At 39.3% G+C, this 72,089-nt stretch overlaps 4 protein-coding genes and 1 non-coding gene across 10 annotated transcripts; 4 read left to right on the top strand and 1 right to left on the bottom strand.

The window, feature by feature from the left end:
- The first annotated feature begins 13,199 nt into the window (after positions 1-13,199).
- On the top strand, positions 13,200-24,204 carry LOC110873860. 4 transcript variants are annotated; one of them, XR_004864521.1, is made up of 15 exons: positions 13,200-15,997; positions 16,082-16,210; positions 16,300-16,482; positions 16,545-16,597; positions 16,683-16,914; positions 17,725-17,788; positions 17,873-18,034; positions 18,312-18,419; positions 20,255-20,416; positions 20,540-20,752; positions 21,402-21,677; positions 21,769-21,916; positions 23,177-23,310; positions 23,463-23,549; positions 23,619-24,204. XR_004864521.1 is itself a non-coding variant. In XM_022122872.2 (15 exons), exons 1-15 carry the CDS (start codon positions 13,439-13,441, stop codon positions 23,703-23,705), a joined length of 4,632 nt encoding a protein of 1,543 aa, XP_021978564.1. In that variant the 5' UTR covers positions 13,203-13,438; the 3' UTR covers positions 23,706-24,204. The 4 variants fall into 4 exon arrangements, 2 of the variants coding, with proteins under 2 accessions (XP_021978564.1, XP_021978563.1); XR_002555530.2 differs by having other exon boundaries at positions 18,309-18,419; XM_022122872.2 differs by having other exon boundaries at positions 13,203-15,997; positions 20,255-20,451.
- Positions 24,205-25,972: 1,768 nt separating this feature from the next.
- On the top strand, positions 25,973-29,606 carry LOC110871535 (HIPL1 protein). Its single transcript, XM_035976290.1, has 5 exons — positions 25,973-26,582; positions 27,163-27,379; positions 27,714-27,892; positions 28,552-28,793; positions 29,180-29,606. The coding sequence occupies exons 1-5, from the start codon at positions 26,010-26,012 to the stop codon at positions 29,547-29,549; spliced, it is 1,581 nt and encodes a 526-aa protein (XP_035832183.1). The 5' UTR covers positions 25,973-26,009; the 3' UTR covers positions 29,550-29,606.
- A 3,040-nt stretch (positions 29,607-32,646) lies between these two features.
- On the top strand, positions 32,647-34,924 carry LOC110871534. Of its 3 annotated transcripts, none has more exons than XM_022120223.2 (4): positions 32,647-32,910; positions 33,610-33,759; positions 33,842-34,053; positions 34,134-34,924. In XM_022120223.2, exons 2-4 carry the CDS (start codon positions 33,753-33,755, stop codon positions 34,539-34,541), a joined length of 627 nt encoding a protein of 208 aa, XP_021975915.1. In that variant the 5' UTR covers positions 32,647-32,910; positions 33,610-33,752; the 3' UTR covers positions 34,542-34,924. The 3 variants fall into 3 exon arrangements, with proteins under 3 accessions (XP_021975915.1, XP_021975917.1, XP_035832182.1); XM_022120225.2 differs by having other exon boundaries at positions 33,831-34,053; XM_035976289.1 differs by lacking the exon at positions 32,647-32,910 and adding an exon at positions 32,947-33,537.
- Positions 34,925-52,021: 17,097 nt separating this feature from the next.
- Positions 52,022-55,100, top strand: LOC110873859 (transcription factor MYB35). The gene is made up of 3 exons (XM_022122870.2): positions 52,022-52,330; positions 52,432-52,564; positions 54,201-55,100. The coding sequence occupies exons 1-3, from the start codon at positions 52,198-52,200 to the stop codon at positions 54,931-54,933; spliced, it is 999 nt and encodes a 332-aa protein (XP_021978562.1). The 5' UTR covers positions 52,022-52,197; the 3' UTR covers positions 54,934-55,100.
- A 12,698-nt stretch (positions 55,101-67,798) lies between these two features.
- On the bottom strand, positions 67,799-67,904 carry LOC118481494. The gene has a single exon (XR_004865703.1). It is a non-coding gene; the product is annotated as a small nucleolar RNA R71 (small nucleolar RNA).
- Positions 67,905-72,089: the final 4,185 nt, after the last annotated feature.

Below are 72,089 nucleotides of genomic sequence, written 5' to 3'. Positions count from 1 at the left end.
AACATGGTGACCTACACGTACTTAGTAACTAATCGCTTCGTCACTGTTTTGCTTAACCTTGATGCTTCTTGAAGCCGAACCTGTTGTGGAATCGGCTGATGGCAAGTCAGATGGAACCGCGTATGTTAGTTGGGATGCAAACTCGACCTTGTGGGGCAGGTATTCGATACCGACCTTCCTTCTACTACCCTTGATGGTTACGATGTAGTAGTTAGTATGGATTGTTATCCTGAACTCGCGTGGGTGTACCCGGTGAGGAGAAAATTTTGAGTGGAGAATCGTTATTGATGACGTCTTGCACCAATTGTTTGTGACTCATCTTAGTGTACTATTCGAGGAACTTTCAGGTTTACTTCCGCAACTGTTAGTCCGAATCTCAGTTGATTTCACGCCAGAGGCAGCTCCGAATACTCGTACTCTTACCGTCTTGCACCAGGAGGGTTGCAAGAGTTATATAAGCTACTACAAGAACTGTTGGACAGGAGTTTTGTTGGACCTAGTTTTCGCTCTGGGAAGCCCCAATTTTATCCGTGGAGATAAGCCTTTTCGTGTGCATACTGATTATCGAGAACTAACGACGAACTATCATCAGGTGGAAGTCCAATGGGAGAATGCTCTTAGAACGACACATCAAACACAATGCGGCCAGTGCGACTTTGTACACCATGACCATCGAGATAATCAACACACCAGCAGCTTATAGACTACAAGAATCGACCGTGTTTATTGATGACGTTTTGGGTCATTCCCTGGAGGAAGGAACATCATGGACGACATCTGTATCTAATCTTAGAGCCCCTGAGGGAGGGGTCATTACGTGTGAAGTCTGGTTAAATGTAGCTTCTAGATTCGGGAGGTACCCTTTTTGGGTCATATAATCAACGAAGTGGGAATGCACGTGGATCTCGCTAAGACCCGTTCGAGGATACAGCAATTTCTTAGTCTCGCTTGATGATATCGCAGATTAATCGCAGGATTTTTGGAGGTCGCGCAACTTAAATCTCTTTAGCACAGCAGGGTGCGGTGTTCGTAGAAGACAAGACAGGAGGACGTCTTTTCAGCTTTCGAATCCCAACTCTGTAATGCACTGAGCATCGTTTTTACCTGAGGGTGCGGGTGATTCAGTGGTATATCATTATGTTTTGAATCAGAGTCGCAGTTACGCGTCGACGCAACATGAAAGAGTGATGACCTACGTAATGGAGTTACAAAGAGGAATTGCACGACACACAACCGGCGGTGGACACCGTGGTCTTTGGATTTACTTGGAGGCATTACTTGGACGGTACCGAATGCGTTACTTAGACCGATCACAAGGGCCTCCCGTGTACCCTGGTTTCGAAAGAGCTAAGACAGTAAACGGCATCGTTGGGTGGAACATTTGGGAGGATTACGACTGTGGAGCTTGAACGTGTTTGAGCTTTGTAGCTCACTATCGACTCTAACTTACCTGATCAGACTCGTTTTGTACAAGCTAGAGAACTGAAGGGAGAGAAAATTTCAAGTTGAACCCATGCGGGGCATGGAGAAGCAACCTTGGCAGGCCGAACGATATTCGCTACCTCATGGAACGAATGTGGATCTCATTATACGGTAACTGTAGGAAATTTGTGTTGAGCAAAGCACCCCGACCTCGATATTCTAGTCGTCTGGGTTTTGATGAGAGACATTAGGATTTATAAGCCTTGTACTGGTAATCGGGCATGAAGGCCCACCTAGCCATGCATGGGAATGATGTTTGACTGGTCGGAAAATCAAGGTAAAGTATCAGTAACCAGAAACATCCATATGGAAATGAGAACAGACTGCCGTGGATTCTGGCACTAGTCTACTTACAACTCGAAATGGGAACATTATCACCTGAGTGATCGTAGATTATCTCACGTTACTAGCACGCTTTCTTGCAATCAAGGAAACTGATGAGTCATCATAGCTGTGAATGTTCCTCTGAGAGAGGCGGCTTTTAGGCACGAGGTGCCGACTCCTGTTACCTTTGGTTTTGACCTATGCCCAATTTATGATAGACACTATTCAACGCTCTTGGTTCACTTCTAGACACAAGCATTGCTTATCACCATGGGACAGGCGGTCAGAGTAAACGAACCATCCAGACACTTAAGGACATGCTGCGAGCATGTGTGTGATCGACTTTAATACGAATTGGATGGATACGTACCCTTGGATTAAGTGCTACCGCAGTAGTTACCATTCTGGTAATCAGACAGCTCCGTTCGAGGCATTGTATGGACGATAATGCCTGGAAACCTAACTGCAGATCCAGGATTTGTACTCAAAGATTGTTTAGATCGGAAATTGCTTGACACTGACGCATAACCATCAAAAAAGTTGATGAGTTAGGAAACACTGGGAGTTCGCTGTAGGCGATCGTATTATGTTGAAGGTCTCACCCTGGGAGGATGTGGTACGCTTGGGAAGCGTGACAATATCGATATACGTTACGTTGAGGTATTCAGAACTCTGGGCAGAATCGGTCACATGGCCTACAAATTCTAATCACCCGGAGAATCGGGTAACGCGCATGACGTCAATTGTGTCTCAGATTTAAAGAAGTGTTTGTCCGGTGAAACGCTTGTGATACCTTTGCGAGAGCCTAGGGTTAATGATTAGTTGCGGTATCAGGGGATTAATCGAAAGCATGGACCAGGAAGTCATGGTTCATTAGCATAGTTGTATGACAATCGTGAGAGTTCGCTGGAACTCATGATGTGGACCGGAGTTCACGTGGGAACGTAGAGATATGATAAAGCTCTAAAATCCTCAATGGTTTAGATGGTTGAACTAACTTTTGTTGTCATTTGCGAATTTCGGGACGAAATTTCCTTTCAAGTTGGGGATGATGTGGCACCCGCGGAAAATCCACAGTCATCCTGAGCTAACGCCTTACTGTTTTTGGATTACGTGTCAAATTTCGGGACGAAATTTCTTTCAAGTTGGGGATGATGTGACAACCCGAACTTCCAGGTTAGTAACGTTTAATTTTGGAATCTTAATTCCTCGTTATTTCTCTCCAATATGTTACACGTTCCGTGCTTGTGTGATTCTGTTAACCGTGTATGATAAGCAAGTATGCTAGTGTATTGGGCCGTGATTGTTTTGGGCCGCACCTCACACCCGTGTAGCTAGTAAAATACTAACTGGATTGAAACAACCTTACCGTATGATTTTTGATAGCCCAATGGTGTGGGCTTGAGCCCGTTTTGGCCAAAGGGGGGTAACCGCCCCAAAACTTGTATTATTTAGTGCATGTTTTATGTGATAGCTTAACACCAAAAACTCAAAGCAAAGAAACCCTACCTCTCTTTTTGAACCATGACGGCAGTAGATCTCCTCTCCCTCGAAGTCCTCTACGGATCAGAAAGATTCCCCTCCTCGCACACCCTTTTATACTCTGGTTAGTATATTGATTTCTAGTTTAGAGATGGTTATCCTTGTTAATGTTGGTTGTGTAATGATTGCTAGTATTGTCACAAGATTCTGATCGTATGTTAATAGCACACTAGTAAACTGATTTGTTATAATGATTAGTTGTCTGTGAATGCATCAAGGGTGCTACTGATTGACGTATGATGATGAATAGTTGAGGTATTGAAACTGTTAACTGATGGATGGTGGTATCACGTATTCGAGGATGATTGTGGTTATGTAAATAGCAATGAAGCCAAATTGTTTATGTGAAACTTAGATTTGAATGATAAGTCTTGTGCTAATCGAGTAATTGTGATGGTTGATCTGCTTTGGTAATGACGAAACTGTTTGCTAGAATGTGTAACCGACCTCGACGAAACTTAGTGATGTTTCGTCACACACTTCAACCCGACGAAAGGTTGAAGTTTCGTCGTTGAGGATATTGATGATAGATATAATTATGTGTTTAAACTCTATACTGAATACTAAATAGACTATGACACATATGTAGTGTATGAATGATATCACGTGATATACTGATTAGCCTTAAATGACATCTTTGAAACTTTGAAATAGTATGCTAAGTGATTGAATTATAGACCATTTAATAACATTTGAATGTAATCAATTTCAATGCACCTTCTGACAACAAGAATTTGTAATTGGACCAAACATTCAATAGTGGCCGATGCCTTTAGTGGACTGTCTTAAAATGATATCAGTTAATATGATTCTTATCTACTGTTGCACATGCTTTTCAATCTATAGGACCCAATATGTGGTATTTGATTTGTAAATCAAAACTTAAATGTTAAACTTAAAGCATTCGAATTTAGTAGTGAACCGATAATTGATTTATAGAGGAATGTGTTGGTCTGGTATATATATTAAGTTATTGTATGAAAGTTATAATTGTAATCCTTTTAAAAGACTATATATAATACATGGTCCTTGTGCGTTATTTTGACAGTTTGCATATACTGAATTATTTGGGTGTCCACACTTAGGGTATTGCATAGCCCAACTCGATACGTACTTACATTCATTAAACCTTAGGTCGCGTGTAACGGACCTAACATTCATTAAACACCAGCAGTACATTATCATACCGAGCAAATCTAAGGTGAGTTCACTGCACTTTTCTAAGCATGTGTCCCGGTGGTTTGGGACATCTGGTAAACGTTTCAGGAAGGAATGCTGGGTAAACTGTTAAACTGGGATGATGGTTATTGAACTCAGAATCTATCTTATAAGACCCATTACATCTACCGTGTTGCTGAGAATGCAACGAGGTATTTAGTTGATAGCGCTATTAGGTTTGGCACCTCACACCGGGCCGAAATGGACGGGCGTGAACTATTTACCTTGACCACTTGACCAATGCTTTGATAGAGGCATTGGGGTTTGGGCAAACACAACTAGTCGCCACATACGGTAATCGAGTTAATAACAACATCAAAACAAAACGTTGAACTGTTTTAAACACACATCTGGTAACTAAACGCGTTAACAAAACTTTGAACTCACTAGCGTCGTCTGACACACTTGTCTGCATGCTTGCAGGTCTATAGGGTTATATCTTTGGGAACTTGCTGTCTGGAAGGCTGGAGTGGTCATGGGTCGAGAAACAAAGAATCTCCATACAAGCTTAATGGTTTATGTACACATGGTTTGCGAAATACTTAACAAATGAATTATGCTTCCGCTGTATACAATGAATGACATGTAACATTTGTAACACTTTATGTTAATGAATGAAAGTTTTATTTAAATACCTTTATGAGTTCAATGTGATTGGTGGCTTGGATCTTGGTACGTCACACGCCTTGCGGGGGTTTCCGCATGTGGTATTTTGGGGGTGTGACAGTTTGGTATCAGAGCCACTGGTTATAGTGAACTTGGTTTTAATAACGTTTTTATAAAACCAGACTATAACCGAACAGTTTTGACAACAAAGAATACGACCATGACACTCAGCTCCAGATTGCAAGGTTCGTCTCTCGTATACTAATTGTACTGCGTAACTAGTGAACACTTACATATGATATTGTATGCGATTGCACGTTTAACACAACAGTATGAACTTACGTATTACTTGCACGTGTTATATGACTGATAGGGTGGTATTTCCCTAAACATTCGTGACTCACGTTTTGTAATGCTCTTTGTTTGCTACTCGAGTTTGAGGAACCATTCAACATGAGTTAGGAGGAGCTGAGATGAGCATGCAAATCACAATATTATTGTGGGTGCACACATAATAATAATGTGGGGTGCATGTGAGTCCTAGTGAGGCTTAACAAGTGAAGAAGGGGTTCTGCTCTGTTATTTGATCAGTCTGAAATGTAACAAATTTATAGGAGTCGTAACAGTGATCGTCTCCTACTCGAATGTGACCTTTTCACATCTCTCTGAATCATTTCGAATCTCGATGGTATCGAGTATTGCCTGAACACCCCTTTGAATGCCTAGCGAACCGTGTAGAATGTTAAGTGCTAATACAAACGCTCCTGAGTTGGATGTTGCAATGTCAATGATTAACCTTTCTCACTTCTCATCGTATGGTGGAACTCAAAGATTTGGCGCATTAGATCCAGAAGTGCGATCACTTCTGCAACACTCTCGCAGCAAACCGTGTAGTATTTAATCAACTTGGAAGAACGGTGGACAAGAGGGTAAATGTAGTATTTTACCGGCTTCAGCATTTGAACGACTCTGGTTACTGGCAGCGAACATCAGCGATTTGACTCCAAACGAATCCTTAACCCTAGTCAACAACTTATGGGAGCCGACTTTTACGAATCATGGGTCGAGAAACAAAGAATCTCCATACAAGCTTAATGGTTTATGTACACATGGTTTGCGAAATACTTAACAAATGAATTATGCTTCCGCTGTATACAATGAATGACATGTAACATTTGTAACACTTTATGTTAATGAATGAAAGTTTTATTTAAATACCTTTATGAGTTCAATGTGATTGGTGGCTTGGATCTTGGTACGTCACACGCCTTGCGCGGGTTTCCGCATGTGGTATTTTGGGGGTGTGACACTAGGTGTAGGTCCAACGGCAAGAATACACTAAAACTCAAGAGTACATACCAGGGTTTATTTATAGACATACCGGAAGCTAAAATACGCACTAAAAAGCACCCGAACCGCACTTTAAGTGCAAAATTCTGCAATTATTAATAAAATTCAGCATTGTAAAATGCTAGTCGGATGCAAAATTATGGCAGAATGATCTTGTATGCTTTCCTAAGTGCCGGGAATTATTTGTGTTACAAAAATATACATATAAGACACTTTAAGGAATAATTAAACACTTTAACAGAACGGTTATCCAACCGGATAACCGGACATTATCCGGGACACTAAATTTTTGTCAAGAACGTTGTTTTACTATTTTTGGCTAGTCATGATGTCACACCCCCAAAATCCACATGCGGAGTACCACCGCTTGGAGGCGTGACTGACCAGGATCCAGCCACTAATTATTTTGAACCGCTTACTTATTATTACAAATAATGGTATAATTAGCGACCAATTTAAATTTTTCAAAACATAGTTTAAGTTTGCAGCGGAAAGGAAAGGAAAGCATATCGTAATTTAAAACCACAAGTTTGTTAATTGTGAAACTTACAAACCACGCACTCCAACCGATTGCAATGTCCGTCCTAAACTGTTTCGAGCAACCTGCAAAGCATGCAGTAGGGTGTCAACATAAAGTTGGCGAGTTCACGAGTTGTCCAGTTTTAGTTTTTCGAAAACGTAAGTTGTTTAGATAAGCCATTTATAATCACGTTATGGGGAGCTACCCCATCTGTAAGCTCACTAAACTGTTGATACCGAAACTGTTGACGAAAAGTTGTTGTGCCCCGAGTCAATGTCTATCATCATTGACCAAGATGCAAGGTCTACTAGTTCACGCCCGATCCCCCCGGTCACGGTGTGAGGTTGTCAAACCTAATAGCGCTATCAACTAATAACCCGTTCGCCCCCGGCGATTAATCGGTACTGTAAGCAGGGACTTGATGTGATAGAGTTTCGTTTAGCTTGGCTAGTTGTGATTTATAAATAATATCCAAACGTATCTCCCCCGGAGATAGTAATTTAAAAGTACCCATTCGTATTTCCCCCGGAAATAATAGTTCAAAAGTATTTTTCCCAAAGTTGGCAGTTTGTCCGTGTCCCTCCCTGGGACGCATGCTTTTACTGTGTGAACTCACCTTGGTTTGCTCGGTAGACAATTTACTTGTGTTAGGTTGGTCAACCATACCCTATTATGGTTATACATATTTATTAGGTCCGTGTGCAAGTAACGTCTCGTATAAATTACACGTATCTAACACGTAGCACGTAAATCCACATTTCATATAATACACACACTTTGTATAATGTACAGTAATGGCAACAATAATACGTATCATACCAGCATATATTTTTTGGGCCTCTCTTAGCATGTGAACAGTCAAACAGTAACAGTTAAGCAATAACAGTAGCACACAGTCCATAACATCAGTTTGTGCGGCCCAATAACCAAGCAAGGCAGTCCAGTCGAAACGGTGTGATCTCGACTCGAGACTATGAGGTCTCGAGTCGCCATCCAGCGTTTTCGAGTCGCAACCGAAGGCCTCGAGTAGTGCATATTTGAGTCGAGACCCTGAGGTCTCGGGTCAGGTCTCGAGTCGAGATCAGGGGATCTCGAGTCGCAAGCTAGCTGGTCTCGAGTTGCAACCACCGTGGGATCTTTCTAGAACCCTTATCCACATTGTACGATCTAATAAGATTTCCTTAACATGATTTCAATTCCGTACATGTATGAAATCAGATTAAACATAGAATTTTTCAAATATTTATCACATCTTCAATCAGTTCATCATGTAGGGTTTTCACATCCATATTCATTCTAGGTATTATGACCCTATAACTATTTTATCAATCTCATGAACAATATATATTCTTAGACTCATCTTCAATCATTATTCAATAAAACTCATTCATTTAGATCTAGTCGTCAAACAAGTGGCAAACAATCCTTTTACGAAATCATCTTCAACAGGTAGGTTTCATGACAAAAATCACAAGAGATGCAGGTTAATAGTCGCATACTAGACGGACGATTCCCTAAACACTTAACTCAATCAAGAAGTCACAGAACCATCATATACCCTTCATCTCTATTTTATTTATAGTAACCAAAACAATCAATTTACCACTCATTACAAAGCTTCCTATCATCTAGCAGATCCAAATTCATGCACAAAGAATCAATAGCAGAAATATTAACTCGAAATGAGGGACAGCTTGAGCTCAATTCATTCCTAAAACATACTTTATATTTCACTTCTACCATATAGTCAACACAAATCATTCACAAATTTCATTAATTCTATATTCTATATAATCATAAACACCAAAAGTCATGGAGCTCAAGACAGTCTTCGGATTAACTGACCGAGAGTTACGAGACAAAAGGAGCTGCTCGCTGCCTCTGCTGTCGTCTGACTCTGAGCTCCGGCGGTCCGCCGCGGCCGTCGCCGGTGAGTTATCCGCTGTCACTATCTGAAGCACCTCTCGATACTCTCGTCGTCATCCATCCATCGGACATCCCCAGTTTCATCATCAACAACATCAAATCAGAAGGAAAAATTAAGAAGAGGATGAAAGGAACAAGGTTTACCGGTGAAGCTCGACGGAATGACCAGAACCATCTGCACCTCCACTGCCGCCGCTGCGAGCGGTGGCGCAGCTCCAGCTCCGCGTCATCCATCCATCGGACATCCCCAGATTCACCATCAACAACATCAAATCAGAAGGAACAATTAAGAAGAGGATGAAAGGAACAAGGTTTACCGGTGAAGCTCGACGAAATGACCAGAACCATCTGCACCTCCACTGCCGCCGCTGCGAGCGGCGGCGCAGCTCCAGCTCCGCCATGACTGGCCGGTTTCACTCGCCGGGTAGACAGGAACGAGAGGGTGGGATGTCTCGTTGGAGCGCTGGTGAACGGAGGGAGACCGTCGGCAGTCGATCGGAGTCGCCGGTCTCTCTCTCTCTCTCTCTCTCTCAGACTCACCTCGGACTCTCTCTCTACTGTGTGAAGGTGTGCGTGTTGGAACAAGATAAGGGGAATGGAACTTTTTGGGTTGGCCGGAATGCATCTTCGATCGTAGGAGATGAGTCTGATCGAACAGGGGATGTGGAAGAGGGTGGGGGTGTGGCTGACTAGTTATTTAGGGTTTTGGGGTTTTATGTAAACAAAAATGGGGGGGGGGGGTTTAAGTTTATATTTAAAGGGTAGGGTTTTTAGGTTTTGGTAAGTTGGGTTGGGCCTAGCCCAAGTGCGTATGGATCATATAAAATTATGGGTCTCTCAATTAACGAACTATCCCGAGGAATTTAAAATTAACTACAACGAAAATTATACATGCAAAGTGAATGTTCGGCTTGGGTTTGTTTGCTTAACCGAAGCGTTCCCCGAGACGCGGTTGTGATTATTTAATGAGTAATAATAATAATGATAATAACAATAATATTAATAATGATAACAATAAATGAACGCATTACTAAAATACCCTACTCTCAACAACGAGAATACGGGTTGTCACACATGATCCCCGTTTGACATAACACCCACTAAAAACCTTATAACTAACATATAACTTCAAGTTACTTACATTCTAACTAACACTTACCATTTAGTTGAAAATTTGCAAACAAGCCCCCCCCCCCAACCGAATTTTCGGTCCCATGTGGACCCACCACATCTTCACACCATGCCTTCAAGATTTAATCTTAATATTTTATGTGATTGCTTGCTTATTGGTGTGGACAAGATATGGGAAGGTGATCATAAGTATGGCCTCCTCCTACAAACAAATCATTCCATATCTTACACCCTCACCCATCCTCACTCTCTCTCTCACTTTCGGCTCCCCCAAAACCGAAACCATCACTACCACCATACCTCCAAGATTTGTTTCAATATATTAATTGATCTCCTTGGATTACATTTGATATTATGCCAAGAATATTCTACAAGATACCATGGAGAATCCTTATAAAATCTATGTAACATCACCTACTTATCATCACCCATCTTCCACCCATCTCTCCCTCCTTGCTCACGGCTCCAACCCACCACCACACTACCACCATTTTCATCCATTGTTCATTCATTTCAAGGCTTACATAAGGTGCTAGAAGGTCACTAACGAGGCTCGGTGCTCACGGAACTTGAAGAACCTTTTTCGTTTGCTTTTATCCACCACATTTTCGCCATTGTTCTTCCCTAGCTTCAAGCTAGTAGTAAGCATCATGAACACCCTTATTTACTTCTATTTTTAGTGGTTAAAAGACTTTTTATGATGAAAATCTTATGAACACTAAAGAACATGAACATGAAACTTAAACATAAACTTTACATAAGATGATACATGGATGAAATGATGTTGTTTGGTGTGTGTATGTTACTTGCTTGTTGATTTCTTGGGTTGATGATGATAACCATCACATGAAGTTTGCTAGATGAGGTTTAAACACCTAATCTAGCAAGTAGGAGGACGATTATGTAACAAACTAGAATAATCATCTCTTAGTCTAGTCATGAACTTGAATAAAAATAGATTTTTCTAAAATATAAATGAACTAGTAGATTGGTGATCATGGTGATTCAAGTTTTCACTAGAAGCTTTCTAAGAAAACCAAGTTAAAGAATCGGGTTTTAGAAAATCATGACTTTACATATACTTACATTATTTTTAGAAATAAAATAAGTGTAAGAACATTTATTTACAAGAAGAGTTCAAGAAGTAAATTTTTGTAAATATTATTTACAAGTTGTGAAAACGTAACTCGTTTAAGAAAGTGATTTTTTTTGAAGTAAATATGCTTCAGAAGGAAACTAAGTCCACTAAAAGCTTTACCAAGTTACTACGCGTTTTCGGGATATATCAAGTTCATGAAATAGAGAAATTAGTGTATGTGGTTGATGATTATTGTTGAAATTGATTGATGATGATTCTTAAAAGAAAATAAACACATGTTTTAAAAACATGGGAAACTTCCATTTTTATGGGAAACTCGGTCAAAATTTCTATAAAATTTTGATACTTAGAAAAATATAAGTTTTTGGGAAAACTTATTCCCTAAAAACATTTACCAAGGTTTCCCTAATTTTTGTGTAAACTTCAAGTAGAGAAATGATGTTTTCTTCAAGAATAAACTTGATATTAAGTATGTATATTTTTGAAAAATATATATATTTATTGATCACAACATTTTGTGCTAAGTGTATGTAATATGTGTTATATAATACGCTAAATACTCGTAAAAAGTGCAAAATACAAGATACTTATATTAATTTTTGAGAAAATAATATAAGTAAGATACATAGTTAAAAGTATAAAATATTTTTAACACAACAATACAAATACAAAAGATAGTGACTTGTGCTCGTACGATACAAGTCTAGTGACTGACGATAATAAAACACGTTTAGGTCACGACGCACTATAAGCAAATCCGGTGAAGTTTACGACGCAAGGAACGCAAAGTTGTGAGTTCATGCTCCCCCTTTTCCTTTAACTGTTTTTTGTTTTATAACTTCGGGGGTGAAATACATGTTGCAAATGTTACAATGCTTACAAATAGTATGATGGGTATGAGAACATTCAAGTGAAACATTCTAGACCATGTCTCGAATAGGGTACCATAAGCACCATTAATCAACGTATACATTCAGACCGCAGAACAAAAGGTTAGATCTAATGGGTTTCAGACAACCCCACTTTTGGCCTACTTCTACCAATGAGTGCTTCTGTGTCTTAGTCAAAGTTGACAAAAATGCCTAGGTTTGGTGACTTCCTATGTCGTGACACATGTTAGTGGCCTTGCAAACCACTAGCGATCTCAACATTCAAACAGTCATAGTACTCAGTTACTGATACGTTTACAAGTTACATTCAAACATTTATTCATTCTACAAGTTTCATACTATGCTTTCATTCAAGTATTTAAACATTCAAAACAATCACTGCATGAATTCACACCAACATATGTTGACGTTTTTTTTTTCAAAACTCACATGTATTTCAGGTAACTAGAAGTGGATGTGCGCGTGGCCTTACTCATGCTTGTGGATGTCGCTTATGTTTATCTTTAAATAAAGTTGTAAACTTTTTAAGACAATGTTTTATGTTACCTCGCGATGTAAACGCTAAATTATGTTTTCAAATTATGAAATGTTTGGTATTGGAAGTTATTTTTACGAGCATGTAGTATGTTTACCTTTCGTATGCAATGAGAATCTTTCATGATCACACCTCGTGCTTCCGCCGCAGAAAGGGGTGTGACACCACTGTCGCCACCCTCCGCCACCTAACACCGGCGCCACCACCACTAACACCGCCCACCCGCCGCCACCACCCCTCGCCCCAACATCAGCACCACTTCCGCCCATCGCCACCCTCCACCACCGAACACCGGCACCACTGCCGCCATAACCTACCACCGCCACTTCCACCACCGCCGCCACCCACCACCACCACCTATCGCCAATTTTATTCCTTCTTTTCCTGCCCATCAAACACTACAAGGTAACGATTCATTTCATTCACACATGATGACCAAACAATACCATGAAATAAAATGATCCATTTCATTTCATTATCCATTCCATTAACTCATTCATTCTATTCTCTCGTAATAGAGCCCAAATTCTTAATAGTAGTTGATAATTAAATGCCAATCAAGAAAACCGGGTCCATGTTTATAGTCACACTTCACAAAACCACCTAAAGATAAAAAACAAAACAAAACAAAAAAACCCTCTTTCCGTACCCAAACCACTCACCAACACCGATCGCCGCCGTGTAACGCCACCATCCACCACCAACACCTAGGGTTTCTCACTCATGTCTCACTCTGACTACATCAATCAGTAACTCTCATCTTCCTGTATCTATATACACACACATCATCATATGAACTGAACTGCAATTAACCTATGGGGCGCAAAAGGCGAAACGCCGATTCTCGCTCCAAATCGGCGGCGACTCCTGCCGGAAATCATCCTCCGCCGTCGTTATCCGCCGCTAACAACGGAGGCGTTGATGTTGAGGTAAGTTCACTCACTACGGAACTAGATTTAGGTTTAAATTCATCGATACAACCACAATTAAACCTAGAAAATGAGGTTTCAGTTTCGATTGAATCTGACGGTTATTCTGCTGTGAAAATCGAGTGTGAGAAAGCGTTAAATGCACTTAGACGAGGAAACTATAAAAAAGCGGTTAGGTTAATGAAGGAGTTGTGTGCGAAACACGAGAATGGGAACTCCGCCTGTTTAGCGTTGGTTTATCGAGTGCAAGGGACTGTGTGTGTTAAGGTTGCTGGTATTATGGATGATTTGAATGCGAAACAGCGGTATGCGAAGAGTGCGGTTGAGTCGGCGAGGAAGGCGGTGGTGTTGTCGCCGAATTCGGTTGAGTTTGCGCATTTTTATGCGAATTTGTTGTGTGATACGGCTACTGATGCGAAGGAGTTTGAGGAGTCGGTTAGGGAGTGTGAGCGTGCGTTGATGATTAAGAATCCGATTGATCCTGGGAAGGAGAGTTTGCAGGATGAGAGCCAGCAGAAGATTGGTTTGGCGGATGCGAGGATTGAGCACGTGCAGAATGAACTTCGTGTGTTGCATCAGAAGGCGAATGTTGGTAGTATTTCGAGTTGGATGAGGAGTTTAAATAACGGGGAGGAAAACGTGAGGTTTTTTCCTATTAGGACTAGGGTTGCTGATGATCCAATGGATGTACGAACGGTTCAAGGCAGAAGGAGTAATGATATTAAGAAAGCGAGTAAAACTGATGAGGAAAGAAAGAAGGAAATTGAAGTTAAAGTGGCTGCAGCGAGGTTGTTGCAGCAGAAACTAGAGTCGTCCCAGTCCCAAACTGAAGGGGACAAGGGTCCGGAATCTTCCACCGCGCCTAGTCAGCGAACAGGCGAACGAAGGAAAAGCGGTAAGGTGAAGAAGAATGCATCTACTATTGAAAGAAAAGACTGTATTCTCTCTTACTGGAAGTCGATGGGTACAGATTTGAAGAAAGACTTGTACAAGATAAGGATAACTGATATCAAAAACCATTTTAAATCGCCAAAAGATGGGTTAGGATATGAAGTTCTTACCGAAGCTTTGTCGTTTGGTGCGAGTAATAAGAGTTGGAGGTACTGGATGTGCTGTCGATGCAGTGAGAAATTTGCAGACCCTGAATTGCACAAGCAGCATATTGCACAGGAACACATGTATGGCTTATCACCAAAACTGCAGACGTTGTTGCCTCTAGATGTTGACAGTGAGTGGACTGAAATGCTTCTGACTCATCCTTGGAGAGCATTGGATACCGATGCTGCAGTTAGAATGATCGAGTCGCAATCAAATTCCCCAGTTTCTAACGCAGACTGGTTCAGTGACGGTTATGGTTACGCGGATGCGTGGGATTCACCATCTGTACAAAAGAAGTACGAGGATGGGCCAGATGGCTGCAATGGTATTGCGAAGGACCCTGACTGTGTCCCGATGGAATGTGATCAAAGCGAAAGTCGTAAGGGATGTTTTAATCCCGACAACTGGCCGTTATCTGATGACGTTGAGCGAACAAAGCTACTCGAAAAGATAAAAACTTTATTCCAGTTGCTTATTAAACATAAATGTCTTGCAGCTAGTCATCTTACCAAGGTTATCCAGTTTGCAGTTGAGGAGTTGCATCCTCAGCTTCTCAACTGCGGTGCGGAGCAATCGCCTTTTTGTATATGCTTACTTGGCGCAACAGAGCTTCGGAAAGTGCTCATGTTCTTGCAAGAGTTATCTCATTCCTGTGGAGTCGGTAGATATTTGGAAAAAGGGAATGTTCTAGAAGAATCGAACAGTGTCACTCAAGCGAACGAAATGGCTGAAAAATTAGTTTTGGATCAAGATGATTCATCTCTCTTGTTGAATGCAAACACTTGCCATGATGATGATTCTTTCTTGTCCTGGATATTTTCGGGTCCCACAAGTCAAGAGGAGTTGACTCTCTGGACCCGTACTAGAGATGAGAATGTGCATAAAGGGATAGAGATTCTCGAGAATATTGGTAAAGAATTTTCACATTTGCAGAGCTTATGCGATAGAAAGCTGGAGCATATGAGTTATGAGGAAGCATTGCAGCTAATCGAAGATCTTTGCTTAGAAGAAGATAAGAGAAGAGAGCATGATACGGAGTTCGTTCACCAAAGTTACGAGTCTATTTTGAGGAAACGAAGAGAAGAAATTACTCAACATGACAATGATGTTACACATGTTAATAGGTTTGAAATAGAGGTCTTAACAAATGTTCTTAAAGAAGCAGATTCTATGAATGTGAAGCAGTTCGGGTTCGAGGATACTTACGGTGGCGTGAATGTGAATAATTCTCATGTATTTGACTTAGAATCAGGTGAAGATGATTGGAGGGTGAATGACTATCTCCAGCAATTGGATTCTTGCGTAAAGAACGGAATCCAGAAACAAAAAGAACAGTTGTCTATCGAGGTTTGTTTGATTAATCGATACATATCTTTACGCAGAATCTTATGTTCAGTCTCTCCACTTTATCTCACATTTTCAGAAATGCAGCTTAGCAAAATCGATGCACGGATCATGCGGACTCTATCGGAAATTCAGATGTTGGAAGCCAAGTTAGGCCCCTTATGCGAGCATGATTTTGGACTCATAGTTATGCCTCTTGTGAAATCATATTTGCGGGTTCGTAACTTTGTATACAACTTGCTATATGATTACATTCTCTTTAAAATGCAAATATACTTGTTTACATTTTTTCATCTTTTCTTTAGGCACACCTAGAGAATTTAGCAGAAAAAGATGCTACAGAGAAATCAGATGCTGCCAGAGAAGCTTTCTTGGCGGAACTTGCTCTAGATTCTAAAAAAGGGACCGGTGATATTCCAAAGCATGTTAATGATAAAGTAAAGGATAAAAGAAAGAACAAAGAATACAGAAAAACAAAGGATTCCAAGGTTTGAAATAAGTTTTAATAACTTTACACAATATATGGTGCTAATGTATGTTACATGTGCAGCCTACAGGTGCTAGTGAATTACATGTTTTACCGAATGAGAAGGCAGAAAAGGCGTATGTGTTTACTGCTTCCTTACCATGCATGAATGTTCAAGATAGGTTTTTTTTATAATGTTGTGATGATGTTTGTTTTTTTCAGTTTCTTGGACCCACAAGTGATAGATGAACAAGTGAATGAAAGTGTTGTGGAAGTTAGTGTTGCTTTCGATGAACAGGAAGATGAAGTCAGGCGTAGAAAGATTGAGCTTGAAGATGAGGAAAGGAAGCTTGAAGCGACATTAGAGTATCAGAGAAGAATCGAGGACGAAACTAAACAAAGACATCTTGCAGAACAACATAAAAATAGCTCAAGAATGACACCAGTGAGCATGGTGAGCGTCTTTGTGTTGATGTTAAATTTGGTACTCATGGTATTTTTTTTTTCTGATAGATATAAAGCAGAATTATTATTAATTATTAATTATTATTATTATTATTATTATTATTATTATTTTATTAATATGATAAAAGAGGATGTCTTAGGAATAGTACCTAAGACACAACCTCTATTTTTATTGTTTCTCTTCGCCAAAATTACAACAATGCCATCCAACCCATTTTTTTTTGTGTATTTAACCCTTCAAGTATTAGCACTGCCACTTACACCCCCTTCAACTTTTACGTGCTTATTTTTATGTATATGGGTTAAATATAATACGTTTTTCGTGCTTATTTTTATGTATGTTTTTTGTTGGTCTACTTTTTGTTCGGAAACAAGTCGGGTCAAATATAACTTGTTTTCACTAGGCGGTATCAATTCGAGTTACTTTACACTTCGACTCCGCCGCATGCCGCAACGCGTGGTACCATTCTTTAACGCAAAAAAACACTATTTTCTTGCTTGCTTATTTTTAGGTACGTTTGGTTGTAAATCTAAGTTGGTTTACGTTTCGACGTAAATTTCTTGGTAATGAGTCAGGTCAAATATAATACGTTTTCGTGCTTATTTTCATGTGCGTTTTCAGTTGGTCTACATTTTGATGTAAATTTTGTTCAAAAACAAGTCAGGTCAAATATTTGACGGTATAAGTTAGTTACTTTAAGTTTCGACACTGCCGCAACGCGCGGTGGGTCAAAGTACTAGTTATTAGAAAAGCATCAACGAGATTACTTTTTGGGTCACCGATTTTTTTTTTTTTTAGGAACCCGTAAACCAAAGCAATGGACTTTTGACCCTCCCAGAAGATGGACTCTCAGAGAGGACTGGTAAACAATTTATTGATTGTGCTTATAATTCATAATGGAGCAAGGAAAAAAGGGTAAGCAATTTATTTATTTATATTTGTGTAGGAACAATGGAGGATGGTGCTTTGCTATATGAGTCTAGAGCGGGAAGAAGAGGCAGGCGGCAAAAGAATATAACCAAGCTAAGTGACGGAAGACAACAACCTTTGTCATCTGGAAAGGAGACTACTGAATTTGGACGAAATTCATATAGTGACCGGCTTCAAGGTGAAAAATATCTATATTTATGTGTGTTCAAAACCGTAGTTAAAAATGGGTCTAATTGAGATGCCGAATATCTGAAAATGAAATACACCGCAGCCAACAAGAACCACCTGAGGATTCGTGTGTTACCTGATTATGCCAATTGTTTAGAAGATTGTGTGATCCTGTGGCATTATATTTAAAAAATCTGAAATTGAAATCTTTTTGTTTGTTTTTTATTTCGATCCTGTTTATGATGTTAAGTTCTTAGCTGATGGATTGGTACGTTGCTTGGCAGCAGATTCTTCTTCTGGAGATAATGAAAGAAGAATATTGATGTTGCAAGCAGAAGACAATGACGAAAAAAGGTTTCAAGCTGACCTATCAAAAGCTGTGCGCCAAAGCCTTGGTATGTATTTATTTATTTGCTTATTTCAAACAAGATATGGTTATGTGATGTGTGTTTTAGTAACCCAAGTTATAATATATGTATATATAAAGTCCAATTATAAAACAATTACAGATACTAAAACAATTATTTTTTCTAATTAATCACTGATAACTATTATTTGTCGATCCTATGTTGTTTCACTACCAACAACAGCAGCCAATTAAGTTTAAAGCATCATTAAACCAAAATGTGGAAATATTACTGAGATTTAAAACACCATTGAACTTTGAAGTATAAAATCCAAAATCAATTCATGATCTTAATATCAAAGCAGGTAATAAAGTCTACTTGAGTAATGGAGTAGAAAAAGGAAACGAATATGGACATAATAAAAAGTAGGAAATAAAGACTAAACCCAAAAATTCTGGGCAAAGAATATGGTCCTGATAAAAAAGCTTCAATCTTTATTAATGTCTAAAACACACGATTATTAAGTTTAATTATGCAGTTATAGCGGTCCAAAATCATATAGCGGTCAAGGTCCGCTATATGGTATATAGGTTTTTATATCATGCATAATTTATGTATTTATATATATTTGAAAATATTAATAGCAATATCAAAATTCATAGTAACTAGTCGTTGGCCCCCGCGTTGCGGTGAGGGGGCGTAAAGTCATGATACCAACGTTGTAGGGAGGGCGTAAAACATGCTAAGTAGCAACTGAACGACGACCAAAACCGGAAAAAAACATAAAATAAAACCACAAATTTATAACACCAAGTGACTCATGTGACGTAAAACGTATACGTAGGTAGTTGAATTTATACGGACACGTATTAGAAAGTCAAGGGGGTAAGAAAACTTGAGGAACCAAATGTGATCATCAAACACCGTTCTAAGTAGCAACCAAACGACTATCAAATTCGATAAAAACGTAAGCAAAACTAACAAAAAATAAAATAATAAGCTCATTTAATTTTTGTGGGAAAATAATAAAAAACAAAAATTATTACAAAATAAAAAAAAACCTTAAAGTTGCAAAAATAATTAAAAAAACAAAAAATAAAACACTAAAGACAAAATCACAGTAAGACAAAAATGTCACTATTCATCCAAATGTTATGAATTAATACATATAGATAATAGATAATATCATGCAAAATATTAGTAGGAACCACCAGCGAATTAGGATTTAGGAAGTGGAAGTCCAACGATTTCTAGATTTAGGTTTAATTTTGTTGATTTATGAAGAACCAGCGTCCAGTGAATGAAGACTTTAGGCCTCGATTTAGGTTTAATATTGGGTTTGGGCCTTTTGTTTTGGGTTTATTTCAAACAAAAAGTTGATTAATATGGGCTTTCGGGCTGAAATAAATAAACCGCTAAAAGCAATGCTAAGACCGCTATACGGGTTTCAGAATAGCGGCCTATAGCACTGCTAATAGCGGAACCGCTATAAGGGACCGCTATTTGAACCGCTATGAGATCGTATGTCCACTAAGCCCTATAGCACGCTATTGACTGCATAGAAGTTTAATAACTTGTACAATTTGGAGCATATTATAATGCTTTGATGTTTTTTGGGCCTTTTTAATTCATGAATTAAGTTGGAATTGACTCGTTAGAGAATAAAACATAACCTTAATCAACTTATTTATAAGTAAATGGGTCAATCTCTCTACTTCTAAGTCATGCATGTAAACACAACTATTCCAGTTTGTGTGCCTTTAGGTATGTTAAAGCATGTACTTGTTTGTGCAAACATGTGCCGCACTTTCTAATTCAATTGCTCATGTCATGTAAAAGGTTTCTGAATTCTCGTTAATTTGCTATTTTTTGAAATATTTCAGATGTGTTTCATTCACATAAGCAATCTTCTTCAATATCCGGATTGATGATACCCGAAGAAACGTTTATAGAGGAGCAAGACTCTTGTGTTACATCTATTGAAGTTTCTCCAGATAACGTAAACGGAAGTGATGTATATGGTACAGGCCTGAAGAATGAAGTTGGTGAATACAACTGTTTTTTAAATGTTATTATACAGGTTATATATAAAAAAGAATTCAAGTTCCGCACTTCCGCCAATCTTTATCATCTCAAACATAAATTGATAACTGTTCTTAAAACTGCAGTCCTTATGGCATTTGAGACGGTTCCGGGAGGAATTTCTGAGCACGTCTACTTCTTTTCATCTTCATGTTGGTGATCCATGTGTTACATGTGCTTTGTATGATATATTTAGTGCTTTAAGTTTCGCTTCTGATACAAAAGTTCAAGCTGTTGCCCCTACTTCTCTTCGGATCGCTCTTAGCAAATTGTATCCAGACAGTAATTTCTTTCAGGAGGTACGTCCATAGGGTTTTTTTTTGGTGGTTGCTCGATTTTAATAATAGTAATGTTCTGTTTTTTTTAAATAAATTGTTTTAGGATATCTAATTCATGAGTAAAATGCCATTTTCGTCCCCAAGGTTTGGCCAGTTTTGTGACTTTAGTCCAAAGGCTTGTTTTTCCGCATCTAGACCCAAAAGGTTTGAAATCTTGCCATTTTCATCCGGCTCGTTAACTCCATCCATTTTCTCTGTTAAGTCAGGGGTATTTCTGTCTTTTTTTGTCAACGCAATTTAGTTTTCTTTAGGGGTATCCGGTCTTTTTATAAAAAGGCCGAATTGCCCTTTAAGTTAACAAAAAAGACGAAAATACCCCTGCATTAACGGAGAAAAATGGATGAAGTTAACGAGCCGGATGATAATGGCAAGATTTCAAACCTTTTGGATCCAGATGCGGAAAAACAAACCTTTGGACGAAAGTCACAAAACTGGCCAAACCTCAGGGACGAAAATGGCATTTTACTCTTTATGCATTTTCTTTGGGTGCCTTCGACCCGTTTGATCCACTTTCAATCTAGCTAATTTATTTTAGTTTGATATGTCTGAGATAAAACACAACAGCGGATCCAATCTCAACCTTTACTAAAGATGTGCTATGATTTGACAGGCACAAATGAACGATGCGTCTGAAGTATTGGGAGTGATATTTGATTGCTTACATAAGTCATTTACTTCCGTCACTGGCATTTCCGGTACTGAACTAGTGGAAAACAATATCATGGGCTCTTGGGAGTGTATAAACAAAGCTTGTACAGCTCATTCTATTTTCGGTTTGGATATATTCGAACGTATGAATTGTTATAGTTGCGGGTTGGAAACTAGGCGTTTGAAGTACACTTCTTTCTTTCATCAGATCAATGCAAACGCCCTTCGCACCATGAAGGCACGTTTCTTATCTCTTATTTCTACCCGTGTATAATTTCAACGGTAAACAACATTATGGAATAATGAAGTATATTGTTTTATGTCTCCAGGTCATGTGTCCGGAAGGTTCTTTTGACGAGTTACTTAATCTTGTTGAGATGAATCACCAATTAGCATGTGATCCTGAGGATGGTGGATGTGGGAAGCTTAATTATATTCATCACATTCTTTCTACTCCACCTCATGTATTTACTACAGGTAGGAGTGAGCAGAAAACCGAAAAAAAACCTGACCGAACCAAACCGAACCAAAACTTTCAGTTCGGTTACCATTTTGCATATTATGAAAACTGAAAAAAACCAAACTGAACCGAATAACCTAAAAAATCATTTTTTTTTAATGTTGTATATTGATTTAGTGTTTGTAATAAGAACATTAACATGTTTATCTATCCATGAAATGATTTATCTTTTGCCTACAAGAAATAACAAAATTTAACATAAAGATTAAATGATTTTCAAAGTATGATAATAGAAAATGTCTTAAAAAACTTTGGAAAAACATAAAAATAGATTAGAAGGTTAGGTTTATGTGAACAATATTAATAAAAAATGTTAAATATATTAATTTAAACATAAAGATTCAAGAAAGATTATTAAATCTTAGATTATACTTTTTATTTTTGAATTTTACGTTGTTGTTCCAAAAACCGAAATAACTGAACCGAACCATTGAAAAAACCAAACTGAACGGTTACTAAAAACCGAACATTTCGGTTACGGTTTCGGTTTTTCTAACTACAGGTGTTCCTAGAAACCATGATAACTCTAGTGGTGACGGGTCAAATGGTTAATTATTTAGTGACGGTTCTGGGCTGACCGCGAACACTTTATTAACCTTTTCTTTAATTAAAAGAGAGTAAAATGCCATTTTTCGTTCTTGAGGTTTGGTCGGTTTTGGGACTTTCGTCCAAAGGTTTGTTTTTTTGCATCTGGATCTAGAAGGTTTGAAATCTTGCCATTTTCATCCAGCTCGTTAACTCCATCCATTTTTCTTCATTAAGTCGGGTATTTCCGTCTTTTTGTTAACTTAAAAGGCAATTCGGTCCAACGGATTTGGTCAGGGGTATTATAAATGCTTGTTTATAAAGTGAAAAAGACCGAATTGCCCTTTAAGTTAACAAAAAAGACGAAATACCCCTGACTTAACAGAGAAAAATGGATGGAGTTAACTAGCCGAATGAGAATGACAAGATTTCAAACCTTTTGGATCCAAATGCGAAAAACAAACCTTAGGACGAAAGTCGCAAAACTTGCCAAACCTCCCTCAGGGACTAAAATGGCATTTTACTCTTAAAATATAATTCATGTGATTTAGGAGGTTTTATGCATATGAATGAACTTTAGATGTCTTTTAAACTGTGCCGTTTGACCCAACCCAAGTTGACCTGTTTATAGGTAAGTAAGTGAAAATTGCAACCTTCATTATCAACTAAAGTACACTTGTTCTGTTATGTAGTCCTTGGTTGGCAAAACACATGTGAAAGTGTTGACGACATAAAGGCAACTTTGGCAGCGCTATCTACCGAAATTGATTTAAGCGTTCTTTATCGCGGTCTTGATCCAAATAACAAACGCCGTTTGGTTTCAGTGGTACGCCTCTTCATATCCCATGATCTTTTTAGAATCGGCAATTATTTAATAAGCGTGAAATATCATTTGGTCATATAATTAGACATATATATAAACACTGTTATATATATGGTTTTGGTGTTTCTAACGTTTCTTGTTGCTTGCGATTTAAGGTATGCTATTACGGACAACATTATCATTGCTTTGCTTACACCCATGTTCATCAACGATGGGTGATGTATGATGATAAAACAGTGAAGGTAGACAAACACATTTATGATTTTACAATGTATGATTGTAGCTCGCGTTAATAATATTTGATTTTGTAGGTAATCGGAAGATGGGAAGATGTAGTTTCCGTGTGTGAAAAAGGGCATTTGCAACCTCAGGTTCTTTTTTATGAAGCTGTAAACTAAGTGTTCCAGTTTTGGCGCAAGCTTGTAATATAAGGAAATTTTGTAGAAGAGTTAACCATCTGAGAAGTTTTTACCCAGAAAAGTTGGATGGTCAAAGGGTTAAGTCAACAAAAGTCAATCATCATTCTAGTATTATCACAGATTAATAAAGTCACTTTCCAAGAAGTTGGACGATCGAAGAAGCTTGTGATTTCTATTCTGGCTTACTTCTTTCCCAAGAAATCATTTTTGGTTGGAGCCGGATAAATCAGAAACTGGAAAATGTTTGTATAGATCCGTGACTCATCTGTCACCATACGGTGCGGCCTTCAGTTGTGTACTCTGTGACTGCAGGTTGGACCATTGTGAGATTACTTTAACCAATGGAACTGGTGGAGAACCTAGACGTAAAGAGGCCATGCCTGTTTTTGTACTGCTACATTAGGACTTAAATATTCAAACGTGTGATATCGTATAGTTTTTTCAGACTTATAGTTAATTGCTCGGTTTGTTCGATTTAGTTTTTTTTTTTCTAGTTTATAGTAGTGTGTTTGTGTGATGTTGCTTTAGACGGGTTTATTGCTAAAATTGGTGGCGGCAATCGAGTATAAAGTGGAAGATGGAGTGATGAGATGTGAATGTAGGGATATACCAAATGACTGGCTGGAGATGTGAAGACCGTTAGCCTTTTCTAAGCGTTGTTTTAATTGAGACTAGTGACCCTAGACCGTGCATTTTTGGTCTGTCTTGATTGGTTCGGGGCATGAATAAGTTAGTCGAGATTGACAAAACTCAAAAAACCAAACTGCCAGAGACAGAACTGACTAGTGGTGGTTCTCTTATGTCTGTACGGCTTGTACATGCCGTCCATACCCCCTACGTATATGTGTATATATGTATGTGTGTGTATATGCATATACACACACGAATGTACGTGTTGCAAGCAAGCGTGCGTGAGTAATTAGAAAAAATACAAAATAATTTACACCATTTGTGCGTTTCTTAATTCACAAGCAATGTGTTGATTGAGATTGATCTAGTAAATGTAGCTTAATCCGTCTGAACTCTCGGTGAAAAATGAAGATCATCCTTCAAGTTTTGATGTATAAAGTTGAGAAAACGTGGGTGTGTACGGAAAATAGGATGCACAAAATGCAAGTGCACACAAATCCAAACCTAAGGTTTGCGTGTGTGTCTGTAGGGTGAATTGTATGCACTGGAATTTAGGTGATGAGATTGCTGCTTTTGCACTTCTAAACTTTGTGTTTGTGAATCATTCACTTGAGATTGATGAACACATGGTGACTTGGAAGTGTCCTCAATCTTATGATGAATGTTTGTCTTCAAGTCATTATGAAACTTATTTTCTTCTTAATTAGTGTGGATACCAATGGAAATTGAATAAAGAATTAAGATATGACATAATACAGAGAGACTAACAAACGTACCCATTAATATCTCACTCGTAAGAGCAGACTACTCGCATAATACAACATAAAGCGTATACTGTTAGTAGAAGAGAGAGAGAAAATAAAAGAAAGAAGAGGAGAGAAAAAAGATCACGAACCACCTAGAAAGCACTTAACAGTGACACCTAGAAAAGAAAGCAAACAAAATGGTAGGATAAACCAAGACACTAAAACAACGAAGATAAATTTAGATGCTTATTAAAAATCCATGACCTTTGATTATGATATGGAATAATACAACCAATTATTTGATAATGATTCTTCAAGATACGACAATCGCTTTCAAAATGCACATCCAAACACTCTCTTAGATCAATATGACGGAATGACTCACAAAGTTTTAGCCCTACCAAGACTTCTTTGTAAATGTGACAGTTTCAGCCCATTTTCTTAAAAATGATATATATATATACACACACACATATATGGGTTGTATCTAAACTCTAATGAATTTAATGGGCCAAATTTATAAACAAGGTTAGATTAATAAACGCGTTGAACGGGTCGAAAGTGGTACTAACTATCATTATTCAAATGTTTTCAACCTTCAATTTATTTACATAAATTAGATCACACTTTAATAATATAGTTTTTTCCTGTAATAATAATAATTAAAATTATTAATTTTTAACTTCAAAAAAAATACATTATAGAAAAAGTGTTGGCGGGTTAACCTAACCGAAGTAAAAAAGTGCATGTTTTGACCCATTACCCAACCCGACCCAACCCATTTTAGCACATGTTTTTCTTACATAAAAGTAGCAACTTTGCAGCAATGAAAATCCAAATTTGTTGTCTGATATGAAACCAAAACTTAAACTCAAGGACTTCTGTAACATATCATTGCTCAAATACAATGACTGAAACAACTGAGATCCTTTGCATCTTCATTCTCTTGCTTCTTCTTCTTCTTCTTCACCATTCATCGTCATCATCTCGTCCTAGTAATGTAACCATTAACTCGAACGCCCCTCAACCGCCAAAGGGTCTATGTCTAGAAAAACTTGGAAACAGTTCCTACCTCTACATGGTTCCACACCCAGACGGGTCAAACCGAGTTTTTGTATGTAACCAACAAGGTAAAATATGGTTAGCCATGGTTCCTGAGGTGGGTTCATCACAAGGTTTGATGATAGATGAATCATACCCGTTTCTTGACTTGAGGGATCAAGTTATATTTGCAACCGGAATGGGACTTACTAGCATGGCTCTTCATCCAAACTTCAATGAAAATGGGAGACTCTTTGTTGCTTTCAATTGTGATAAGTTTCAGCAGCCTGGATGTGAAGGCAGATGTTCTTGTAATACGGATGTCGGTTGTGATCCTTCCAAGGTTGAGTCTCTTCAAGAATCTTATCCTTGCCAGTTTCATCTTGTGATCGCGGAGTTTAGCGCCAATGGCACCACCTTCTCTTCAAAACTTTCATGGGTAACTAACTATGTTAAAGTTTTTGATTTTTGATAGTATGGTTGCTTAAACTTTCATAGTATGGTTGATTTTTGATTTCATACTATGCTTAAAGTTTTTCTCAAATTAGTGTCAAAAGTTTCAAAAAAGTTAATTGAAGGAAACATTTGAAACTTTGATGGATTATTTTTCGGTATAATCACCAAAATAGACATCGACTTCTGAGCCAGTTTTTTTACTTTTAGCCTTCTGAGGGATCGTGGGCTAAATTTTAGCCGCCCTTTACACGTGTATCGATTTGCTTAGTTGTTTTGTGGACCCTATAGTACTTTTCAAGGTTTTTTTTTTTTTTTTTTGTGTCGGCTAAATGCAAGCCTTCTTAACTGACTTAGCTTATGTGGTGTTTACTGATTGGTTGCTTTTGAGTTTTGAATATGTTCATTTTTTAATTGGGCTAATAGTCAATGTATCTTTTGGCTCAAAAGGTCGTCAACACGTCTATTTTGGTGATATTCTTTTTTTTTCTTAACGGGTTTATATCATTTATGTTGTGTTTGATTCTAGAATTGATGAACATGTGTTTTTTGATCATATTTTACAGAGGGGGCATGCGAATTCGGTTGAGGTGAGGAGGATATTTACAATGGGACTCCCATTTGAAGCATATCATGCAGGCCAGATTCTTTTTGGCCCTGATGATGGCTACTTGTATTTCATGATTGGAGATGCTTCACACGTTGCTGACCCGTATAATTTCGCACAAAACAAGAAATCTTTGCTTGGAAAGATATTGAGGCTTGATCTAGACAACATACCGAGTAAGCACCTTCACTATTTTGCACATAACAAGAATTCACAAACCTTTCGATCGTCTAAAACACTTCACACGAGTTAATTGAGATATTTAACTAAAAGAGGAACGGGTTAAATGGATTGAAAGTCGCAAGGAGTCTATTTTTAATACATACAACGTCCTAAACGTTTTGTTCATCAGATTTAAAATATTGTTGTAATAACAATGTTAGATACAAAAGTTGGAAAACTATATTTGTAGGTGAACTCAAGCCGCTTTCAACAGGGCCAACCCGCCCATTTTACTATCTCTAAATCTATGACACTTATCGTGTTTCTTTGTCATGAACATGACATTAGATGCGGAGGAAATAAGTAGACTTGGCTTATGGGGAAACTATTCAATACCAAAAGACAATCCATACACTACTGATAAAGAACTTGAACCCGAGATTTGGGCCTTGGGTCTTAGTAATCCTTGGCGTTGCAGTTTCGACTCAGAAAATCATTCTCGCTTCATATGTGGAGATGTTGGGAAGGTATGCTTTTCTTAAATCAATTTACAATGAAAACCCGAGTATTAGAGGTGGGAAAATGGGCAAGTTGGAGAATAGATCAAAACAAGTTCGGGTCAAAACGGGTACTTTTTCTATACTGCTTTAGGTGGGCTAGGCCTGGCAGACCCATAACACATGTTGTCCCCTTTTGTCTTTCAGTTTTAAATAATAGTTTGTTGATTTAGTATCATCACATGAAAAATTACTACAATTATAATAACTTTTGAAAAAAAAAAGTGATTTTGTAGGCCCATGCATTGAAAATACACTTTGGGCAACTTTTGATCAGTTTAACCAGGGTTGGCCCGGAGGAGGGGCAGGATGCTCAGGGCCGCTCTCCCCGAGGGCCCGAGCTCTTTTTTTTATAAAGTTTATACATATACTTTTTTTGTATATTTTAATTTTTATTTATTTATATAATCTTTAAATTATATTTAAGGGGCCCAGTTTTCTACTCTCCCAGGCCCTAGAATTTTCTAGGGTGGCCCTTTGTTTAACCATTTCGTTCTGAGCTCTTTTTACGCGTTAGAATCCCTAAATTGTCTGGTTCATAAACATGATGAACTAATAACATCTTAACAATTCACAAGAAAGACTTCCTCTAGATCATATTAGCTTAAAATATAATATTACATTTATAGGATCAATATGAAGAGATTAACATTATCAAGAAAGGCGGAAACTACGGATGGCGTGTATATGAGGGGCCCTATGCCACTCATCCATCATATGCTCCTGGGGGGTACACTAAACCAACCTCCATAACTACCATATTTCCTGTGACAGGATACACACATGATAGTGTTGATGCGAGCAAAGGCCCCGCCTCTGTCGTGGGTGGTTATTTCTACCGTGGCGCTGCGGATCCATGCTTGAATGGCTGGTTAGTATACATTTGCATGTCAAAATGGGTCGGATTGTGTTGTGTTGACTCGCTAACACTTTTTCTGGTCCATTTTATTTGAATTTTATACATATTGGAAGGGAATGGAATAACATGATTTAGGAGAGGTTATAAGTATTTAATACTTTTGACTATAACATGTCCATTTTAATTAGTTTAATACTTATGATGCTATGATTTGTTATTTTTTATTTTTTTTTTGTAACATATGTAATATTTACATTTTCGGTTACTATAATTCTTTTAGCATATATAATATTTATATAAACTGTTATAAAATCAGCATGATCATAATCACTTTAAGTGCGCATAAACCATATTGTTTGGGTAACAAAGAGGATATGATCGTATACACACGTGTGCAGGTACATATACACAGACTTGTACAGTTATGACATATGGGCAGCTATTGAGACCACTGAAAACAGTGAAAACTTCACCAGTTTCAGTGTCCCTTTTGGGTGTGCCCACGACTCACCAATGGAATGTGGGTTCAAACCGGGGGCTCACAACGTTCCTGACCTGGGTTACGTGCTATCATTAAGCGAAGATAACAACAAAGACGTGTACTTGTTGACAAGCAATGGTGTGTATAGAGTTGCAGCCCCAAGTCGGTGCAGGTACCATTGCTCCAAAGAAAGGTATTCAAATGTGACCAGAGTTGCATCATCTGGAAACTTATTGCAGGCTGCATCTTTAGTAGCATGTTTCATATCTTTTATGGTGGTTATTTAATATATATATATTTTTAAATTCTTGATGTTATTATGATGATTCTGTTTAGTTTCTTTATGTGTGATTAGTGTTTTTTAATGGAAAACGTAACTTATATTTTATATCCCCATAGGGTTTGCTCATCCACATATGTTAGAGACTTTTTATCCAACTTGAAAAAAGTGAAAGAAAAAAAAGTAAATTACGTTTTTGGCCCCTGTGGTTATATCACTTTTACTATATTAACCAAAAATAAGAATTTTTAACATATCTGCCTCCATGGTATCTATAACTAACCATTTTGGCCCCTAAATCTAGAGACCATGGGGGCCAAAATGGTTAGACTTAGTGTTGTATTTCGGGTCATCGACCCGTCCACCCGTGACCCGGAACCACAAGTGGATCCACGTTTTCTATTATGACAACTGCAATTTTATTTCCTAAGTTTATTTTATGTTATGTTGCATTTCAATTTAGTTATTTAGTAGTGGTAAGTGGTCAAAGGTAGTTTTCATGGTTTTAGTAGCAATTTCTTTTCTCTTTATTATGTATTGGTCGAACAAGCAACAAAAAAAAAAAAAAAAAAGAGAGTTTATGTTTGAGAAAAGAATTTTGTTGATTTATCATTTTATCTTTTGAGTGTGAGAGTTAAATTAATTGTCTATGCTAGCTCAATTTTGGCACATTGGGTGATGTTCTTAGACACGATTTCTGAACCGAAGTGGTGAATCTGTATCTTCGGTTATGACATCACAACCCTACCGTTTGTTTGGTGGTGTTTTCTGTATCCAAACGAACCGTAGAACTATCTTTTATTTTACTGTTTGATTTGAACCGGTGATTCGGGGTTTTACTCCTATCACTTAGGGGCCAAAATGGTTAGTTATAGAGACTATGGGGGCAGATATGTTAAAAATTCTTATTTTAGACTAATATAGTAAAAGTGATATAACCACAGAGGCCGGCCAAAAACGTAATTTAGTCAAGAAAAAAAATATAGAGTAATGAAATTGTAGTCTTTAATTTTCCAACTTCAAAAGTCACAATTCCATTCTCACTCATTAGGTCTTCATAACCTTAAAATTCCATGTGATGCTTGTGTTGTTATCTGTACAAAGATTTAAAAGGGTAGCAATCTAAAATAAACCACAACACATATTTATTAGACTAGAAGGGTGTGGTGAAGGGAAAGGGGCGTGGGTTGATGTGGCACCCCAACCACGACGTGGAACAACGCCATCCATGTCGTGGACCCACTCCACCACACACGTGGTGAGTTGGCCCACGGTAACGAGGGTTGGCGTGGAGGCCGGCCGTTTGGTGAGGCAAGGTGGGTTTTTATTTTTTATTTTAGATGGGTGTGGAAAGTGAAACCACATTTCTATGCATGAAATTGTGTGAAAATGATGTGACGCTGAGGTGACGGACGCGAAAGCGAAACCACACTAGATGGTCTTATTGATGGTATGAAAACCATTATATTGTAACATTTAAACAATTAAACATGCAATCTTGTTATTTTCAATGTTTACAAGGTCTTTAATTTATTTGTAAAGCACATTAAAATTCTGTTGACCCTTTTAAAACTTTAACTTTTAACCAATAGAGTAAACTGCAATTTGCGTCCCAATGAAAGAGCCCGCTGTCAACTCGCGTCCCCCAAATAAAAATTTCGAACGAGTCCCTGTTGTTTAAAACTCGCTACAATCTGAGTCGTTCTGTTAACATTCTGTTAGTTAGACCGTTAGATCATGGGGTATTTTGGTAATCTCACAACATTAAAAAAAAAACAATAACAAACCCTATATTATAATTTCATCATTTTTGAAGATCTAGGCTAGGTTCATATCAATTTCTATCATATGTTCATATCAATCATCATCTTCTTAATTTCATTATCATCTTCATAAATAAAATTAATCATATGAATCTCACAATATGAACATCTTCATAATATTCAAGAAAATTCAAGAATATGAAAATGAACATTCAAACAAAATTTGGACACGTCTTAATATGAACATGAACATTCAGGGATATAAACATGAACATCCATTATCATTGTTTTGGTCAAAAATCAATTTAAGGATAATGAAACCAAAGTTTGTTTGTGAGGTAGAGTGTTTATGTGTTTGAACGATAATGTAAATGATTTCAAAGTGCAAATAACAATGAACACCGAGATTTATACGAGGAAAAAACCCTTGATCTTGATGAGATCTCCGGCACAAAAAACCTAGGGTGATGAAAACTACCGAACACCAACTATATTTAACAAATAACTAAGAATTCAATACAACTTTGGTAGATAATGAGCTAGATACAATGGAATTCTAGTGTGAGTGTTGAGAGCAATTTTAATGTTGCGAGAGAGTGTTTAAGTGTTGTGTGTTCTAATTGAGCTTCATTATTCCCTAATTATATTTAGAGATATCAAATAACTAACTAAATGATAATTCGGGGAGCTCCCACGATCGCCCACAACGGTTACTTCCTCTTGTGCACATGTTTAGTCCAAAGCATATTTCATAATATTCCAACTTGACCAAGTCCACCTAGTTACCTGCATAGAATTATAACAACATATCGAAGACAATTATTAGAAGGGTAACTTTGTAGAATAGTAACCTAGTTTCAATCAAAAGTGTTCCAATTAGGTCACTCAAGTTTCAAAGGTGTTCTAATCAGGTCACTCAACATTCATTCTTCATTAAAATTAAGGGTTTTTTCATCCATTTCATAGGTAACCATGGTGATGTGGATTTTGTTTCTTTTTTCTCTTTTATTTGATGCTAACGTCGAGTGATGACGTGGATTGTAACTTGTTTTTTTTAATTTTTAATGTAATTAAATGGTTTTTATTTTTTAATAAATATAATTTCATATATTAAAACAATTCGACCCCAACATCTTATGCTCCATTTTTTTATTGACACGTGAAAAAAAAAGACATGGCTCAATTTGAATGTTAAGTAATCTAATTGTGACAAAAACGACACCAGCGACCTAATTGGAACACTTTTAAAACTTGGTTACTATTCTGTGAAATTTTCCCTTATTAGAAGCCTTTATATAAACTAAGGATCTTTGATCCTTCCAGTACCCGCTGCATATTTTAAGGATCACATTTCCTGGATACACAGAAGGATCATTGATCTACAAGGATTGAAAATAAGCCCTAACAATTGCCCCCAATATGGCGGTTGTGAATGTAAGCCACAACTGGTATATTCATTTAAATTCAAATTTAGCCTTTGTGGTAGACGATGGGACTCATTCAGGCTATGAACCATCATAGCGACTTATAGGGAATAAATTACCTCCATCCTTTTAAAATCCAGAGATCAATTATCATATATCCTCCATCCGTTCTCTCATCCAGGTAAATCTCTCTCCTTTTCTCTTCTCTTTTCTAAAAACCTAAAAATTCCGGCAAAAAATGCATACTCGTTCCTCACCAAATCTGGTTCCAAAAAATCTGATGATTCACCCAAATCATAGAACCTTTCGAAGGACCCATACCTTGAGATCTGTAAGTTCACAGATCCAGAAATTCAAAGCTTGAAATCCTGCTTTCCACCACAAACTGTTTTCCGACCCTTCGATCCATCTGCACGAAGCGACGACGTCTCGGAGACTTGGATTTGTTTCCACGCACTCCCTTTTCTCCTAGGGTTTTCATACACTTTTCCTCCTTTAACCCATAGCTTCTTTAAACATATACGCATTAGCTTTAGTCATGTGATGCCGATGCTCTGGAGAGCTCTATTTACCATCGAAGAAGTTATCAGACAAGAGGGATTACAGTTCAACGTCCTTGAATTGGCTTATCTGTATACCCTGGTTACTCATGGTTCTAACCGATTTTTGTTCAAGTCCAAGCCCCACCAGCCAACCCCTGTTTTAAAAACCACCAAAAACGATTCTTCTTGGAAGAATTAGTTTTTCTTCGTTAAGAGAGACTCTTTGCCGGAGGGAGACACCTTGTCTGTTAGGTGGATCTCAAAGGGTAGGAGATAGGGTTTTTGTTTGTCGGTTGTTTATATTCTGACCATCAATTGATTTTGCTTTCGTTTTTTAGTGAAAAACTTCGTGAATCTTGCTGAGCTATCGGGAACTGCTGAACGAGCCAAAGCTTTTTTGAATCTCGACCCTATCGAGAGGACATTTAAAATAAGGATCCAGGATCCTACAGAGGACGATCAAACATATTTAGCCCACAACATGTCAAGTAAGAAACTTATAAAATGCAATATGTTAATAGATATCAAAATTTAGGATAGATACTTATCTTTTTGATAGTTGATGATTAGGCATTCAGAAATCCACTCCCAAGTCTTCTGCTGTTGCCCTTGATGATATCAATAGTATGATTATCTCCAAACCAACCAGAAGGACCGTCCCTGATGCTGAGCCTCGCCAAGTTACTACCAGAGCTAAGTCTGGATCAAAGAGGAGGAAGACCTCTGAACCAGACATCGACCTTTTCGACATCGAGAAAAGGCTCCATGATGTTCTGACCGAGGTAAGGATCCTTGAACCTGTTATTGTGTTTTACCTGTTTGTAAGGATCCTATATCCTGAACCTTGTTTGTTGTTTTGCAGGAATTCAGCCGCCTGAAGGTCCATCATGAGAAAAGAATTGCTGAATACGAAGAGACTCTGACTAGGATACGCTCCGCCGCTGCCGCCAAGGACAAGACCATCACAAATTTAGAGAAAGACAAACAAGACTTGGAGGCGCAACTGCTACATTCCGAGATGGGGATTCACGAGGCTGCTATGAACGCCACCGACGAAGCAAAGGTTTGTGCTGCCCGGGCTATCCTCCAGGATCGAATCGAGATGGCTCAGGAAGCAATGGACTCTAGCTTTGACCGGGCAACCTGGGAGGTAGCTTCTTGGGAGATGGAGCAGAAGAACCTGGGCGGTGATGAGGAGCTTGAGCAGGCAGCTGTGGATGCAGGTGAAGCGGGGACTAGTGGAGTGCCGACTACTGAAGGATGCTGGTGAGAAGATGGATGGCAGTGTCGGAGGTGATGGCACGATAGTGGGCAATGAAGGATAATGTAGACGAGGCCTGATCCCACTTTTTTAATTTTCATGTTATGGTGCTTTAATTTGAACAATTTGGGGTTGTAAGTTTGAACAATAGTTTTCTAGGTTTAAGGGTCACTGATCCTTCAGACAATAGGTAGGATAACAAAGGTGGATGGATCCTCTGTTTGGGGGATGAATCCTTTGTTATCCTGCTTCTTTGATTTCTCCACACAAACATTAACCGTTTGCTGAACTTAATCTGGCCTAGATGGATGGTCCACGTTTTGCTGGTGAAATCCAGGCCAGAAACTTTTGATAAATATTAATGGGCTTTAATAATATTAGATTTTTAACTATATGTTGTGCCCATTATATTACTTTACTTTGGTTGTATATTCATCATGTTAGAAAACATATATTTAGTTTGTATGAAAGGTATGTTAGGTAAAATTATAAGGATCATAAATCCTTTAACAATAAAGGTTAAAGGTTGAACATTGCAATAAACACATTTAGTTAAACAGAAAACATACTAGAGAATCCAAGTTAGGATTACTTAACACAAGATGTTACCAAACTATAAAGAGTTATATGAGAAAACGTAAATACTTTAGATCTTCGTGAAATATCGTAATGTCACAGCCCAACCGATGGCGGAATCATCAGAGCATGGCACTGAGCGAAACAGATTGTCCAGGAGTTTCCACAACAACTATCATTACCATTCAGTTTAAATAATACATCCCATACCGTATCCTAAACAGTAAAACAAATTATTACAGCATACAACTAGTTAAATATTCTGTTCCGACAACTCAGATTCAAATATAATAATAAATATTGTTTGTTTGCTTCTAAAGACCCCTAGCTTGACCACTACAGACAACTATTTGTTGGGGGGGGGGGCTCTAGAGCTTTATTCTAGCCTCGCTTCCCTAGCAAGTAAACACCTTAAACACCTGTCACATACGCTAAAATAAAGTCAATACATATAATGTAAAAGTGAGCATACAAGTTTGGTAATAGCATATAGAGTTCGAAATAGTTTACGCATAACCAGCACGTACACAGAGGAAAAAGAAGCATGTTAATTATCGACATGGTTCCATCGATAACAATGACTGCGGGTTGACTGCCCAAGGCAGTTCGCAATACATGACTACCACCGTAATCCATGCAAGTAATGGTCCTTAACAACCCCCGCGTGAACGGGTGCTGAGTCCAAACAATAGTACTACGTCGTTAAGGCAGGTAGACAGCATTCCACGTGTAAACATAACAACAAGCATTCATTTAGTCACGTAATACATGCAGAACGGTTAGCGTTTAAATAATTGAGTAGTGTGTTCGATTGTGATTTTAGTAGGTAACGTATGTAACACCCAAAAGTGCTAAAGCAAAAAGGGTTCGAGTATACTTACAACGATTGATGGATTGAAGGGAGCGCTTGAGAGTAGGGTTAGCCTGAATAGTTCGATAGCATAATGATGAGTAACGCGTAAAATGGAAACAAGTGTTGATGGGTCGAACAGCCTGGTCGATCGGTCGATAAGTTCGATCGAACGGGTTGTTCGTTCGGTTTGAAAGTCCGTTCGGACAGCCTGTTCGGTCGGCCGGTTGGCTCGATCGGGTGGACTGTTCGAGTGGATTGTTTCTTCCTTTGAGTAGGATGTGTTTGTGTATGATGGCTTGTCCTTTTGAAGTTTTCGTTGTAGTATTTGAGAACACTGAAGTGTCCTTACCTTTCAGGTCGATCGATTGAATGGCCTGTTCGATCGGCCGGATTAACCGATCGGCTAGGTACTTCAGAAATGAGTCCTCAGCAGGATGTCACCTGATCGGACGGCATGTTCGATCGGATGGCACTCCAATACGTCGAACGAGTTGAAAATTGATTAAGTGTTGAATCATAGTATCTCATGATCCGAAGAGTAATGTTATCAAACAGTCGTTCGATTGAACATTACTCCGTTCAATACTATACTTCATGAAATTGTCAAAGTGTGAGAGCATGTGCTAGCCGATCGGCTGGCCTGGTCGATCGGCTGTCATGTCTGATCGGTTGGCCTGTTCGTTCGAACAGCCTGTTCGATCGGTCAGCTTCCTGACCTGGTCGGCCTGTTCGTCTAACACTTGACTGTTCTGATTGTTTGACGTTATATCAAAGTATTTTGACAACGAGCTGAACCATGGAACCTTCGTTCATATTTGTTCCCCCTGCTCGGACAGGAATCACCCAAGTCCGGCCGGTGAACGGTTTGGAACGGTAGTTTAACGTTTAACCCGAAATCGGTGAACCTCGTAGATAGAATCCGAATCTTGAACCACTCAACCATTAGAATGATTAGTGAGTTGGCTCAAGCTCCGTTTCTACCGGTTTGAAGGCATTGAGTGTAAAATGGGAAATTCCATCTTTCAATCCTTTACATCGTGTAGATGTTTAGATCTAGGATAGATCTTTGTTTGTTTATGTGGAAATCGGCTAGATCCAAGTGATTCTTGGTGGATTGAGTCCAAAACATGAAGTTCTTCAAGAACACCATGATGACATCATCCTAGAACACTTAGATCTTGATGATTTCACGGTTAGAAATCAAGATTTGAAAGATAGGAAGGTGTAGGGGTGTGCATTGATCAAGAAAGTACAAGATTTAGGATGAAATCTTACCGGGATTGAGAGAAATCTGAGAAATAGTGAAGAACACGAGCTGGTCGGTCAGAGAGTTTCCAAAAGTGGAAAGAATGACAATGACAGGGCCATTTATAGGCTTCCCAAAGAGGTAAGGGCTGGCCGATCGGCCAGACATCCCAATCGGACAGCCTGCTCGATCGGACAGTCCGTCTGATCGGCTGGGAGCCTGATCGATCAACAGCCTTTTTCGAGCGTTCTGTGCGGCGATTTCTGATATTTCGATTTCGATTGAAGACGATACGAATACGATTGAGTTCCTATTCAAATTACTTTTAGTCCCAACTACTATATCTACATACAAGCATCTATATTCCACACTATCTTTTCGCCACCATTCATCATAATTCGATTTCGATTGAGTTTGATTGAGTTTCGAGTTTCGATTCGATTGACCACACATAACATAAAGTAAACACGCACAGGTAACACATAAGGCACATACACACGTATAATAATACCAAAGTCGCATAATTCGAGTTTCGAGTTTCGAGTTTGGTTGATGATTCGATTATCTTGATTATTGATGGATTGACTTTATCGCATTGTTACTTCCTACTATTCACAGTCGTAAAGCGTTTCGCATCGATTAAACATTCGATTACTTCGATTCCTTTGATCAACAACACTTACTCCACATAATACAATTAAAACAAACATAAAAATAGACTAATTACAGTCAAAGAAGTCAAACTTGACTTTGACTTTGACATTCGAAAAACACGGGGTGTTACAGCCTCCCCTTGTTTAGGGAATTTCGTCCCGAAATTAGGCTGAGAGCTGTACAGCGCCGTGAATCATCTTGAACAACTGCGGGTACTTCGCCTTCATGTCGCTTTCGAGTTCCCAAGTGAACTCTGCGCCTCGTTTTCCTTCCCATCGGACTTTCACGATAGGTATGCGTGAGTGCCTGAGTTGCTTGGTTTGGCGATCCATGATTTCGACAGGTTTCTCCACGAAGTGTAGCGTTTCGTTGACTTGAAGGTCGTCGAGAGGTACAATTAGATCATGGCCAGCTAGGCATTTTCGGAGGTTTGACACATGGAAAGTCGGGTGGACGTTACCGAGTTCCTTCGGTAGTTCGAGTCTGTAGGCGACTTTTCCGATCCTTTCCAGAATCTTAAAAGGTCCAACATATCGAGGCTCTAGTTTCCCTCTCTTGCCGAATCTGACCACACCCTTCCAAGGTGATACCTTTAGGAGTACGTAGTCGCCAACGTCAAATTCAAGGGGTTTGCGTCTTCTATCGGCGTAACTTTTCTGTCTATCCCGGGCTTTCGACAAGTTATCTCGAATCTGGAGGATTTTGTCAGTCGTTTCTTGTAATAACTTGGGACCGGTTAATTGCGAGTGACCGATCTCATGCCATACAATAGGCGATCGACATCTTTTTCCATATAGGGCCTCGAATGGTGCCATTTGGATGCTGGCATGATAACTGTTGTTGTACGAGAATTCGACTAACGACAGGTATTTGTTCCAACTACTACCGAAGTCTATGACACACGCACGAAGCATGTCTTCAAGAGTACGGATCGTTCTTTCAGTCTGTCCGTCGGTTTGAGGATGGAATGCGGTACTTAGATTAAGCGACGTACCAAGGGCCGCTTGAAACGTTTCCCACAAACGCGAAGTAAACCGAGCGTCACGGTCTGAAATGATGTCACGAGGCGTACCATGATTACAAATGATCTCGTCGGTGTAGATTCGGGCTAGTCGTTCTACCTTGTAGTCTTCCCGTATTGGCAAAAAGTGGGCTGATTTTGTCAGACGATCAACTATAACCCAAATATTGTCGTGACCTGATGGCATGGGCAGAAGTTTGGTTATGAAATTCATAGCTATACTCTCCCACTTCCATATAGGGATTGGCGGTTGTTCGAGTAAGTCAGAAGGTCGCTGATGTTCAGCCTTAACTCTTGCACAAGTCAGGCAACTTCCAACATAAAGAGCGATATCCCGTTTCATGCCCGGCCACCAGTACTTGTAGCGAAGGTCCTGGTACATTTTATCGGCACCGGGATGAATAGAATATCGGGATTTGTGGGCTTCGTCCATTATAATCTTACGCAAATCGGTTCGCTTAAGGATCCAGATTCGGTCTAGATAATAGAAGATCCCATTCGCTTTGCTTACAAGCTGAGCTCCATCGTGATAAATCCTCCCTTTCTTCAAAGTGCGTTCATTAAAACAAGCATGTTGGGCTTCGCGGATGAGGGTTTCGAGATCATGCTGGGCTTGGGTATTGCGAATACTGAGCAAATAACTCCGTCTGCTGAGCGCGTCGGCAACAACATTTGCCTTGCCTGGGTGATAACGAATCTCACAGTCGTAATCGCTAAGAAGTTCTACCCATTGGCGTTGACGCATGTTAAGTTACTTCAAATTAAAGATGTGTTGTAAACTCCTGTGATCGGTGAAGATTGTACACTTAGTACCGTACAGGTAGTGTCGCCAAATCTTCAATGCAAAAACAACTGTGCCTAGCTCGAGATCATGGGTTGTATAGTTCTTCTCGTGGATTTTGAGCTGACGAGATGCGTAAGCTATAACCTTGTCCCGCTGCATAAGAACACAACCAAGACCATGGTTGGAAGCATCACAATAGATAATGAAGTCGTTGTTTCCGTCGGGCAATGTGAGAACAGGAGCATTGCAAAGCATATGCTTGAGGGCTTGAAAGGCAGACTCTTGTTCAGTTCCCCAAACAAAAGGCTTGTCCTTAGGAGTAAGGGCGGTAAGCGGCACAACGATTTTAGAGAAACCTTCGATAAATCGTCGATAATAGCCCGCTAGTCCGAGAAAAGAACGAACTTCAGACGGGTTCTTAGGCGTAATCCAGCTCTTAACTGCTTCAATCTTCGTGGGGTCGACATGAATTCCTTGACTATTAATGATGTGACCCAGAAACTGAACCTCCTCCAGCCAGAATTCACACTTGGAGAACTTGGCATAGAGTTGATTTCCCTGGAGTAGCTCGAGAACCAAACGTAGATGTTGCGCGAGTTCAGCTTTCGGCTTAGAATAGATCAAGACATTGTCGATGAACACGATGATGAAGCGGTCTAGAAATGGCTTACACACGCGATTCATCAGATCCATGAAAACCGCGGGTGCGTTAGTTAAACCAAAAGGCATAACAACGAACTCATAGTGGCCGTATCTAGTGCGAAAAGCGGTTTTAGAGATGTCTTCCTCTTGAATGCGCAATTGATGATAGCCTGAACGTAGATCGATCTTCGAGAAACACTTAGCACCTTGCAGTTGGTCAAACAAGTCATCGATTCGAGGCAGAGGGTAACGGTTCTTGATGGTTAACTTATTCAACTCCCAATAGTCGATGCACATCCTGAACGACCCATCCTTCTTTTTAACGAAAAGGACTGGTGCGCCCCAAGGAGAGTTGCTCGGGCGAATAAATCCTTTTTCAAGTAACTCCTGGAGTTGATTCGAGAGTACCCTCATTTCGGATGGCGCGAGTCGGTAAGGGGCTTTGGCTACAGGGTTAGCTCCAGGAATGAGGTCGATACGAAAGTCGATATCACGACTTGGCGGTAGTCCAGGAAGATCATCAGGGAACACCTGAGGAAACTCATGGACCACTGGAACGTCTTTGACTTCGGCCTTCCTTTTCTTTTCCTTCTCCGCTACTACAATGTTGGCCAAGAAAGCTTTGTATTCCTTGCGGAGATACTTGCTAGCTTGGATGCATGACATGAGCTTGAGACCTTTCGAAGCTGTTTCACCGTACACACATAATAGATCACCATTCGCGAGCGAGAATCGAATCATTTTATCAAAGCACACAACTTCAGCATGGTTTTCGCGAAGAAAGTCCATGCCTACTATTACGTCAAAACTTCCGAGCTGCATCGGAATAAGGTCGATTGGAAAGATGTGATTGTTGAGTTCGAGAGTACAATCACGGAGTACAGAGTTAACGGCGACAGTTCTTCCAGTAGCGACTTCGACTTCGAATGACGAGGAGAGATAAGAGCGCTTACGACTAAGGAGCTTCTTGAATTCAAACGACACAAAGCAGTTATCGGCTCCAGTATCAAACAAACACGATGCATAAATACCATTCACAAGGAACGTACCATTAACCACGTTGTTTTCAGCCTGGGCTTGACGAGCGTTGATGTTGAACGTTCTGGCACGGGCTGCTTGTTGTTGCTGGGGCTCTTGCTTCACCACCCTGTTCGGGCACATGTTTGCAAAGTGGCTAGGGTCTCCACATGCAAAGCAGACTCGAGCATTGACCGTGGGCGCTTGAGCTGCGTGCTGGCCTTGAGGGGCTGGGAGTAGAGCTTGACGAGCAGTGGCAGGAGCTGTGGTGTTTCGGGGACCATAACGACAGTTCGCAGTGAAATGACCGTAGAGGTTGCAGTGAGCGCAGAAACGACATGCGAGTCCCCGCCGGATGATGATATGAGCATGTCGGGCAGAGTGGGTGGGGACCTGTGTAAGTACGCTTTGCTGGCGGTGCATTGGTCACTGGAGCTAGTCGGTGATGCAACTGCTGCTGAGCCTGTACGACTTGCAGAGGGGCAGCAGTAGTTGTGACAGCACAATTCTTGTTGCTGGAGCTGCTGTTGTTGTGCTTCTTCCTTCGACGTGATTAGTTGGATGGTTGAGCAGTGGAGTCGGTGGTTGTTGCAGTTGTAGCTTGATGCAAAGACTTGGAGGGCTTATCCCATACACCAGATTTTACTTGCTTGCCATTGATCTCGGCGACAAGCAAGAAAGTCTCCTCAATTGACGATGTCTTGGCGGCGTGAACAAAGTCGGCAACACAATCAGGTAGAGCTCGAATGTACTTCTTGATGGCCATGTCTGGCGTCTTGACTTGATCGGGACAGATAATGCTAAGCTGCTTGAAGCGAGCAGTCAAGGCAGCATTGTCTCCATCCTTCTGCTTGATGTTCCAAAACTCGTCCTCCAGCTTTTGGCGTTCATGGGGAGGGCAGAATTCGTCCATCATGATGGCCTTCAGCTCTTCCCAAGTCAGCTCATAAGCTGCATCATTCCCGCGTTTGTTTCGTTCTGCCGTCCACCAGTCTAGAGCTCGGGACTGGAAGACGCCGGTCGCATTTAGGGTATGGAGATTTTCAGGACAGCCGCTTTGGCGCAGAGTGACTTCAACCGAATCAAACCATTGAAACATGGCGGTAGGGCCATCTTCTCCGGTGAATTCTTTTGGTCCGCATGCCTTAAACTGTTTGAAGCTGAAAACAGTCTTGTTAGCATCTTTAGGAGCTTCGATTCTCGACTCCTCCGATGATTTGCTAACGTTTTCGTAAACATCGCTCACAGCTTTGGCCACTTGCTTGGCGATGATAGCAGCAAGGCGACCGTCTCGCTTCTCTTGACGGGTAAGATGGTGTCGGTGTCCGGATGACGACATGGTCTGCAACAGACATCGTCACAGAACTCAACACAACCATTCGACTCTCACCTCACACGTCTACTACTTACTAAAGTTTAGGAACACGGTAAGCACGAATCACATAAACACAGAGGCACCAAACCACATAGTCACAAAAGCACATAAGCACGTAGGGCACAGAATCAAAGAAGCACATAAACACATACGCATTTAATCACAGAGGCATATAATACCACGTAATCCTCCTATCAATACACAATAGCATACTCAGTATCCTGACTGCCTCTAAGATTTGCGAGCATTCGAGTATAGCGATAACATATCGAGTAGTATAGCATAATCGTATAACATAGCATAATGTCGTCTAAAATTGCAGCGACTTGTTAGCGTCTTGAGATAGAATAGCAATGCGAGTCGTGTGTGTCGATCGAAGTGATAGCAAAAATCGAGGAACTTTCAAAAATTTTTAAACAAATAAACAGATAAATACACATAAAACACACAAAGATCGACGAATTATCAGAGTCAGCAGTTGCGGGCTCAGAACGAAATACATAAAATCGAGAGGTAGATTTTCTGCGGCTATTAGACATCGACTACCCAAAGCGATTCGACTATTCACAATAGACTTGTCGTCACATTTCGACTTTCGGGATCGTGTTTCTGCCTCGATTCTTGGGCATTCAACACGCATTCCCTAGGTAATACTCGTGAGTTCAGGTCGTTAGAGTCCATCTAGGCTTTGGTGAGATAAAATAAAAATCGGAACAAGTTGTCAAGGTTAGGGTTTCACCCCTAGCTTAGCAACTTCTTCCTTGTTTTAGCAGAGTTGAGGAGATTATTCATCAAAATATGGATTTCACTCCTGATTTGGTATAATTCTCCTCATTTGTTATTGAAAGTAATGAGAAAATCATTGATAAATTGATAAAATCAACATTGACCAAGCAATTTAGTCGAGAGTTTGCGGTTTTCACAGCTAATCCTGACTAAATCGCTTGACTTTATTTGGAAATTCGAGTGCAGTGATAGCGAGAAATAGCTGGATATGGCACATAAGCTTGGTCTGTTGGTTCCTAACTATAGTCTAGGTCTCTAAGACAGCGACCCGGACTAGGTCGTGTCTGGCCTAATTCCCTATAGTTATGGCTCTGATACCAATCTGTCACACCCCAACCGATGGCGGAATCATCGGGGCATGACACTGAGCGAAACAGATTGTCCAGGAGTTTCCACAACAACTATCATTACCATTCAGTTTAAATAATACGTCCCATACCGTATCCCAAACAGTAAAACAAATTATTACAGAATACAACTAGTCAAATATTCTGTTCCGACAACTCAGATTCAAATATAATAATAAATATTGTTTGTTTGCTTCTAAAGACCCCTAGCTTGACCACTATAGACAACTATTTGTTGGGGGGGCTCTAGAGCTTTATTCTAGCCTCGCTTCCCTAGCAAGTAAACACCTTAAACACCTGTCACATACGTTAAAATAAAGTCAGTACATATAATGTAAAGGTGAGCATACAAGTTTGGTAATAGCATATAGAGTTCGAAATAGTTTACGCATAACCAGCACGTACACACAGGAAAACGAAGCATGTTAATTATCGACATGGATCCATCGATACCAATGACTGCGGGTTGACTGCCCAAGGCAGTTCGCAATACATGATTACCACCGTAATCCATGCAAGTAATGGTCCTTAACAACCCCCGCGTGAACGGGTGCTGAGTCCAAACTATAGTACTACGTCGTTAAGGCAGGTAGACAACATTCCACGTGTAAACATAACAACAAGCATTCATTTGGTCACGTAATACATGCAGAACGGTTAGTATTTAAATAATTGAGTAGTGTGTTCGATTGTGATTTTAGTAGGTAACGTATGTAACACCCAAAAGTGCTAAAGCAAAAAGGGTTCGAGTATACTCACAGCGATTGATGGATTGAAGGGAGCACTTGAGAGTAGGGTTAGCCTGAATAGTTCGATAGCATAATGATGAGTAACGCGCAAAATGGAAACAAGTGTTGATGGGTCGAACAACCTGGTCGATCGGTCGGTAAGTTCGATCGAACGGGTTGTTCGTTCGGTTTGACAGTCCGTTCGGACAGCCTGTTCGGTCGGCCGGTTGGCTCGATCGGGTGGACTGTTCGAGTGGATTGTTTCTTCCTTTGAGTAGGATGTGTTTGTGTATGATGGCTTGTCCTTTTGAAGTTTTCGTCGTAGTATTTGAGAACACTGAAGTGTCCTTACCTTTCAGGTCGATCGATCGAACGGCCTGTTCGATCGGCCGGATTAACCGATCGGCTAGGTACTTCAGAAATGAGTCCTCAGCAGGATGTCACCTGATCGGACGGCATGTTCGATCGGATGGCACTCCAATACGTCGAACGAGTTGAAAATCGATTAAGTGTTGAAGCATAGTATCTCATGATCCGAAGAGTAATATTATCAAACAGTCGTTCGATCGAACATTACTTCGTTCAATACTATACTTCATGAAATTTTCAAAGTGTGAGAGCATGTGCTAGCCGATCGGCTAGCCTGGTCGATCGGCTGTCATGTCCGATCGGTTGGGCTGTTCGTTCGAACAGCCTGTTCGATCGGTCAGCTTCCTGACCTGGTCGGCCTGTTCGTCTAACACTTGACTGTTCTAATTGTTTGACGTTATATCGAGGTATTTTGACAACGAGCTGAACCATGGAACCTTCGTTCTTATTTGTTCCCCCTGCTCGGACAGGAATCACCCAAGTACGGCCGGTGAACGGTTCGGAACGGTAGTTTAATGTTTAACCCGAAATCGGTGAACCTCGTAGATAGAATCCGAATCTTGAACCACTCAACCATTAGAATGATTAGTGAGTTGGCTCAAGCTCCGTTTCTACCGGTTTGAAGGCATTGAGTGTAAAAGAGTTGAAAGAAAGTTGGGAAATTCCATCTTTCAATCCTTTACATCGTGTAGATGTTTAGATCTAGGATAGATCTTTGTTTGTTAATGTGGAAATCGGCTAGATCCAAGTGATTCTTGGTGGATTGAGGCCAAAACATGAAGTTCTTCAAGAACACCATGATGACATCTTCCTAGAACACTTAGATCTTGATGATTTCACGGTTAGAAATCAAGATTTGAAAGATAGGAAGGTGTAGGGGCGTTCATTGATCAAGAAAGTACAAGATTTAGGATGAAATCTTACCGGGATTGAGAGAAATCTGAGAAATAGTGAAGAACACGAGCTGGTCGGTCAGAGAGTTTCCAAAAGTAGAAAGAATGACAATGACAGGGCTATTTATAGGCTTCCCAAAGAGGTAAGGGCTGGCCGATCGGCCAGGCATCCCGATCGGACAGCCTGCTCGATCGGACAGTCCGTCCGATCGGCTGGACTGTTCAATCGGCTGGGAGTCTGATCGATCAACAGCTTATTTCGAGCGTTTGGTGCGACGATTTCTGATATTTCGATTCCGATTGAAGACGATTTGAATACGATTGAGTTCCTATTCAAATTACTTTTAGTCCCAACTACTATATCTACATACAAGCATCTATATTCCATACTATCTTTTCGCCACCATTCATCATAATTCGATTTCGATTGAGTTTGATTGAGTTTCGAGTTTCGATTCGATTGATCACCACACATAACATAAAGTAAACACGCACAAGTAACACATAAGGCACACACACACGTATAATAATACCAAAGTCGCATAATCCGAGTTTCGAGTTTGGTTGATGATTCGATTATCTTGATTATTGATGGATTGACTTTATCGCATTGTTAATTCCTACTATTCACAGTTGTAAAGCGTTTCGCGTCGATTAAACATTCGATTACTTCGATTCCTTTGATCAACAACACTTACTCCATATAATAAAATTAAAACAAACAAACATAAAAATAGACTAATTACAGTCAAAGAGGTCAAACTTGACTTTGACTTTGACATTCGAAAAACACGGGGTGTTACAAGTAAGGTATATATATATATATATATATATATATTTAAAGACAAAAATACTAAAAATATATGTTGGTAGTCGGCTTCGACGTGTACGTTTGTCGGTTGTGTTAAAAATCGCGTAAAATACGTCGTTTGTCGTTTTAAACCCGTCTTTCGATCCGATTTGGATTGTGGACAATAAAATTTGATTACGGAGCTAAATATATTGTAATATTTCATATTTGAAGGTAATACACGTGTCCGATGCTTTCGTTTCGTTGCCGGTGCGTTCCTGCAGTCGCGTTTTTCGTTCACATATGTATTTGTGACGTATGAAGGCACTATAAATTCACAAAACTAAATTTATATGTATAAAATATACGTATAAAATTCCTATATGTTGGCGTTGTCAGTATTTTGCTCGGTTTTAGTTCGTTATCGTTTAACATTCAACGGTTTTTCCGTAAACCACATTCCCGCACTGTAAAGCCGGTTAGCCACTCCTAGACACTCCTAAGGTCTATTTAAGTTAATTTGCATCTTAAACTATACTTATAATTGTCCTAATGTTCGTTTTGTGCGTAATTAAGAGTCGTAAATTATCGGTTGTCACATTCTTTTTCCATGAACCCTCATTCTTACTTGCCTTCAGAACCAGACACTTCGTTCGTGGTATGACTAGGAAAAAAATTTGCTAGAACCATGGGTTCTTAGCTTATAGAAGGTGGCTAAGTCAGGGGATTGAACTTCAACACCATGGTTTTCAACGAGTTTACACAGGACTAAAAAAATCCTCAACATCTCCGGCATGATCTGAGTGTAGCTCAGACTAGTGAGAGTTAAAAACTTAGTAACCAGAGGAGGATAGGGGTATTTGAAACCGATGGTGAAAGAGAAGGCTAAGAAACAGATCCAGGAGAGGGAAACAAAATTAGAGTTCACATTGCAATCGTACGGGTGAAAAAATAGCAGATTTTGGAAAAAAAAACATTTGAAGATTGAAGCTGGAAGTTTTTAAATCGGAAAATGTACATGTTTTGATCTCAGGTTCTTTTAAAAGGTTTTGAGTCGTGAAATATTTGCTCACACTTTTTATGTTTAACGATGACAAACTGGTTCTTTTTGCTACCGTGAAAATCGCCAAGTATAAAGAAAAATTAAAAAGACAGAAGAAGAAATTTGAAAGAGAAGATAAAAGGTTACCTTGGATCTCTAGAGGGGATGATGATATAAATTCAAATGGGAATAGTTAATGAGATAATATACGTGATAACCAAAATGACCGCATTTAGTATGTAGCTTCTCCAGCTGACCTGTTTTTGAGGACAATTGTCATGGGTGACTATTTCGACCAATATTATGGACAGAGTCTGACGATCCGAGATATTTAATAGGTTTGATATCCTGAACCTAGTTCCTATATTTAACTAACCCATATTTGCACGTGTTGTTAAACTTGTACAAGAAGGAACGAATGCGACCAAGTCAAGCCAATGACTTACACTTTATGTTGAATATGTGACCGTTGGCTTTATGGAACGAGTCTACAACGTTCACTAGGGGAATATCTGAAGTATCCCCAGGATATCGGATTGTTAGTATTTATCTTATCACTATAAATAAGAGGCAAGTTGATCGATCTAGGGGTTACACACTCTGCTTACACTTTACATTGGGATACTCACCTGTTCTCTTTTGCATCTTACTCACTCACGCTTACACTAGCACTAGAAATCAATGTATAATTGATCAGCATTGTTCTCGAGTTGTACTCTTTTATTGAAATAATATTGATTGTGTTAGACAACTTTTAGTCGTCTCTCGAGGTTTTGTGTCGGTGATCTAGATTTACAAAGGTTTTCCTCATAACATCGTGTGTTCTTTGTTGTTTTTCCTTTGCTTTAATCTCAATATCCCGAGCCATATCGTGATAATCTGAGCAGAATTTTTAGCAATTCAAACTATTTATCGAGACAAACACTTAGCATTTACAATTATCAAATTGAGAATCACATTCATAACAATTTTTCTTATAATTCAAAGACTAGCACACTCCCTCACTTAACAAATTTGATCACTAAATTGCTTGGATAATTTTTGACTAAAACAAGTATTTTACTTACTAATGCATCATGAAATCCAAAAAAACACTATCTTAGAAGTCAGAATTGGACATTGGGTAGATTTTAGGAGTATATTTTAAAGAATGTGTGGGTTTGACATTAATAAAAAAGTCATAATCAGGCTTGGCCCCGAGAGGGTTTTCTTGTCACACCCCAACCAATGGCGGAAACATCGGGATGAGACGAAGTGTGAAGATTGCTCGAGACATCATAACGCTAATAATTGTGACAAGTATTTAAATAATCATTTCATTTCATTTCTAAAGAATCAAGTACAAGGTTTTGAAACAAAGTACAACAACATGAATAATAAAATGATACAATACAAATACAATTCTTTCTAAGTGTGTATCTAAGCATCCTACTAGATTCCATGCATCGTCAACATCCACCTGTAACATGTTAAAATAAAGTTCAATGCAAAAGCAAAGGAGAGTATACAAGTTTGATACGTACATAGCAAAAGATAAGTTTTGAACAATTCCTCATAGCAAGCATGTGATTCAAGATAAGCCTTTAAATATGGTATGTGTCTAACATATCAAACCAAGGAAACGCAATATGCTCATGACATAACCGAGATAAAGGGGCGGGTCGTTAATCCTATAGCGCTACATATGTCACGGTTTGGCTCGTACGAAGTTAATGATAAATTCAACACATAAGATAAATCCAAGTTTAAAGCATCAAGCCATCACGTATACAAGCATGTTATAGGAATGTTCATGTGTTTAATCAAAATGTTCACGTGTAAGTTGATAGATAAACATGTTACACCCCAAAAGTGGTAAAAGTAAAAAGGGGGAAATACGAGTATACTCACAAAGTTTGCATATGTTTTCCGACTATCCAATGTGACAAAGTTGACGAGGTTGGAAGGTTGAATGCGTAAAGGTTTAAGTTCAAGCATGTTTAGAGTCGAGATTCGGAATGAAAGTGAAATGAAAATATTATATCAAAATATTCATCTTCACACATAACACTTGTATGAAACTTGGTAACCACAAGGGTTATAATGATTTCATGATTTGAACACCCATAAGAATCATAACAAGGTTTAGGTCCTTAGATGATAACCTACTACTTTGACAAATGAATATGATTTCAACATCAATGATTCGAGTGTACATAGATAGTATTTAGGTTGTATAATATACACATATTATTAAGTCCAAATGTTCAAGTATTCAAGTAAGAGGTAGAAGATTACATCTTCATTTAGGTACCTCAAGTTGAGTCATGGGTGTCATGGATGGGGTAGGAAGACAAGGCTTCCATTTAGGTACCCCTTTGATGTTCACCACTACACTTGATGTAAAAACAACCAAGGAGGGTCATGAACTAAGGTCTTTACATGTATGTAAAGTAAACTAACTAATAGAAATCATCAAATCATGTGAGGATTGTATGTTTGGACAACCCAAGTTGTTCCATAATCACTCATGTATCAAAGACTATGTTTGACATGATTTGTGGGTTGAAACCCTAGACAAAACACCAAGTTTATGAGGTTTAATCCTCTGATTTCAAATGTCTCAACCTCGTTTTTAAGCTTAACCAACCATGGGATAAGTTGTAAGCATTAGGACATAGGCATGAGATGTGTTAGACACAAGTTGCATAGGTTTAAACAAGTTTTGAAGAACATAAAAATCAAACAGAAAGTTTATGGACTATTTCGGGGCATTTCCAGGTCTGATTTCTCCAAGGAGAAGTCTAGGAATCGAACCCCATGATTATCCAAGCAAGTAGGAAAAAGAATCAAGTGAATCGGATAAGAATTGAGTGAGTTATGCTCATTTTCGTGAAGGGGTGTCAATCTGCTCGAACCTTTGCTTTCAGCTACGGTTTGGAGGATGTTTTGAGAGTTTTTAGTGTTGCAAAAGTGGTAGGGAGGCTGGTTATAAGTGGTATTTATAGGGGGAAGGATTCGGGTTTCAATGGGTTGGGCTTTGGAAGTGTTTAGAAGGGGTTACACCTTGAAACTAGCCCACAAAACCCAACTATATGGGGCTGAATTTTGCTGAATTGGGGCTGCCATATTTCTTTATTTTTTTTTATTTTTTTTATTTTTTTAAAACATTATAATGAGTAATTTTGTTAATTAAGTTGTGTAATAATATGCAACAATGTTTCCCCTAACTTGTAACAAGGTGAAATATGAAATAAAACATGATTTAACTAGGTAAAAAGTGTAATGTACAAGTATGTAACATGTTTGTAAGTGACAAGTATATGTCACATATTAGATGATTAACCGTTGTATAAATAAGCATATTATTAGGGGTTTTTAGGTATCAACAATATAAGGACAAGCATGGACATGCATCGTGAATAAGTATAAGTATGAATTACAAATAAGGATTCGATGTACAATGAATTCGAACGTATGAACATGTAGATGGTGAATTTAAAGAAATACGAATTTTATTTATGATCCAAGTCTCGGATTTTACAACGAAAAGACGACTACAATAATACAAGATTTCCAAAAATAGCATTACAAGGCGAGCTTTCTAATTATGGAAAGTATGAAAAAGCAGGGCGTTACATTTCTATTGGAAGGCGGGTTCGATAGCGTGGACCTTAGCCCTTAGGGTGTTCCAAGATTTAGGGTATGAATGGTATTATTGATTTACGGTTTATGTGGGTGTTTTATCGTGGAAAATGTAATCCTTAACCAATCACATAACTTTATTATCTTATTTTGCATTACTAATCCTTACTTAAGAACTAGAAATTAGCATAAAATCATGATTGTTGGTTGTGAAGTTTGGGAAAAAACTCGGCTGAATATATATTAAATTCATTGCAATGTTTTATATTTGTCAAAGCCTAAACATAGTTAAACCTGGGCTAAGACAAGCGCAAAAAGGAAAATCAGTGGCTCGATCATGGTTCAGTAGGAGATAAAACCAAATCGAACCGGACCGGACCGGACCGTCACACCACTACTAAAATATATACACTTCAAGATTCAAATAACATGCATTCTAACATGTAATAGTTCATTGGTTTCCTATATCATGCAAAAATGGTGGATAACATGATAATAGCATGGCACATAATGGACTTTTGATTTTCCCATTAATTAGTTGAATCATGTGTTTATCAAACTTGTGATCTCATTTGTAACTAATCAAATCACACTAAAAACTCATTCCCACCTTGTAAATCCAAACTATAATCAACAACTTAGGTTTGTAATTAGTTTAATCTATTGTTTAACCAAATAATCCACCAAATATAAACCTATTTCAAGATTTTTTGATCAAAACAATTGTTGAAGTAGATGCCATTTTATCATGAAATTTTAGTTAATTAGAGCATGCTTTTCTTGCCTTCTCTTCTACCCTACAATTGAACTTTCTTTTAAGTTCATTATCTTTGAGCATTTCCATTATTAGGATGCATAACTCATGATGCGATATTCTCTCTCTTTCGGTGACTTTTGATCTAGCATACAATCGTGATCATGGTAAGGCCTTCGTGTTGTGACAAGATCAATATGAGAAAAGGACCATGGAACGAAGAGGGGGATGGGCATATGCTCGCCTTTGTGAACAAACAAACAAGTAATTGGCAAGTTGGGGCTCCAAGAAAACCAGGTTATCTATATCTACTTTGATTATGAATTAATATAATTTATCTATGCAAAAACTGTCCCATAGGTTCTAATGTTTGTGGGTTTTTTTTGGTAAAATAAAAGGATTAAGAAGATGTGGGAAGAGTTGTCGGTTAAGGAAAACAAGCGTTACGAGAAATGATAACACTGGGCATGAAAACTTTACGCCTCAAGAAGAGGAGTTAATCATCAAGCTTCATTCCGCTATAGGCAGCAGGTATTTTTCTTTTTTTTTTTCATCAAAATGTTGCTTATTTTCGCTTCTATTCATAAAGATGGTTAATTTGGATATTTGATCTAGATGTTAAAACATATATCACTAAACAAGTCAAGAATCACTGGAAATGACCAAATTTATGGAAGTTTTGATGAAACCCATATTACGTGTATTACTAAAAATTGAGTATTACTGAAGGCAATAGACCATAAGTTGATCCCAAAAATCCCAAATAAAAAAAAATGTAAATACTGACGGATTACTGGCATACGCTAGTAATCCCTAAGTGAATACTGACGGATTACTGGCATACGCCTGCATGTAGCAGGGAAAAATTACACCCTCGGTAAAATCCGTCGATAAAATATGGGCCACATCACCCATGTCATATTTTCTGACAGAGTGACGGATTACCAATGGATACCACTTTCATCGAGGGATATATGATGAATACTTCCGTCAACTAAAGGACTTTGTTTTGTAGTGTAGATGATGAATCAATTGAATTCGGACTAGACCGCGGGTTCAACCGGGAATCACTAGTCTTACCAGTCCAAAACTATCAAAAAATCAGACACAAAACACCTGCCAGTTCTTGAAAAAACCGGAAAATTGGCGATAACCAGATTACAAAAACCACTTATCACTTAAATTAGCCAATAGCTGGCATTAACTGAAAGCTACTGACGTTTGCCTTTTGCTTAAAGGGGTGCAGCTTCACAAAGGCCATGGGGTGTCGCTTCGCGTCCCCCACCACCTAATGAAGTTTAGCGCCCTAAACCACCGCGCCTCCGTTAAAGGGGGCGCTATCCTTGGCTTCCGCCAAAAGAATAGCGCGCATGAGACTCTCGATCCCGAAAATACCGTACCGAATTTGTTTTCAAATTCGGATCCCGTCCCGATACCGTCCCGACCCCGAAAATACCGTACCGAATTTTTTCGGTATCAGAAACAGTATCCACTTTTTGGCATTTTCGGTATCGGTTTTTTCGGGATCGGTACCGGTTCGATACTGGTAAAATACCAAATTTTATAAAGTCCCCTATTTATATGTCGCCTAACTGGTGCTTACATGAGGTAATAAAGCCCCTAGGGTTATGGTTATATGTGAGGTGGAGTTTGGCTTCCACTTTGATGTGGGCGATGTGGGATGGTAGTCTCACAAAATATTTTTTTAAGTTTTAAAATTAAAATTTTCATTTCTTTAAACTTCTTTAAAGCATATAATATTGTTCAATTTGATAGCGACTATTCAAATATTCAAATATTAATTGTGTAAATATATATATGTGTGTTATGAACTATGCAAATGTGTATATAGTATTTAAATTTTATGCATTTCTTAAATATGTTTTGATTTAATTATAAGGCTGTCCGATTCTTGAATTCGGTCCGTCTGGTCCGACCAGTGAACCAATAAGGTGATGATCGGCCAGGTTACGAAAACATTGGTAGTAATAGATCCCCATACATAACGGTGTTTGATGTTTTCTACTTATAATCTCCTAGAAGGCCACCTACCTAACATAGGTTGCATTTTACTTACCTCAATGGTTAGCAGATGTGATGTGGGGTAAGTTGAGTTTTCTAGTAATGATTTTTTTATAGTTATTAATGCTATATGTTTCTTTTCTAGGTGGCCAATTATAGCCCAACAACTTCCTGGAAGGACAGAAAATGATGTGAAGAACTACTGGAACACTAAACTAAAGAAGAAGTTATCATCAATGGGAATTGATCCAGTCACTCACAGGCCTTTCTCGCAAATGCTTGCCGACTATGGAAACATAAGTGGACTCACAAGAACCCAAACTAGAATGCATTCACTTGGTAGGGACATCAAGAACACGTTCTTTGTTTCGAGTGATCAAGAAATCCAACATGTTCCTATGGAAACATTAATGTTTCCTAGTTTCAACAACGATGTTGTCAAAGTAGAACCGCCAGAAATCGTCAAAACTGATTCACTAGATCTCCTAACTCAACTTCAAGCCATCACACATGTCAAGGACTCACCAACCAACCAAGAAATCTCTTATCCATTCCATGTTTCTATAGCATCATCTTCATCGTCTTCATCAAGCACTTGTTCAACCTTGAATGAAACAAATCCAAAACAAACATTTAATTGGCGTGAGTTTCTAATCGAAAATGTGCAAGATGGAAATGCAAATGATGAAGATCTCAACCTAGAAGTTGTTGGAGAGATTGACATAGTTCAAGGTAACAACAACACCATGTCGATGAATGGTGTCAAAGAAACTATGGAAGAAGCTTGTGACGGGTCATTTGTCGAGACCATGCTAAACGGGGATCATGACATGCTCTTGGACTTCCCTGGACTTATGGGTGAACCATCTTATTACTAAAATTTGGTTCAATTTGATTTCCTAATGTTAGAATAATGGTGTGCTGTTTTAAGGAATATGAGCCTTCTACAAAACCTTTTTGGAAAGCAATAGTGAGTTAATCAGTTTACTATTAAGACATATTTAAGTGGATTTTATATTAGAAATAATTGAACTTGTTAACAATAGATAATTCTTCTTAACGTCTTCCCTTTACTTCTAATCGAACTTCTTTTACAAAGACTTGACATGGTAAGGAAGAAGGGGGAACATGCACATTTTGAATAGCAGTACAACGGAGAGTTGTATGCTGCATTCGAGAAGGATAAATTCTTTCACATTTGGTGTCTCTGTGCTAGCAAGTCCATAGTGTGTTCTCTCAAAGGCATTCGTAGGTTTGCCAATCGCCCTACTTTAACTCCACATGAAACGGCCTTTTGCGAGTCGGGGGTGACTTGTCCCAGCCTCAGACCGAACTTCCCAAGTTGGTTTTGTCTCCCATTTGTGCTAAATGTAATTTAAGTGACCTTTGTTAGACTTCTAAATATCCATGTTTTATATATTATGCATGAACCTTTGTAATTTTGTATTATTGGTTGTGGGATACAAGATTGAGTGAATGCTTATTTCTCTTACGTTGGTTTTTTGACACGTTGAAGAATCTTAAAAATTCATTTGAGAACCATACATGTGACAGAGTCGATCTTTAAGAAAGATATATGAAAATAACATCTTACTTTTTAAAATGTTTTCATATATCAACTTACATTTTTTTACCGTTGCAGTGGTAATTTGCAACAAATTGTAGAAAAAACACCCGTATTCTAAAATGAAGTAAAACCATGACCTATCCGTTTTTTTTATAATCATAAAATATTTTGAAATATTTTAATTTTCGGTTTATTTTGATTTTATATTTCTTTTATTATTTAATTAAAACTTTTTTTTACTATTTAAACTAACCATTTTGACCCGAACTGTAATATGTTTACCACTTTATTTTTCACCATTTTATTTTTCAAAAGTAAGTTTACGTTTAGTTTGATATAGTTAACCACTTTAGATTAGATGAGACTTTCTCTTACTATATCAAACTAAATTTAATCTTACTTTTGACAAATAAAGTGGTAAACGTATTATAATCGTAGTTAAAATGGTTAGTTTAAATAGTAAAAAAAGTTTTAATTAATTAACAAAAGAAATATAAAATTAAAATAAACCTAAAATTAAAGTATTTCAAAATATTTTTATTGATTACAAAAAACGGATAGTTCATGGTTTTACTTCATTTTAGAGTACGGTGATATTTTTTGGTGATTTGCAAATATATCGTTACGGGTGTTTTTTTCTACAATTTGTTGCAAATTACCACCGCAATACATGGGTTCTTTTAATAGTGTATATATGGCAGGATTTAGAGAAAACGCCTAAAGTATGAAAACGGTTCCCAACGGTTGGATCAAAACAATCTGCAGATTAAAATGAGACGCTCGTTTAAAAAACGATCTGAAAGATAAAACGATTAAGGATTATGAGTTGGTCTTCATACCAATACTATGGACAAAACATTCTGCGTTATCTGCTTCAATCTAAAATCATATAAAGTTGATGTTTTGGACAATAATGCTCAACGCGATGATCTGAACATTGAAGTAAAGTATGATGGATGCGTTGGAAATATGGTAACTCCAATAAAAACTTCTTATTACTTTACAACTTTTCTTTTTAAAACCACTAAATTTTCAAAAAATGTCAAATTCGCAGCGAGATGCTTTTGCAAACTATTTAATACGTGAACAACACCCAAATGCTCGGCGGAGAAAAAGGACAAAGATTATGAGGCAAAACATGGAGTGGAACAAAGTCGAACGGTATTGAGTGTGTGATATTTACAATGAGCCATATCGAAACATATATGGGGCAATTCTGGTTGGGCGTGTGGTTTAGAAAATAAAAACGCTCCATATAACCAACAAAACAAACAACTAAATGACATCGGGATCAAGTACACAACAAAAATCCTCCTCCATGATAAATGAAAGCATAAAAATTTGTAAAGTAAAAAGACAAATTCTTGGAATTATGGGCATAAAGAATAACGGAACTGTACAATTCAGGATTTCAAAGGATCAGAGAAATGATGGCCGCAAAGGATCGAAGAAATGATGGCCACTGAAGTAGATAAGCTTGTTAAATACCATATTTTCCATACTTTTGCAAGTTTATATTAGGATCATCTGTAAAACGCCATATTTTGCACATAGTTTTGTTTTTGTTTAAACTATGCATCTTTATGATAAAACACCTCTACGTCGTATTATATAACAAAATTTATGTTTTTACATAACATGCCAAAATAATATACGACAACAAGAACATAAAAAACATTAACATGCTATCACATAATTAAAACGTCAAATTGCTAGATACATCATATCTTCATATCTTCTGGCCTTTCAGTGTCATAGTATTAAAGAAAAGGAATCTTCATAGCATACAGTACTATAAAACAAAAGAGAATTCAAAAAGTCTGATTAGAACTGTTATTGTTTGGCACCAAAATAATACAATAAGTAAATGTAAAAAAAACCCAGAATTTATCGCTCATCTAAACGGCGCGAAAAACACCATTATATACGTAGAAAAGCTCCAATACAAAGGATTATCGCTATAACTACTACAACGCTAAACACCAAAGAAAAACCAAAAAAATGACACATGTTATCCCATGAAGGTTCGATAGATCGGATATACGTTCGTTCTAAAGTTCCCAGATAGGAGAAGTGTTAGTGCAGTAATGTCTATCGCCTCCGTCAATCAAAACCATAGCCTAAATAGAAGTAAAATAGACTTTATGTTGTAATATTTAGGAAAAAGGGCAAGGTGGCAATCTTGTAAATAAGGGGAAATCCCTTATGCCTTGTGCCTATAAATAGGAGCCTTAGGGTTTCATTTAGTGACTTTTGGCCATTAGAAGACTTGGAGCTTGGTGCTTAGAGAGAGAAAGTAGAGGGAGAACCTATAGCTCAAGGTGATTCGTGGTGCTTGTACTTGTTGTATATTGAATAGAATCACGTTTATATTACGTTTCGTGTGTTTTGGTCACGCACGTTCACGGATTCCGCACGTCGAACGTGTCGTTACGCAATCCTTTCAGAGTAAAAAACCGGGACCTACAAGTGGTATCAGAGCAGGTGCTCGGTTACGAAGATCAAACGCACAGATTCGTACAAGAATTGATCAGATTCAGAGCCAAAAACATCCAGATTTGTCAAATTTCTCTTAACTTTCTTGTTTTTCACGTTTTCTCTAAATTTTGCAAAATTGACAGGGATTTTACGGTCCCAATTAGCTGATTTTTTGATATGTTGTGCGAAATTAGCTAATCCATAACCTTACAAATTTTCAGGTCAAAATTCTAAGCCGTTTGGGAGACATCTGAGTTTTTGTGATTGTTTTTGCTGAACTGTTCGTCACCAGCCGTTCGGCCAGCCTATTCGATCGAACAGCAAAAGCCTAACCGTTCGGCCAACATGTTCGATCGAACAGCCTAACCGTTCGGCTAGCATATTCGATCGAACAGCAAGCCTGTCACAACGTCACTTTACAATTCATTAAAAACATTGACCTGTTGACCTAACCGAATGGCTAACATCCCAGCCGAACGGTCAGCAAATCGTTTCAAACACCTCACTTGTTCTGTTTCTAGTCAACTTTTAGTCAACAAAGTAACCTGCAGTCATTAATTCATACTTCAGTAATCACAAGATGCATATGAATTAGATAGAATCAAATTACACGGCCCAATGAGATTGAATTGTGAATCAAGTGTGTCGACCATTTTGCATATGAGTTAAAATTAATAGGTGGGATATTTGGTATCATTGCTACACGTGAATTGTTAGATGTCACTATGAATATGATGATCTATTAACTAAAGTCAAGAACCATGTGAACTGTCAGATTTATTAATAGCTCATGTGAATTTAGTCATTGTTTACAAATATCAGTGCATGTGTGTGTGATCAGTTTACATGTGTCATATTAAATGATTTGTCGGCCATATAATTGATGTTTGCATGAGAGTATAGCTTGAATATCAAAGTTCATTGTTGAGGTGATACAAGTCAAATCACCACCCGTTTGAACAGCATTCTCGATCGAACAGGATTCTCGATCGAACAACATTCTCGATCGAACATCATTCTCGATCGAACAACATTCTCGATCGAACAGGATTCTCGATCGAACAGCATTCTTGTAGGATCGTATTCTGACCCGAACGAGTCTATCAGAGGAGTTTTGATCAGATACAGGTGCGGAAAACAAGTACCTGATGTAGAAACAGGTAGATCTTCACTTAAATCACTTTATTGATTGATATTACAGAGTTTACATTCAAATCTCACACCGGCAGCACCTCGGTATGGAATCTCAGAAGTGTTACAAATGATTTCACTCAAGACCCTATTTATAGTGTTGGTAGTTTCACTTATATGTACATGTCCATATAAGCGGAACTAATCATGTCCATATAAGCGGAACTATTAGTTTCCCACATACGAACATAATAGTTTCCCACATACGGAACTATTAGTTTCCCACTTATGTTTTGGGTAGAGAATTTACAGGTGATCCAGGTTGTGTTACTTAAATCTGTAATAAGCCAGACAACGATCCAAAAGCTGATGATGCTGATGAACTGAAGAAATGCCAGCATATCGCAAGGGGGAGTCTAAAGACCTGCAAGAAAAGATTGAGAGTGAAGCCCAGAGACAGATCAAGACTGAAGATGCGAAGACTCGACACTAATAGTTCCGCTTATATGGACATGATTGTTTCGCTTATATGGACATGTACATATAAGTGAAACTACCAACACTATAAATAGGGTCTTGAGTGAAATCATTTGTAACACTTCTGAGATTCCATACCGAGGTGCTGCCGGAGTGAGATTTGAATGTAAACGTTGTAATATCAATCAATAAAGTGATTTAAGTGAAGATCTAGCTGTTTCTACATCAGGTACTTGTTTTCCGCACCTGTATCTGATCAAAACTCCTCTGATAGACTCGTTCGTGTCAGAATTTGATCCTACATTCTCGATCGAACAACATTCTCGATCGAACAACATTCTCGATCGAACAGGATTCTCGATCGAACAACATTCTCGATCGAACAACATTCTCGTTCGGCCAGCATATCCTCCCAACCGATCTGTGACAACTCGAGTTTCCGAGATTCCACTTTCGCATTTATTGCACGTTCACTGTTTGTCTAGTTGCTTACTTACACAATTTGTTGCTTTGTAACTGTATACGTTTTGATTTGATAAAGTTTTACTAATGATTTGACAAATACATGAATTTGGTGATGAAACTGTAAATTGTATGTCTTGTGCATGTATTATGTAATAGATAATACTTAAGGGTGTTTAGTGTTAATAGTGAAAATAAAACAAAACCCTTAACCCTAATCATTCTCACTAATTTTCATCATACGACATTTCAATTCATCCTCTCTACAATCATTCCTCTCATCATTCTTGGCTATCAATCTTGGCTACACAAGTCCTCTTGCATCAATCTTGATCTTCCAATTCATCTAGAATCAATCTAAGGTAAACGTTTAATGATTGTTTGATGTTAATCCTTGATTATGTGATTCATGCAAAACCCTAGTTCTACATATAATAGTTCTGTGTTTATTGATTGATGCGGATTATTGTGAAATGGTTATGATTAGTTGTGTAATTATTTGCCTGATGTTAAGATGCATGATATGTTAGAACTGTTGATTGTTAATTGGATTACAGCACTGGCAATGTATGAAATTAGGGTTTCTTGATCGTAAAAACGTAACTGTTACATTTCATATGAATGTTCGCATGAATGATATGTATGAAGTCCGAACTTTTGAATGATGTGCATAGTCCGAACTTTATACATGAAGTGATATGATCCGAACTTTATATATGAGTAGAGGGTCTGACTTTTTGGAATGGATAAAGGTCCGAATATTGTTTAACATATAAAGGTCCGAGTTTTGTGACTAGGTAGGGTGGTCCGACTTTTGTAATGAGTACATTGGTCCGAATTTTGAGATATATTGGTCCGACTTTCTTTGAATTAATACATGAGGTCCGAACTTTTATTGGGATCACAAGGTCCGAATTTTACATAACTCACAAGGTCCGAATTTTTATATATAATCACAAGGTCCGAATTTAACATAACTCACAAGTCCGGATTTTATATATATATATTCACACAAGGTCCGAATTTCTCACAAGACACAAGGTCCGAACTTTTGTTAATACATGAAGGGGGTCTGAATTTTGTATCATGCAGGGGGTCCAAATTTTGTTATCATGCCTAGTCCTACTTTTAATGGTAATATACATAGTCCGACTTTTTAAAGTTGATACACATAGTCTGACCTTTTGATTTTGATATACATGGTCCGAGTTTCACTAGGGGTTGTTTGCCTGAGTTTTATGCGTGATGCCTTGTCCGAATTTCATATGATATATATGTTCCGAGTTTGTATGTGATATAGGGATCTGAGTTTACGTATAATGCTGAGTTCAAAACCCTGAATGAAGAACACATTGCATGTTACTGTATATGCTACTGTATATTGCTGTATATGCTACTGTATGTAACTGGATGATACTGTATGTATGAACAATCTATGTGATCTCATTCTATACACAACCATCACAGGAATCACAGTTGTTTGGACATCAAGGACTTGTAAACCCTAATTGAACGTAAACACTTACATCGAGCTTATGTGCAATGTACCGTAGGTCGTGTGTAACGGACCTAATCATTTATTAACACTAGAAGCAATAACATACTGAGCAAACCAAGGTAAGTTCACACTCTTTACCAAGGCATGGGATTCCCGGGGATTGGGAATGGGTTGAATGATGGAATTGAACAATTACTCGTACTTACACGGCTACTAGACTATCTACCATGGTCCTCGGGTTAAGCCGGACACTTACGTAAAACCTACGTAAACAAGAATATGCTACTGTCTTCCGGAGTCAGGAAGGACACTTACGTAAAACCTACGTAAACAAGAACATGCTACTGTCTTCCGGAGTCAGGAAGGACACTTACGTAAAACCTACGTAAACCCCACGCGTACCACTGTCCTCGGGTAAAGAAGGACACTTACGTAAAACCTACGTAAAGCTTGTACGTACTACTGTTCTCGGGTTAAGAAGAACACTTATGGTTACGAATAGTCTAGTGTATATGCAACTATGGGAAGCTCCCACTAATAGAACATACTATCGGCCTAGTAGAGCCACACGTTACGAAACATACTTACAATTACGAACTTACTTACTGTGAGCTCGCTCAACTAGTTGTTGACTCTCTGTTACATGCCTTGCAGGTCGTTAGGTATACATGGAGCTTGCATGGGGAGGCGCGGTCGTTGTGGACAAGGATCGTGAATGCTTTGATTAAACATTATGACATTACGTACTTTATTTATGAATGGGCTTTTACTCATACGCTTCCGCTAAACTTTGTTATTATACTTATGTTTTGGAACACCTTTCATATGGATTGGTTTGGTTTAATTACATTTACTTTTACTTTTTACATTGTTCTATATGATTGGTGGCTTGATCCTGGTCAGTCACGCTCCCAAGCGGTGATACTCCGCGTGTAGATTTTGGGGGTGTGACAGATTGGTATCAGAGCCATTGGTTATAGAGAACTTGGTTTTAATAAAGGGAAAAACGTTTTTTTATTAAAACCAGACTATAACCAGTACAGTGCTCAACGATCCACAACGACGCCTCGCTCCACGTGCACGAGTCAACATTCTAGGTAATATGGTTTATGTTTATTGCCTACATGCTAGAATTGCATAGAACTTTGCTCGTGGTATGCTTAGATTACATTGCTTACTATTCGTTATTGCTTGAGAACACTTGTGAGCTTACTCTCTTCTGTCATCGCATTATTCGCGAACCTCTCTCACTTATGTTACATTTGCTATGAAGATCATGGCTGGACGTATTAACTTGACTCAAGCCCAGTTGACGGCTCTCATCAACGAACAAGTTGCTGCGGCACTTGCAGCCGCACAAGCAGGAGGTCAACACGCTCAGCCACCTGTTTGCACTTTCAAGAATTTCATGGACTGTCGTCCAAGCACGTTCAGTGGCACGGAGGGAGCAGTGGGACTCCTCCATTGGTTTGAAAAGCTCGAGTCTATGTTTGAAATGTGTGAATGCCCTGAGGCTCGCAGGGTGAAGTACGCCACTGGCACACTGGAAGGAATTGCGCTGACTTGGTGGAATGCGCAAGTTCAGCTCTTGGGATTGGCAGCTGCTAACGCCACCCCTTGGAATGATTTCAAGGAGCTGATTAAACGGGAATACTGCACACGCGACGACATCCACAAGTTAGAAGTGGAGTTCTTTCATTTGAAGATGACTGGGTCGGAAATTGAGGCATATACTAAAAGGTCAAACGAGCTGGCAGTTCTGTGTCCAACTATGGTGGACCCTCCTATTAGACGTATTGAGTTGTATCTCAAAGGGTTGGCACCAGAAATTCAGAGCCATGTGACATCGGCTAATCTTGACAATATCCAGGCTATTCAACGCCTTGCTCATCGCCTCACGGATCAGGCAGTGGAACAGAACAAGCTGCCTAAACGTATCAGTGCTACTGCCACCGCTACCACTTCTGCTACTCTTGCTACTCCCAGTGACAACAAGAGAAAATGGGATGGGGATTCCAGCAAGGGATCAGCTTCAGTTCAGTCTCAGGTTCAGCAACGAAAGACTGACAACTATCAGAGCCCTAATCAGCAATCTTCGGGCAGTCACAGGCAGGGTGGATATCGAGGAAACCTTCCAAGGTGTAACAACTGTAACAGACGCCACAGTGGCCAGTGTAACAAGGGTCGCTGTCAGAGGTGCCTCAAGATGGGTCATGAGGCCAAGGATTGTAGGAGCCCACGGCCTGCGAATCAAAATCAGCAGCAGCAGCAAGCACAGCAGAATCAGCAACAGGGCAACAAGGGATGTTTTCAATGTGGCGCTGAAGGTCACTTCAAAAGACACTACCCTCAGTTAAACCGAAACCAGAACAACAACAACAACAATAACAACAATCAGGGCAATGGCAACAACAACAATGGGGGAAACAACAATGGCAACGAAGCTAGGGGACGAGTATTTGTGCTGGGGCAGGGTGATGCCAGAAGTGATCCCAACATAGTTATGGGTAAGTTTCTTCTTGACGACTTTTATGCTACTGTATTGTTTGATTCGGGTGCGGATACCAGTTATGTATCTCTAAAAGTTAGTAAAATGCTCAAGCGCACACCTACACTTCTGAACACTAAACATGTCGTAGAGTTAGCTAACGGTAAAAGTCTAGAGGCCACACACATAGTTCAGGGTTGTAATCTTATCCTCGCTGGTCAGACTTTCTCCATCGACCTCATTCCTATAGTTCTGGGTAGTTTCGACATCGTCATTGGTATGGATTGGTTATCTCAGCAACAGGCAGAGATCCTATGCAAGGAGAAGATAGTTCGTATTCCCCGTTCTGGTAAAGAACCTCTCGAAGTTCAAGGCGACAAGAGTGGTGCTGTGGTTGGCATCATCTCCTTCCTGAAGGCCCAAAAGTGTTTACGAAAGGGGCACACTGCCATTTTGGCACTAGTTACTGATGCATCAACGAAAGAGAAAAGAATAGAGGATATCCCAGTTGTACGCGAATTCCCTCAAGTGTTTCCTGAAGATTTACCTGGTCTACCGCCTCATCGCCAGGTCGAGTTTCAAATCGAGCTAGCTCCTGGAGCAGCACCTATAGGTCGCACACCGTATCGTTTAGCTCCAACTGAACTGGAAGAACTGTCAAAGCAACTACAAGAGCTCTTGGATAAGGGCTTTATTCATCCTAGCTCTTCGCCTTGGGGAGCTCCAGTATTGTTTGTGAAGAAGAAAGATGGAACTTTCAGGATGTGCATAGACTACCGCGAACTGAACAAGGTGACAGTGAAGAACCGCTACCCTCTGCCACGTATTGATGACTTATTCGACCAGTTGCAAGGGTCGAGCTACTACTCCAAGATAGACTTGAGGTCAGGTTACCATCAGCTGAGAGTCCGGGATGAGGACGTCTCTAAGACAACATTCAGAACTCGCTACGGCCACTACGAGTTTCTAGTCATGCCATTCGGGCTAACGAATGCGCCTGCAGTCTTCATGGACCTTATGAACAGAGTGTGCAAGCCTTACCTAGACAAGTTTGTGATTGTTTTCATCGACGACATCCTGATCTACTCCAAGAGTCAGGAGGAGCACGAGCAGTGACGGGTGGTCCTTTGGACAACCCTTAAGCATGTTAAAAGATGAAATAACCCTCCACTTAATCGTGTAATTATCTTGAATTAGATAACTACCGTTGCTTATGTTTCAGGTGCATTTCGGGGGCTAAAATATGGATTAAATGCAGCTTCGGAGGCATTGGTGATGAACGGGTCGAGCGTGGAACAAGAGACGAAAGAAAGAAGAACATTCAGGTCATCACCGTAAATTACGGTCCCACCGTAATTTACGGTGGACCTGAAAATCAATTGGTTCCCACCGTAGCACAGACTATTCTCACCGTAACACTTTTATGTTCACCGTAAATTACGGTGATGCCGTAATTTACGGTGGAGTCTGCGAGGAAACTTGTAACTGCCACTTTTAAGTTAGTTTTGGGGTGTCTTTTCATTATCTCTCATGATTGGATGGTTTTGGATCATCATTGGGGCGATTTTTGGCTGTTTGCTTGGTTTGTGAACAATTCTTATCATCCAGTTTGTATTTTCGATTTGTATGAACATTGGTTTGATTATGATGATGATTCACCGAGCCATGTCCGGCTAAACTCTTCGGTGATCATCTTAGGTGAATATTTCTTGAACTTTTGTGTGTTTTAATTCTGAATTTCTAGAATGATAACTTGCGTTGCTTGAATATCATGGTGTATGTTTGATTGCTTGTAACTTGTTAATCGATATTGCAATTTCTAGTCTTAATCGTACGTTCTTGGTGCCGTTGGCAATCGAGATATCACGGGAAGGGTTAGGGTTGGTTATTGATTAATTGGTCATCGGGAAACAACCTCGCATTTATATAATCCGAGTACTTTGTCCCCTTTTATCACTTCAATCATCTATACACGAGTTATGTCTATGTAACTCTTTCTAGTTGGAATTACACACAATTGTTTAAAGAAACTGAAACCTAAGGTGATCATTGTTCTCTCCTAATATGTTTTACAACCAACTTTGATTTGAATTAGTTTTTAATTTAGTTTTCTAAAACAACAATCCAAACTTTTGAATTTTAATTTCTGAAATTTAGTTTAATATTAGTTTAAGTACAAAGCTATACAATCGACACATCTTCCACATACTCCCTGAGTTCGATACCCTCTTACCACTAACTATAGTTGTTTGGGGATTAAATTTGCGTGACCCACGACATCACGTCAAATTTTGGCGCCGTTGCCGGGGAGTAGTGCGCAACGTGTGTTAGTTTAATAGTTTTGTTTGTTATTTTCGGGTTTACGTTGGTTGTGTTCAGTGTGCAGGTACTTTAGGTGTATGCATACTAGAGGCTCTCACAGGTCATCACCGCTATCGTTTGATCCGGAAATTGAAAGAACGCTAAGACAAAACCGAGTTTTAGTGCGAGAAAACAAAATCATTGGTTCACCCACTTCACCCATCACACCGAGAAACATCATGGCTGATTCCCAAATTCCACCTACAATGGGTCAATCATCCTCAACCTTTATACCTACTTCTACCCAACCATCACCAAACACCACACTACCTAATACCACCGCTGAATTCACACCATCCAATGTCACCCAACCAATTACCACTCAAACTGAGCCTACCATCACCTACAATCCATCCACCACAATCCCACCATTATCTCACTTCTTTCCCCCAACTACGGGTCAATCAACATCCACCTTTTCAATTGCACCGAATTCAACTATTGTGCATACTACTTCATCATTTAGACCACAACAATCGGGTTTTCAGTATTCGACCATTCCATTTGGGCAAACTTCAGGAATTCAAGGGGATGGTTATGATGAGGGATTTGAAGATTTTGTGGGGTATGAAGATGATGGGTACGGTTATGGAGATTATGGTGATCAAGGGGAGTTTGGGTATGTTCAAAGTCAATCCCAAGGGATGGCAAGTGTTGGTGGAATGCCACAACAACAACTTATACCACAACACATTCGGCCAAGACCTCAAGGGCCACCAATGCCACAACCTATTCCATTGCAACAAGTCTGGCCACAACATGTGCAACAACAATTTCAAAGACCACCTCAACGTCCACCGATGCGACAACAACAGTTTCAACAACCAATCGCACCACAAGGGCAAGTACCAAGGCCAAATGGTCCTATTATTCCAAGAGGTAGATATGGTGTACCAAGGAGACACCTTAGAGAAAATGTGACGGGCATTGAAGCACATTTTCGGCCGGTAATCACGCAAAACCCTTCACCGGTGGTCATTCCTCATAATGATCAAGGGCGAACATTTGAAGTAAGAACCAACTCTTTGCAAAGTTTACCGAAGTACAAGGGGTTGGCAACGGAGGAGCGGTATTTTCATTTAGAGGCTTATGACTCAATTTGCAACACTCTTGGGAGTCAAGGGTTTTCGGCTGACGATATTAAATTGGTTTTGTTCCAATTTTCCTTGGAAGATAAGGTGAAAAAGTGGTTTTACACGTTACCTTCGGCATCCATATATACATGGGGGGAGATGCAACAAACCTTCTTGGATGAGTTTTACACCGCCCAAAAGGCCAACGATGCAAGGAAGGGGTTGAGAAGCTTCCAACAACAACATGGTGAGATGTTTCATGAGGCATTCGAGCGCTTCAATATGATGATTAAAAATTGCCCTCACCATGGGATTGAATTGTGGGAGTTGATGAATGCCTTTCATGAGGGGTTGAGTGCCGAAGACGCACGTGATTTGATGTCTATCACCGGTGGGACTTTTGGAACAAACTATGAGAATGAAGATTGGGAGTTCTTGGAAAGCATGGCAACTACATCAAAGAGGAAAGCTCAAGCCTCAAGAAGAGCCCGACCGACCACTAACCGACCGCAAGTGCACGCCATAGATGATGGTAATGTTCAAACCACTAACCAAATTTATGATGTTTGTGCTTTGTGTAATGAGATAGGTCATGCGGCTGAAAATTGCCAAGGGATGTTGGAAGGGCAATACGAGGAGGTCCATGCGGTTCAAGGCCAAGGTCAAGGAGGAGGTGGTAGGAACTACAACATGAATTCTAATACCTACCACCCCGGATTGAGGAACCACCCGAACTTTAGATATGGGAACCCTTCAAATCAAGCAAACCCAAATTTTCAAGGTAGCCAAGGTAATTTTGGTTCACAGCCATCTTACAATAACCAAGGTGGGTACCGAGGCGGAAATAACCAAGGTTATCAAAAACAATACCAAACGGGTCAAGAACAAGGGGGGTCTTCGGGTGGAAACGAGGTGATGGAGATGCTTAAGAGCATGCAATTGGAGATGCAAAAACGGAACCAACTTGATGAAGTGCGAATGCAAAAAGATGAGGTTCGTGATAAAAGCATCCAATCACTAACAACCCAAATGGGTCAATTAGCAACCGAGGTGGCGGAATTGAAGAAAGGTAAGGGTCAACTTCCAAGCGACACTAAGTAAACCCTTCACATGGTTCGTCACGAGGTAATGTTAATATTAATCATGTTAGTGTTTTAAGAAGTGGGAAAGAATTTAAGGCCAATTTGTCGCCCGAATTGGTTGAGGGGGTGGTTGAGGATATCACGGGAATTGAAAGTGATGATGAACTTTCACCGGTTAAACCAAAAGAAACAACTGTTAAAAAACTGGGTTTGGGTGAAAGTGAAAAGAATGAAAAAGTTGAGGGTGAACCGAGTCAAATTCCATTTCCATCGGCCCTACTTGACCTGGGAAAGAAAAATTTTATTGTGTCGAGAGGTCCTCAAAAAGAGGAGATGTGGGATATGTTCAAACAAGTAAAAATAAATCTCCCACTCCTCGATGCAATAAAACAAGTCCCCGCTTATGCAAAATTCTTAAAAGAATTATGTACACAAAAAAGGCAAAACAAGAAGAAAGTGCCTAAGCGGGTGGATTTGACCGGGCAAGTAAGTGCGGTGTTGAATGGGGAGCTTCCTCCTAAACTCCAAGATCCGGGCACGCCATTGATTAATGTACAAGTTGGTAATTTTCAAATGGCTAAGGCGTTGCTAGATCTCGGAGCCGGAGTTAGCATTTTGCCGGGGGGCTTATATGACCAATATGACTTTGGTCCGTTAGCAAGGGTGGAGACGACGGTTGTTTTGGCCGACTTGTCTCATAAGTTGCCTCGGGGTATGGTTCAAAACGTAATTGTAAAAATTGATGAGTTTTATTACCCGGTGGACTTCTTAGTTTTGGATTACTCATCGGCGGACCCTAAACAACAACAAAATATAATTTTGGGTCGGCCATTTTTAAGCACCGCACATGCTATTATTGATTGTAGATTTGGTACAGTTGATATGGCGTTTGGAAATCGAAAAATGCGTTTGAATATTTTTACTAACAATTCTAATGCTAACGGTGTTGATGAGTGTTTCATGGCAGACATAGTAGATGGATGCAACCCGCATGAATATGAGGAGGATGGTTTGGATATTTGCCTGTGTGACTTTTCTGAACAGGTACATGCTTATGCACTACGGGTTGAAGAGGAACCACAAGATGCTATGGCAATGAAAGAAGGTAGACCACCATGGACCCACCAATTCGAGGGTCTACCGGTGGAGATCGATTCGGGTACAAAACCATCATTGGAGGAACCACCAAAGTTGGAGCTCAAGGACTTGCCTAGCCATTTGAAGTATGTATTTTTAGGGGATAATGACACTTTATCGGTCATTATTGCCTCTAATTTGGAGTTGGCACAAGAGCAAGCATTAATGGAGGTTTTAAAAGCGAACAAGGGTGCTATTAGATGGACGATTGCCGACCTCAAAGGAATTAGTCCATCCATTGTCATGCATAAAATTATCACGACCGAAGATGCCAAACCGACACGAGAAGCTCAAAGGCGGTTGAACCCGAACCTAAGGGAGGTAGTTAAAAAGGAGGTAATTAAATGGTTGGATGCGGGAATCATCTATCCGATTTCGGATAGCGCTTGGGTAAGTCCCACCCAAGTTGTGCCTAAGAAGGCCGGCATTCAAGTAGTCAAGGATGAAAGTGGTGAACAAATTGCCACCCGACCGGTTACCGGGTGGCGGGTGTGTATTAACTACCGAAAATTGAATGCCGCCACTTCTAAGGACCATTTCCCGCTACCTTTCATTGACCAAATTATTGAAAAATTGTCGGGTCAAAAATATTATTGCTTCTTAGATGGGTATTCGGGTTATAATCAAATCGCCATACACCCGGATGACCAACACAAGACCACCTTCACATGTCCATATGGCACCTTTGCGTTTAGGCGAATGCCATTTGGCTTGTGTAATGCTCCGGCAACGTTCCAACGATGTATGATGAGTATTTTCTTGGACATGGTTGGAGAGTCGCTCGAAGTATTTATGGATGATTTCTCCATTTTTGGCACTACTTTTGATAATTGTCTCAACGAATTGCAAAAGGTTTTGAAAAGGTGCGTCGAGAAAAATTTAGTGCTAAGTTGGGAGAAAAGTCATTTCATGGTGCAAGAGGGCATTGTGTTGGGGCATGTGATTTCGGAAAGGGGGATGGAGGTGGATAAGGCAAAGATACGGGTAATATCATCTTTGCCACCTCCTAAAAATGTTAAGGGTGTAAGGTCATTCTTGGGACACGCGGGTTTTTATAGACGTTTCATTAAAGGTTTTAGTGTTATCACCAAACCCTTATGTAACTTGTTATTAAAAGATGTCCCATTTGATTTCACTAACGAGTGTATGCAAGCTTTCACTGTTTTGAAGGAACACTTGGTCAAGGCACCTATTTTGCAACCACCCGATTGGTCAAAGCCATTCGAGATAATGTGTGATGCGAGCGACACCACTATTGGTGCAGTTTTGGGTCAACGGGTTGACAAGAAACCGGTGGTTATTTACTATGCAAGCAAAACTTTATCCGAAGCGCAACTTAACTACACCACAACCGAGAAGGAATTACTAGCGGTGGTGTATGCTTTGGATAAGTTTCGCTCGTATATTTGGGGAAGCAAGGTAGTGGTTTATTCGGATCATAGTGCGGTCCGGTACTTGATGGAGAAAAAAGATGCGAAGCCGCGTTTGATTCGGTGGGTCTTATTATTACAAGAGTTTGATCTAGAGATCCGAGACAAGAAGGGAAGCGAGAATGTAGTAGCAGATCATTTGTCTCGGATTCCGGTGGAGGGGACCGATGATGTGAGTGAAATCAATGAAAGTTTCCCCGATGAGCAACTTTTAGCCGTTTCCACTTTCGTTGCACCGTGGTACGCTCATTATGTCAATTATTTAGCCGCGGGTGCCATTCCAACTCATTGGACCAAAAAGCGTCGACAACAATTCATGGTCCAAGTGAGGCAATACATTTGGGATGAGCCGGATCTCTTCAAAATCGGACCGGATCAAGTTATACGGAGGTGTGTGCCCGAGACGGAAGTGTTGGAAATATTAACTCATGCCCATTCGTCCGCTTGCAGGGGTCACTTTAGTGGGCATAAAACGGGCTATCGGGTTCTTTCTTGTGGGTTTTATTGGCCCACCATTTTCAAGGATGCAATCGAGTTTGCCAGGAATTGCATTAATTGTCAAAAGATGGGAAGCATATCGAAAAGGGATGAGATGCCATTACAACCAATCTTGGTTGTAGAGATATTTGATGTATGGGGAATAGATTTTATGGGTCCGTTTCCGAATTCGAATGGCTTTCTTTATATTTTGGTAGCGGTGGATTATGTCTCGAAGTGGATTGAGGCTATTGCAACACGAACGAACGACCACTCGGTTGTTTGTAAATTTGTTCAATCCAACATCTTCTCTCGCTTTGGAATCCCGCGGGTTATTATAAGTGATGGTGGTTCACATTTCAAGAACTTCAAC

This window comes from Helianthus annuus, chromosome 8, assembly GCF_002127325.2.
Source record: "Helianthus annuus cultivar XRQ/B chromosome 8, HanXRQr2.0-SUNRISE, whole genome shotgun sequence".
NCBI classification, from domain to species: Eukaryota; Viridiplantae; Streptophyta; class Magnoliopsida; order Asterales; family Asteraceae; genus Helianthus; species Helianthus annuus.
The sequence above is the reverse complement of the archived record's forward strand: the minus strand, read 5'-3'. Positions and strand labels throughout refer to the sequence as shown.

Excerpts from the sequence above, each read along its gene's own strand:
- LOC110873860 (XM_022122871.2), top strand. The coding sequence starts at position 13,439 with ATGGGGCGCAAAAGGCGAAACGCCGATTCTCGCTCCAAATCGGCGGCG. Across the intron at positions 18,035-18,308 it reads ATATAGTGACCGGCTTCAAG|CAGATTCTTCTTCTGGAGAT; the intron begins GTGAAAAATATC and ends GTTGCTTGGCAG. Across the intron at positions 23,550-23,618 it reads ATGATGATAAAACAGTGAAG|GTAATCGGAAGATGGGAAGA; the intron begins GTAGACAAACAC and ends TTGATTTTGTAG.
- LOC110871535 (XM_035976290.1), top strand. The coding sequence starts at position 26,010 with ATGACTGAAACAACTGAGATCCTTTGCATCTTCATTCTCTTGCTTCTT. Across the intron at positions 26,583-27,162 it reads TCTCTTCAAAACTTTCATGG|AGGGGGCATGCGAATTCGGT; the intron begins GTAACTAACTAT and ends CATATTTTACAG. Across the intron at positions 27,893-28,551 it reads TATGTGGAGATGTTGGGAAG|GATCAATATGAAGAGATTAA; the intron begins GTATGCTTTTCT and ends TTACATTTATAG.
- LOC110871534 (XM_022120223.2), top strand. Across the intron at positions 34,054-34,133 it reads TCCATGATGTTCTGACCGAG|GAATTCAGCCGCCTGAAGGT; the intron begins GTAAGGATCCTT and ends GTTGTTTTGCAG.
- LOC110873859 (XM_022122870.2), top strand. The coding sequence starts at position 52,198 with ATGGTAAGGCCTTCGTGTTGTGACAAGATCAATATGAGAAAAGGACCA. Across the intron at positions 52,331-52,431 it reads TGGGGCTCCAAGAAAACCAG|GATTAAGAAGATGTGGGAAG; the intron begins GTTATCTATATC and ends GTAAAATAAAAG. Across the intron at positions 52,565-54,200 it reads CATTCCGCTATAGGCAGCAG|GTGGCCAATTATAGCCCAAC; the intron begins GTATTTTTCTTT and ends TTTCTTTTCTAG.